Source organism: Oncorhynchus keta, chromosome 19 (assembly GCF_023373465.1).
Source record: "Oncorhynchus keta strain PuntledgeMale-10-30-2019 chromosome 19, Oket_V2, whole genome shotgun sequence".
In the NCBI taxonomy this organism is placed as follows: Eukaryota; Metazoa; Chordata; class Actinopteri; order Salmoniformes; family Salmonidae; genus Oncorhynchus; species Oncorhynchus keta.
The window spans coordinates 17,815,893-17,887,981 of record NC_068439.1 but is presented as its reverse complement, the minus strand read 5'-3'; the positions used below and the strand labels follow the sequence as shown (position 1 = coordinate 17,887,981).

The 72,089-nt window shown below is 43.5% G+C and overlaps 1 protein-coding gene across 3 annotated transcripts; it reads left to right on the top strand.

Moving 5' to 3' along the window:
- Positions 1 to 15,178: 15,178 nt before the first annotated feature.
- Positions 15,179 to 62,162, top strand: LOC118375656 (zinc finger protein 385D-like). 3 transcript variants are annotated; one of them, XM_052469914.1, is made up of 9 exons: positions 15,179 to 15,345; positions 22,695 to 22,816; positions 48,587 to 48,801; positions 51,415 to 51,525; positions 53,956 to 54,121; positions 58,971 to 59,216; positions 59,602 to 59,783; positions 60,019 to 60,123; positions 60,460 to 62,162. In XM_052469914.1, the coding sequence occupies exons 4-9, from the start codon at positions 51,415 to 51,417 to the stop codon at positions 60,697 to 60,699; spliced, it is 1,050 nt and encodes a 349-aa protein (XP_052325874.1). In that variant the 5' UTR covers positions 15,179 to 15,345; positions 22,695 to 22,816; positions 48,587 to 48,801; the 3' UTR covers positions 60,700 to 62,162. The 3 variants fall into 3 exon arrangements, with proteins under 3 accessions (XP_052325874.1, XP_052325875.1, XP_052325873.1); XM_052469915.1 differs by lacking the exon at positions 48,587 to 48,801 and having other exon boundaries at positions 22,695 to 22,895; XM_052469913.1 differs by lacking the exon at positions 48,587 to 48,801 and having other exon boundaries at positions 15,180 to 15,345.
- Positions 62,163 to 72,089: the final 9,927 nt, after the last annotated feature.

Below are 72,089 nucleotides of genomic sequence, written 5' to 3'. Positions count from 1 at the left end.
ATTACTTTTTTTCAAATACAGTGTATTTTCCATGCTGATTCCACATCACAGTATGTTGACAAAGGACGTTGAAACAACGTTGATTCCACCAGTTTGTGCCCACTGGAAAGGAGGTCTACAGATTTCCCAGTGTGTGTGACACTGTTCTTCCTAAAATAGTTTGTCTTGTTCTGCCAGAGGCTATCTCTGCACATTTACCCTACGCACAGGAGAGGAAAGACACACACACTGTCAACGATTTGTGTATAGGTGGCAGGGAAGTCAGGCACAGGAGAGTCAAAATGGAGTCTTTTAATAAATGTCCACGTAACATGCTCCATAACACTAAAATGTACAGACATAAACAAACATGGGTACGAGGACCCGTCGCGCACCTATACAACATAAATCTACACTGACAATAAAACAATCTCTGACAAAGACATGAGGGGAAACAGAAGGTAAATACACAACAGGTAATGAATGGGATTGAAATCAGATGTGTGGGAAGACAAGACAAAACCAATGGACAAAACACACACACACACACACACACACACACACACACACACACACACACACACACACACACACACACACACACACACACACACACACACACACACACACACACACACACACACACACACACACAAACAAAGGTAGAACAAAAAAGCTTTAGGAAGAACAGAGTCACAGACACACTCATCACACAGACTCGCACAGGTGTACTTACACAGTCTGTCAGTCACCCGCAGTGGGATGGGGACCTTGAGGAAACGCAGGAGTGAATGGAAACCATCTAGAAGTTCCTTCATCCCATCTCACACATCACAAGGCACAGGAGACTGCATACCGTAAGCTGCTGCTGAGATGTACAGGAGACTGGATACCATGAGCTGCTGCTCAGATGTACAGGAGACTGGACACCGTGAGCTGCTGCTCAGCTGGAGACATTACTTTACACCTTCCACTACATACAATATGCCTACTGACAGCTACATGTGTAAGAAACATCAAATGTTATCACTCTGTGTTGGACAGTGTAATTTATAATAATATATATATTATTATTATAACATACATTATATAGCCTACTGTGTGTGTTAGCTGTGTCTACTGTGTGTATTCTCATTTAGCAGTCATCTGATGCAGAATTGCATTCCAAGTTCCCATTCCAAGTTCAACCGCAGAAGATTTACCATTGGAATGTCTCCAATGTCTGCGTTTGTTGGAAAACCTATTGCACATTTTTTTGACTAATGTCATCACATAAACACATGATCTAATGATCTGCGGATCACCATGGTGATGTTGTTGTGGTGACCAATCAGGTGGGCTGAATGATTGTTGAAGTAACATTTCAATCCTCTCAAACAGGAGATCTAGAGTGAGTCTGGAGTACTGTAGGAAGTACACTATATATACAAAAGTATGTGGACACCCAATGAAATTAGTGGATTGGGCTATTTCAGCCACATCCATTGCTGACAGATGTATAAAATCGAGCACACCGCCATGCAATCTCCATAGACAAACATTGGTAGTAGAATGGCCTTAATGTGAAGAGCTCAGTGACTTTCAACATGACACCGTCATTGGATGCCACCTTTCCAACAAGTCCGTTCGTGAAATTTCTTCCCTGCTCGATCTGCCCTGTCAACTGTAAGTGCTGTTATTGTGAAGTGGAAACATCTAGGAGCAACAATGTCTCAGTAGTGAAGTGGTAGGCCACACAATATCACAGAACGGGACAGCCGAATGCTGAAGCACGTAGCACGTACAAATCGCCTGACCTTGTTTGCAACACTCACTACCGAGTTCCAAACTGCCTCTGGAAGCAACATCAGCACAAGGACTGTTCGTCGGGAGCACGCTACCTGCCCAAATGCATAGTACCAATTGTATAGTTTAGAAGAGGAGGAATAATGGTCTGGGGCTGTTTTTCATGGTTGAAGGGTGAAGGGAAATCTTAACACTACAGCATACAATGACATTCTAGACCATTCTGTGCTTCCAACTCTGTGGCAACAGTTTGGAGAAGGCCCATTCCCTGTCCATACAGAAATGGTTTGTTGAGATCAGTGTGGAAGAACTTGACTGGCCTGCACAGAGCCCTGACCTCAACCCCATCGAACACCTTTGGGATAAATTGGAACGCCGACTGTGAGCCAGGCCTAATCGGCCAACAGCAGTACCCGACCTCACTAATGCTTGTGGAAACAAGTCGCCGCAGAAATGTTCAAACAGCTAGTGGAAAGTCTTCCCGGAAGAGTGTAAGCTCTTATAGCAACAAAAGTGGGACCAACTCCATGATTTTGGAATGAAATGTTCGATGAGCAGGTGTCCACATACTTTTGGTCATGTAGTGTATACAGTATATGGATGGCGCCTGGAAGTGACCACTTACAATTAATTATCAAGTAGAACAGAAAACCGGGAGGCGCCAGACCTCGAAGGGTAAGAGTTGAATACCCCTAATTTAGAGCAAGTATTTGAAGACTTCTAGAAATATGTTGTTATTTTGAATGCCTAGTTGATTGCAATGTGAAATAATATATATAGGCAGTGTTTGTACAGTGCCTTGCGAAAGTATTCGGCCCCCTTGAACTTTGCGACCTTTTGCCACATTTCAGGCTTCAAATATAAAGATATAAAATTGTATTTTTTTTGTTAAGAATCAACAACAAGTGGGACACAATCATGAAGTGCAACGACATTTATTGGATATTTCAAACTTTTTTAACAAATCAAAAACTGAAAAATTGGGCGTGCAAAATTATTCAGCCCCTTTACTTTCAGTGCAGCAAACTCTCTCCAGAAGTTCGGTGAGGATCTCTGAATGATCCAACGTTGACCTAAATGACTAATGATGATAAATACAATCCACCTGTGTGTAATCAAGTCTCCGTATAAATGCAACTGCACTGTGATAGTCTCAGAGGTCCGTTAAAAGCGCAGAGAGCATCATGAAGAACAAGGAACACACCAGGCAGGTCCGAGATACTGTTGTGAAGAAGTTTAAAGCCGGATTTGGATACAAAAAGATTTACCAAGCTTTAAACATCCCAAGGAGCACTGTGCAAGCGATAATATTGAAATGGAAGGAGTATCAGACCACTGCAAATCTACCAAGACCTGGCCGTCCCTCTAAACTTTCAGCTCATACAAGGAGAAGACTGATCAGAGATGCAGCCAAGAGGCCCATGATCACTCTGGATGAACTGCAGAGATCTACAGCTGAGGTGGGAGACTCTGTCCATAGGACAACAATCAGTCGTATATTGCACAAATCTGGCCTTTATGGAAGAGTGGCAAGAAGAAAGCCATTTCTTAACGATATCCATAAACAGTGTTGTTTAAAGTTTGCCACAAGCCACCTGGGAGACACACCAAACATGTGGAAGAAGGTGCTCTGGTCAGATGAAACCAAAATTGAACTTTTTGGCAACAATGCAAAACGTTATGTTTGGCGTAAAACCAACACAGCTCATCACCCTGAACACACCATCCCCACTGTCAAACATGGTGGTGGCAGCATCATGGTTTGGGCCTGCTTTTCTTCAGCAGGGACAGGGAAGATGGTTAAAATTGATGGGAAGATGGATGGAGCCAAATACAGGACCATTCTGGAAGAAAACCTGATGGACCTGAGACTGGGACGGAGATTTGTCTTCCAACAAGACAATGATCAAAAACATAAAGCAAAATCTACAATGGAATGGTTAAAAAAATAAACATATCCAGGTGTTAGAATGGCCAAGTCAAAGTCCAGACCTGAATCCAATCGCGAATCTGTGGAAAGAACTGAAACCTGCTGTTCACAAATGCTCTCCATCCAACCTCACTGAACTCGAGCTGTTTTGCAAGGAGGAATGGGAAAAAATTTCAGTCTCTCGATGTGCAAAACTGATAGAGACATACCCCAAGCGATTTACAGCTGTAATCGCAGCAAAAGGTGGCTACAAAGTATTAACTTAAGGGGGCTGAATAATTTTGCACGCCCAATTTTTCAGTTTTTGATTTGTTAAAAAAGTTTGAAATATCCAATAAATGTCGTTCCACTTCATGATTGTGTCCCACTTGTTGATTCTTCACAAAAAAATACAGTTTTATATCTTTATGTTTGAAGCCTGAAATGTGGCAAAAGGTCGCAAAGTTCAAGGGGGCCGAATACTTTCGCAAGGCACTGTATTTGTGTGCGTATGTGCGTGTGTGCATGTGCATGCATCAGAGTTTCTGTTAGCCTAATAAAGCCAATAAATAAAATTAGCACCGGCAAATCGTCCTGGTGAAGAAAATAAATTCCATTGCGAAATACTTATTTTTTGCCTATTCATTGATGGGAACACCAGTTGATATAAATACATTTGACCCGTCATGCATATCATCTATGGGTTCATTTGCGTAATTTAGTGGCATTAAATTGGGCTGGTGTATATCCGTGAAGTATCTTATTTTTCACAGGCGCACAGCATACAGCTTTTGTGTGTTAAAAATAGTTTGTTGGCCATGATTAAAAAGGGCTACTCCTTTTATTTCTCAACTGGTAATTGAAGAGCACATCCCATTTGCCATTCAAATGCTTAGGTAACAGTTGGCAGGCTTCAGCGCAACACACCACTTCGCAAAAGTATGTGGACACCCTGTCAAATTACTGGATTAAGCTATTTCAGCCACACCCGTTGCTGACAGGTGTATATAATCGAGCACACAGCCATGCAATCTCCATAGACAAACATTTTAGTAGAATGGCCTTACTGAAGAGCTCAGTGACTTTCAACATGGCACCGTCATAGGATGCCACCTTTTCAACAAGTCAATTCGAAACAAGTCAATTCGAAACAAGTCAATTCGAAACAAGTCAATTCGAAACTTATGCCCTGCCCCGGGGAACTGTATTGTGATGTGGAAACGTCTAGGAGCAACAATGGCTCAGCCGCGAAGTGATAGGCCACACAATATCACAGAACGATCCCGCTGAGTGCTGAAGTTCGTAGCGCGTAAAAATAGTCTGTACCCTGTTGCAACACTCACCCCCGAGTTCCAAACTGCCTTTGAAAGCAACATCATCACAAGAGCTGTTCACAGGGAGTGGTGTAAAGCTCGCCGTCATTGGACTCTGGAGCAGTAGAAGGCGTTCTCTGGAGTGATGAATCACGCTTCACCATCTGGCAGTCCGACGGACAAATCTGGGTTTTGTGGATGCCAGTTGGCATTGTGAATGCACAATGCCAACTGTAAAGTTTGGAGGAGAAGGAATAATTGTCTGGGGCTGTTTTTCATGGTTCAGGCTAGGTCCAGTAGTTCAAATGAAGATAAATATTAAGGCTACAGTATACAATGACATCCTTTTTTTATTTTTTTACCTTTATTTAACCAGGTAAGACCCATTTAGGTAAAAACTATTTTGCAAGGGCAACCTGCCAAGAAGGAAGGCAAAACAGGGAAATAGCAGCATGTACATAAAATATTACTACAAAATACACACAAAATACAAAGTGTTACAAGTTACAGATACATTTGAAGACTAGAAACAACTGCAGCTATCACAAACGGTGTCGTTGATCAGAGTCTTAAAAACTCCGCTAACTTTAATATCTTTCGAAGCATGTTCCAGGATGAAGGGGCATTATGGGAAAAATATTGTTTCCCCATCTCAGTTCTAGCCTTAGGAACAGACAAGGTCAGCAGCGACTGTGAACGAAGACTGTATTGAGTGACTGATCTGGTCAGTAAGGAACAGAGATACAATCAATATGCCTTATCAATGCTTTGTACACAAAAGTGTACCAGTGCTTTAGCCTCCTGGTGGAAAGAGAGGTCCATTGCACCACAGCATACAGATCACAGTGATGGGTGAGTGATCTAGTATTGGTAATACATCTTAAAGCACCATGATACACTGTGTCCAGAGTTTAAGGTACTTGCTGAGGCCTGCATATAGACAATATCACCGTAATCCAGCACTGATAACGAAGTGCTTTGAATAATATCCTTTCTGACTGACATTGAAAAGCAAGATTTGTTGCAAAAATAGAAACCCAATTTCAACTTCAGTTTCTTGGTGAAGTTATTAATGTGCTGTTTAAAATTCAGCTTTTCATCTAACCAAATCCCAAGATACTTATAGGAGGTGACCCTATCAATTTTCTGACCTTTTAGAGTTAAAATCTGCAAGTGACTCCATCTGTCTACTTTTAGAGAAGAGAAAACCACAGATGAATCTTTGCTTCCAGCTTTGTGGCAACAGTTTGGGGAAGGTCCTTTCCTGTTTCAGCATGACAATGCCCCCATGGACAAAGCGAGGTCCATACAGAAATGGTTTGTCGAGATCAGTGTGCAAAAACTTGACTGGCCTGCACAGAGCCCTGACCTCAACTCCATCCAACACCTTTTGGTGAACCAGGCCTAAACATCAAACATCAGTGCCCGACCTCACTAATGCTCGAGGCTGAATGGAAGCAAGTTCCCGCAGAAATGTTCCAACATCTAGCGGAAAGCCAAGGAGTAGAGAGTATAGCAGCAAAGGGGGGACCAACTTCATATTAATGCCCATGATTTTGGAATGAGATGTTCGACGAGCAGGTATCCACATACTGTTGGTCATGTAGTGTAGCTACTTAATTGTTTGGAACAGTGGTTCCCAAACTTTTTATAGTACCATACCCCTTCACACATGCAACCTCCACCTGCGTACCCCCTCTCGCACCAGGGTCAGCGCACTCTCAAATGTAGTTTTTTGCCATCATTGTAAGCCTGCCACACACACATTATACGATACATTTATTTGTCACAACGCAGCTCATGGGAAGTGACAAAGCACTCTTATAGGACCAGGGCACAAATAATAATCAATAATTACATATAAAACTTTATTTGTTCATCAAAAATGGTGATTAACTCATCACAGGTTAATGAGAAGGGTGTGCTTGAAAAGATGCCCATAACTCTGCAATGTTGGGTTGTAAATCAGTTTCCACACACTGTGCCTGTATTTAGTTTTCATGCTAGTGAGGGCCGAGAATGCACTCTCACATAGGTATGTGGTTGCAAAGGGCATCAGTGTCTTAACAGCACGATCTGCTGAGGCAGGATACTCTGAGCGCAGCCCAATCCAGAAATCTGACAGTGGATTCTGATTAAATTATATTTTCACTGAACTGCTTGTTTGCAATTTCGATGAGGCTCTCTTGTTCAGATACCAGTGGACTGGAGGCCGGGCATGAAAGGGATAAGGAATCCAGTTGTTTGTGTTGTCCGTCTGGGGAAAGTACCTGAGTAATTGCACACCCAACTCACTCAGGTGCTTCGCTATATCACATTTGACATTGTCCGTAAGCTTGAGTTCATTTGCACACAAAAAATAATTAAATGATGGAAGACCTGTGTGTTGTCCTTGTTAATGCAGACAGAGAAGAGCTCCAACTTCTTAATCATAGCCTCAATTTTGTCCCGCACATTGAATATAGTTGCGGAGAGTCCCTGTAATCTTAGATTCAGATCACTGAGGCGAGAAAAAACCACCCACATAGGCCAGTCAGAAAATTGGGCTACCGAGTGACAAAGCCGTCTAAAGGCACTGCATCTCAGTGCTAGAGGAGTCACTACAGACCCTGGTTCGATCCCGGGCTGTATCGCAACCGGCTGTGAACGGGGGTCCCGTAGGGCGGCACACAATTGGCCCAGCGTCGTCTGGGTTAGGGGAGGGTTTGGCCGGGGTAGACCGTCATTGCAAAATAAGAATTTGTTCTTTAACTGACTTACGTAGTTAAATAAAGGTTAAAAAGAGACAGGAACATTATTACAGAGCTGGATGTATCTTCCCATAATCAGACAAGGGGCAATTGAGGTCAACACCTCTCTCTGTCTAGCAATTAGCAACAGGCCAGACACAAACTATGGGAGCAGCACATAGTTCCCCTTCCATTTATCATACATCAGTTGCCATGGCAGCCAGAGTGTTTATTGCTGTATCTGTGGCACTAAATGGTCTCTGGTGTAAAGGGATGTATCTAGTATCTCGAGGCGAGAGCTCCCAAACTATAAAGTGATGGATCTGAATATCTGGATGTGATAGCCCTCAACCCATAAAGTGATGGATCTGAATATCTCATAGTGATAGCCCCCCAACCCATAAAGTGATGGACCTAGTATCTTGAGGTGATATCCCCCAACCCATGAAGTGATGGACCTAGTATCTTGAGGTGATAGCTCCCAACCCATAAAGTAATGGACCGAGTATCTTGAGGGGATATCCCCCAACCCATGAAGTGATGGACCTAGTACCTTGAGGTGATATCCCCCAACCCATGAAGTGATGGACCTAGTACCTTGAGGTGATATCCCCCAACCCATGAAGTGATGGACCTAGTACCTTGAGGTGATATCCCCCAACCCATGAAGTGATGGACCTAGTACCTTGAGGTGATATCCCCCAACCCATGAAGTGATGGACCTAGTATCTTGAGGTGATAGCCCCCAACCCATGAAGTGATGTACCCAGTATCTCGAGGTGATAGCCCCCAACCCATGAAGTGATGTACCCAGTATCTCGAGGTGATATCCCCCAACCCATGAAGTGATGTACCCAGTATCTCGAGGTGATATCCCCCAACCCATGAAGTGATGTACCCAGTATCTCGAGGTGATATCCCCCAACCCATGAAGTGATGTACCCAGTATCTCGAGGTGATATCCCCCAACCCATGAAGTGATGTACCCAGTATCTCGAGGTGATATCCCCCAACCCATGAAGTGATGTACCCAGTATCTCGAGGTGATATCCCCCAACCCATGAAGTGATGTACCCAGTATCTCGAGGTGATATCCCCCAACCCATGAAGTGATGTACCCAGTATCTCGAGGTGATATCCCCCAACCCATGAAGTGATGTACCCAGTATCTCGAGGTGATATCCCCCAACCCATGAAGTGATGTACCCAGTATCTCGAGGTGATAGCCCCCAACCCATGAAGTGATGTACCCAGTATCTCGAGGTGATAGCCCCCAACCCATGAAGTGATGTACCCAGTATCTCGAGGTGATAGCCCCCAACCCATGAAGTGATGGACCTAGTATCTTGAGGTGATAGCCCCCAACCCATGAAGTGATGTACCCAGTATCTCGAGGTGATAGCCCCCAACCCATGAAGTGATGTACCCAGTATCTCGAGGTGATAGCCCCCAACCCATGAAGTGATGTACCCAGTATCTCGAGGTGATAGCCCCCAACCCATGAAGTGATGTACCCAGTATCTCGAGGTGATATCCCCCAGCCCATAAACACAAGGCAGATAGTAATGTGAAATAGGCTTTTAACATCTGGATGGTTTGGCCCTTGCCTGGCTACCCAAACTCCTTGCTCCGGCCTAACGCTACGCCCACGGACGTTTGTTTCTTTTTCTAAATGAGTCTGGATCAGAGTACCTCTCTGACGATTTCTAGAATGGAAACACATGCTAACCATTCTGATTGGTCCCAGAAACCGATTGGTTGAGCCAGAGACAGGACACACGTGGGTAAAGCGGCTTTGATACTCTGATTGGTTAGAGATGATCCAATCGCTGATGACTTTGTGTACAACACCCCTCATTTTGACGTCACCACAGACGACTTCAACGATGGCAGTCTCAGACTGAAGTACTGTATGTAGCAAACATAAAGCAGCGGAATAATTCAATTTGAGTCGTCAGGCAAATTTGGACCAGGGATGTCATTAACATTATTGCTAGCCTTAACCCAGCAACGCCACCGAGAGCTGTGGTTGTCTCAAAGCAGATCTAGTATGTACCAATTTTCACACCAGTCTGCTAATGGTGAATTTAATTTCTATCTCATTTCTGCTCTTAGGCAGAGGAGCCAAGAGAAACACCTGTGGATTCTGACTAAGACTAGCCTGGACCCAGTCTGTATGTGCTTTACCCAACATACATGTAGCCCATTTGTAGTTTTTTATTTAACTAGGCAAGTCAGTTAAGAACAAATGTATTTTTTACAATGATGGCCTACTCCGGCTAAACCTGGATGATGCTGGGCCAATTGTGCGCCGCCCTATGGGACTCCCAATTACGGCCGGTTGTTATATAGCCCGGAATCGAACCAGGGTGTCTGTAGTGACGCCTCTAGCACTGAGACGCAGTGCCTTAGACTGCTTCGTCACTCGGTAGCCCATGCCATGCCCAAGGAACTGGCTAAAGTACCTACAGGTCTGAGACCAGCTCCAGGCTACAGTAAGACTGCTACACTCAAACTTTCCCAACCCAAGTCTGAAACAAAGCTTAGTCCTGAGACTAGAGAATTGGGAAACATTTTGACTTCACTCTGGAGGGAGAAAAAAATGAATAATACCACCAAGACTTAAAGCATTCTGTTCTTTTCCGAGAACAGAAAGTGTCTGGTCTGGCATAACAGTAAGTGACAAAGGAGCGTTACATTTACTTTATGAGCAGATATTTCCATCTGTGTACTTTTCTTCTTCTTCTCTCTCTGCTGTTGTTCCATGGAGCTGGACAGAAACACGCTAAATAACTCAGGTCAGTGGGAGATACTCTGGGAGGATGCTGGATGTTGAGCTGTTACTGTTACTAAGGGCTTCCTTATATTTGTGTGAAGTGTGAATGATTTATCATGTGATGCTAAGTAGATTAATTTCTTAATTAAAAGGATGTTTAAACCAAAACACTGCATTGTATTATGTGGCAGAACCAAGACACCATTCCATTTAAATGCCACTAATTCTGATGAATCTGCCCCAGGTGCCATAGATTGTGAGAAAACATGTTATTGTCCTCCTCGCAAAAACTGGAGGGGAGATTGGAGCAGACAGGCCAAAACAAATTTATATTCTCTGACTGTGAGTGCACAGTGCCTTCAGAAAGTATTCACACGCCTTCACTTTTTCCACATTTTCTTGTGTTACAGCCTGAATTGAAAATTGATTACATTTCAATTTTTTGTCACACACAATAGCCCTAATGTCAAAGTGGAATTTTGTTTTTTCAAAAAAATGTTAGTCAATAAGTATTCCACCCCTTTGTTATGGCAAGCCTAAATAAGTTCAGGAGTAAACAATTACATAACAAGTCACATAAGTTGCATGGACTCATTCTGTGTGCAATTATAGTGTTTAACATGATTTTTGAATGACTACCTCATCTCTGTACCCCACACATACAATTATCTGTAAGGTCCCTCAGTCAAGCAGTGAATTTCAAACACAGATTCAACCACAAAGACCAGGGAGGTTTTCCAAAAAAGAAGGGCACCTATTAGTAGATGGGTAATAATTAAAAAAGCAGACACTGAAAAAAAAAATGTTGCAAAGCTATTCCCTTTCTGTCCTGAATACAAAGTGTTATGTTTGGGGCAAATCTAACACAACACATTACTGAGTACTACTCTCCATAGTTTCAAACATAGTGGTGGCTGCATCATGTTAAGGGTATGCTTGTAATCATTAAGGACTAGAGAGTTTTACAGGATAAAAAATAAATGGAATGGAGCTAAGCACAGGCAAACTTCTAGTGGAAAACCTGGTTCAGACTGCTTTCCACCAGAGACTGGGGGATGTTCACCCTTCAGCAGGACAATAACCTAAAACACAAGTCCAAATCTCCACTGGAGTTGCTTACTAAGAAGACAGTGAATGTTCCTGAGTGGCCGAGTTACAGCTTTAACCTAAATCTACTTGAAAACCTATATGGCAAGACCTGAAAATGGTTGTCCAGCAATGATCAACAACGAATTTGACAGAACTTGAAGAATTGTAAAAAGAATGGGCAAAAGTTGCACAATCCAGGTGTGGAAGCTCTTACACCGAACCAAAACCGGATATAGTCAGCCACCAATTGGCCTGTAATTTTCATCATAGGTACACTTCAACCATGACAGACAAAATTTAGGATTTTTTATGAATGTATTTGCAAATTATGGTGGAAAATAAGTATTTGGTCAATAACAAAAGTTTATCTCAATACTTTGTTATATACCCTTTGTTGGCAATGACAGAGGTCAAACGTTTCCTTTATATTGCGATTGGCAACTTTCATAAATTAGGTGCATTACCACTACCAACCTCTTTCATCTTTCAGTCACCCACGTGGGTATAACCAATGAGGAGATGGCATGTGGGTACCTGCTTCTACAAATCAATGAGGAGATGAGAGAGGCAGGACTTGCTGCGCGATCTGCGTCAGAAATAGAACTGACTTCTATTTTAGAAACTTACCCAGAAAGATTCACAGCTGTAATCGTGAGTGGTGCTTCTCCAAAATATTGACTCAAGGGTGTGAATACTTATGTAAATGAGATATTCCAGTATTTTATTTTCAATAAATTTGCAAACATTTCTAAAAACATGTTTTCACTTTGTCATTATCGGGTATTATGTGTAGATGGGTGAGAGAAAATCTATTTAATAAATTTTTAATTAATTCAGGCTGTATACCACAACAAACTGTGGAATAAGTCAAGGGGTATGAACACTTTCTGATGAGAATAGTGTATTTAAGAGCCAGCGTGCTTGTGCGTGTGTGTGTGGACATCTTTAACTATACTTGTGGTTTATTACCACGAGAGTACATTTTACTTTGTCCCCACAAGGTGAAATGTTATTTCTAGGGGCTTTCGGGTTAAGGTTAGAATTAGTGTTAGGGTTAGAATTAGGGTTAGGAGCTAGGGATCGTTTTAGGGTTAGGAGGTAGGGTTAGGTTTAGGGGTGAGGGAAAATAGGATTTTGAATTGGATGAATTGTGTCCCCACAAGTTTAGTTCTACAAGAGTGTGTGTGTGTGTGTGTGTGTGTGTGTGTGTGTGTGTGTGTGTGTGTGTGTGTGTGTGTGTGTGTGTGTGTGTGTGTGTGTGTGTGTGTGTGTGTGTGTGTGTGTGTGTGTGTGTGTGTGTGTGTGTGTGTGTGTGTGTGTGGTGTGAGAGAGAGAGTCTATGCATGTGCACATGTGATGATGATGGTGATGATGATAGCACCTAGTGTGATGTTATGTGTGTGGGACATACGGTGCATTCAGAAAGTATTCAGACCACTTGAATTTTTCTACATTTTGTGACGTTACAGCCTCGTTCTAAAATGGATTAAATTGCTTTTTCCACTCATCAATCTACACAAAATACATCATAATAAAAAAGAAAAACAGATTTTTATACATGTTTTGCTCATTTAAAAAAGAAAACAACTGAAATATCATATTTACATAACTATTCAGGTCTGTCAGGTCTCTCCGGAGATGTTCAATCGGGTTCCAGTCTGGACTCTGGCTGGGCCACTGAAAGACATTCAGAGACTTGTCCCGAAATCACTCCTGTGGTGTCTTGGCTGTGTACTTAGGGTTGTTGTCCTGTTGGAAGGTGAACCTTCACCCCAGTCTGAGGTCCTGAGCGCTCTGGAGCATGTTTTTATCAAGGATCTCTCTGTACTTTGCTCCGTTCATCTTTCCCTCGATCCTGACTAGTCTCCCAGTCCCTGCCACTGAAAAACGTCCCCACAGCATGATGCTGCCACCACCATGCTTTACCGTAGGGTTGATGCCAGGTTTCCTCCAGAAGTGACACTTGCCATTCAGGCCAAAGAGTTCAATCTTGGTTTTACTGCATTTTACTGAGGAGTGGCTTCCGTCTGGCCGCTCTACCATAAAGGCCTGATTGGTGGAGTACTACAGAGATGGTTGTCCTTCTGGAAGGTTCTCCCATCTCCACAGAGGAACTCTGGAGCTCTGTCAGAGTGATCATCAGGTTTTCGGTCACCTCCCCGACCAAGGCACTTCTCCCCCGATTGCTCAGTTTTGTTGAGCAGCCAGCTCTAGGAAGAGTCTTGGTGGTTCCAAACTTATTCCATTTAAGAATGATGGAGGCCACTGTGTTCTTGGGGACCGTCAATATGACAGAAATGTTTTGTTACCCTTCCACAGATCTGTACCTCGAACACAATCCTGTCTCGGAGCTCTATGGACAATACCTTCGACCTCATGGCTTGGTTTTTGCTCTGATATGCACTGTCAACTGTGGGACCTTATATAGACAGGTGTGTGTCTTTCAGGGCAAAGGGTCTGAATACTTATGTAAATAAGGTATTTCTGTTTGAATTTGTATTTTTATTTAAGCAATTTTACAATAACACTGTAACGTAACAAAATATGGAAAAAGTCAAGGGGCCTGAATACTTTCCAAATGCACTGTATCTGCATGCTGTATGTGGTTTCCTTCTGAACCAGTGAACACAGGGAGCATCTAAAAATACCAGCCACTGGAGGAATGGAGTGAGGATGTTAAAGGATTTACACACAGGCTCATCCAAAGACAACAGCCTGGTCAGCCTCCATAGACTCACAGTGGAGTGAATGAATCACAGTGAGGAGGCAGGGATTTCCCCATTTTTAGGGCTGGCTGGTGACCATGGTATCCCATATGCCGCATCAGATGACATCAGTTCTCTGCCCTCCCTCCCTCCCTCCCTCCCTCCCTCCCTCCCTCCCTCCCTCCCTCCCTCCCTCCCTCCCTCCCTCTCTCTCTCTCTATTTCTATGTGTGCACGCACACGCGTGCATGTCAATAGGTTAACAAGAGCACCTGGCTCAGTGAGGACTTGACCAATAACCTCAAATAGCATACTACAGATGACACAGACACACCCTGCATATGGAGCCGACACTCCAATAAAGTAAAATTCTTCACACATCTCAGAGCAAGACAGGGGGAGGTGGAGGGGGAGGGAAACAGAAGCCATGTTTACACCTGGTTCTAACATGTATCATTTTTCCTGATCTTCTTTACATTCTGATTGTGCCCACATTTTCAGGCAGGTGTAGACGACTAAAAGACCAGCCTCGAGGTATTCAGGGACCCATTGTACATGGATATCAATCAAGTTTTTAACAGATCTGGATGGTCAAATCATTTAAATCATTATTATACCGGCCTCTCTAATCATTGACAGGTTGCACCATTGGCGTATGGCATCAATAATTGTCTTAAAATAAATACATTCATATTATTTTGAAAGAAAGTCAAATCATTTGCATAGAGGAAGGCACCAGGAAATCTCGTCACAATGCGAGCACAGTGGACGGGAAAGAGAGACATTTTACCTCCATGTGTAAACGAACCTTAAGCCGATAGTGATTGGGACCACATGTTAGCTCAAGGTGTAAACAAGGTTAGAGAGAGGGAGGGAGTTTAGAGGAGGGAGAGTAGCCTACCTCAGCAGTGAGTGGTAGCCTATTGTGGAGGAGAGGAGACTCATTCTGGACCCATCATACCACCATGCTCAGCTAGAATCGATTGAAGACTTGACCAGGGGGTGGTGAAGTTGCATGCAAAAAGGAATATTGATTGTTGATAAGACCAGCATGTATTTTGGTAAGGAGATACTTATTTTTACTTCAAGTATAGTAGGAAATTACCAGAATGCTTTTAGGTAGCCTTAAATAAATAAAACATTGCCTACTCAAACGGGTTAGGTTCATTACAATTTAAGGCTCAGTAAATGCACAGTTAGATGCTCCATGTAAATGTCTGCTGTAAGGATGCAGACGTATGGGTCACAGAAATAGCCTGTTGCCCATCCTGGCAAGTTGAGTCCACCTTTTTGTTTTGTTGTCCCCAACGATGAAATCGGGAGGGGTCTGTGGATCTGTCTACGTCCTTTAGTACGTACATACATACATGCTTTTGCAGACTGTACGATTCTAACCGTTTTATGCCCCGATTGTATCCCCAGACAAGATTGATTTCCACGTCGTGGGAAAATTCTTAGGTCGTAAAGGATTATCGAACGTCTTGGACCGTTCAGTGTGACAGGGTCTAGGTCTGCCGATTAAGTACCACTACGTGAGATTGTAGGCTCCGACAAAAGTTCTGGTAGTGTCAGAATGTTTAGCCTTTATAGTGTAATGCGGCAGCTGTTACACAACGGTCAGAGTGACTGACCAATAGGAAAACGGCTGGCATTGAGTAGTATGCACACAGTAATACGGAATAGTCAGATTAATATAATTGTCAATTTTTTTAACGTTTATGATGTGCAAAAATAACGATTCCCAAAAAGTCTTGTTTACATGTAATTTGAAATCAGGCTACTTGATGGGATTTTGATAAATGCACAAAATCGCCAATCAAAATAAACGTTCTACCACAGCGACCATGTTATTTTGGGGAAGACTATTTGATTATGAGTTGGACACAAAGTTTCTATGTGAACTATTTCACACATAGTTTTGAGGAGTTCGAATCGGAGTTCACTTTGGTCATCCAACAACAGCGCAATATCTCAATCTGCTACGTGAGTAGCAGAACTAAGAACAGATATAGTCCTTGGTTCACTCCAGACCTGACTGCCCTCGACCAGCACAAAAACATCCTGTGGCGGACTGCAATAGCATCGAATAGTCCCCGCGATATGCAAGTGTTCAGGGAAGTCAGGAACCAATACACGCAGTCAGTCAGGAAAGCTAAGGCCAGCTTCTTCAGGCAGAAGTTTGCATTCTGTAGCTCCAACTCCAAAAAGTTCTGGGACACTGTGAAGTCCATGGAGAACAAGAGCACCTCCTCCCAGCTGCCCACTGCACTGAGGCTAGGTAACACGGTCACCACCGATAAATCCATGATTATCGAAAACTTCAACAAGCATTTCTCAACGGCTGGCCATGCCTTCCGCCTGGCTACTCCAACCTCAGCCAACAGCTCCGCCCCCCGCAGCTACTCGCCCAAGCCTCTCCAGGTTCTCCTTTACCCAAATCCAGATAGCAGATGTTCTGAAAGAGCTGCAAAACCTGGACCCGTACAAAATCAGCTGGGCTTGACAATCTGGACCCTCTATTTCTGAAACTATCCGCCGCCATTGTCGCAACCCCTATTACCAGCCTGTTCAACCTCTCTTTCATATCGTCTGAGATCCCCAAGGATTGGAAAGCTGCCGCAGTCATCCCCCTCTTCAAAGGGGGAGACACCCTGGACCCAAACTGTTACAGACCTATATCCATCCTGCCCTGCCTATCTAAGGTCTTCGAAAGCCAAGTCAACAAACAGGTCACTGACCATCTCGAATCCCACCGTACCTTCTCCGCTGTGCAATCTGGTTTCCGAGCCGGTCACGGGTGCACCTCAGCCACGCTCAAGGTACTAAACGATATCATAACCGCCATCGATAAAAGACAGTACTGTGCAGCCGTCTTCATAGACCTTGCCAAGGCTTTCGACTCGGTCAATCACCATATTCTTATCGGCAGACTCAGTAGCCTCTGTTTTTCGGATGACTGCCTTGCCTGGTTCACCAATTACTTTGCAGACAGAGTTCAGTGTGTCAAATCGGAGGGCATGCTGTCCTCTGGCAGTCTCTATGGGGGTGCCACAGGGTTCAATCCTCGGGCCGACTCTTTTTTCTGTATATATCGATGATGTTTCTCTTGCTGCGGGCGATTCCCTGATCCACCTCTACACAGACGACACCATTCTATATACTTCCGGCCCGTCCTTGGACACTGTGCTATCTAACCTCCAAACGAGCTTCAATGCCATACAACACTCCTTCCGTGGCCTCCAACTGCTCTTAAACGCTAGTAAAACCAAATGCATGCTTTTCAACCGTTCGCTGCCTGCACCCGCACGCCTGACCAGCATCACCACCCTGGATGGTTCCAACCTTGAATATGTGGACATCTATAAGTACCTAGGTGTCTGGCTAGACTGTAAACTCTCCTTCCAGACTCATATCAAACATCTCCAATCGAAAATCAAATCAAGAGTCGGCTTTCTATTCCGCAACAAAGCCTCCTTCACTCACGCCGCCAAACTTACCCTAGTAAAACTGACTATCCTACTGATCCTCGACTTCAGCGATGTCATCTACAAAATTGCTTCCAACACTCTACTCAGCAAACTGGATGCAGTTTATCACAGTGCCATCCGTTTTGTCACTAAAGCACCTTATACCACCCACCACTGCGACTTGTATGCTCTAGTCGGCTGGCCCTCGCAACATATTCGTCGCCAGACCCACTGGCTCCAGGTCATCTACAAGTCCATGCTAGGTAAAGCTCCGCCTTATCTCAGTTCACTGGTCACGATGGCAACACCCATCCGTAGCACGCGCTCCAGCAGGTGTATCTCACTGATCATCCCTAAAGCCAACACCTCATTTGGCCGCCTTTCGTTCCAGTTCTCTGCTGCCTGTGACTGGAACGAATTGCAAAAATCGCTGAAGTTGGAGACTTTTATCTCCCTCACCAACTTCAAACATCTGCTATCTGAGCAGCTAACCAATCGCTGCAGCTGTACATAGTCTATCGGTAAATAGCCCACCCATTTTTACCTACCTCATCCCCATACTGTTTTTATTTATTTACTTTTCTGCTCTTTTGCACACCAATATCTCTACCTGTACATGACCATCTGATCATTTATCACTCCGGTGTTAATCTGCAATACTGTAATTATTAGCCTACCTCCTCATGCCTTTTGCACACAATGTATATAGATAGACTCCCCCCTTTTTTCCTACTGTGTTATTGACTTGTTAATTGTTTACTCCATGTGTAACTCTGTGTTGTCTGTTCACACTGCTATGCGTTATCTTGGCCAGGTCGCAGTTGCAAATGAGAACTTGTTCTCAACTAGCCTACCTGGTTAAATAAAGGTGAAATAAACAGCCTATATATAGCCCCCTTCTCCCACGAATCCGAATCGGATGCTCTCATAAATGCGCTGCTACTACTCACATATTTCTGAGATCTCAAATGAAGATGCTGTGTGCATTTAATTAAATGCTGTCAAAAACAACCAATGAGCGCAGTCAAACAACCAATAATAATGCGTGACTGGTTATTTTCCTGTGTTCGCTACGGACTGCGTTCTGTTCTCACCGTGAGCGAACGGCACCACAGTACGAATTGAATCGGACCGAGACCACCCTTTTTGAGTGTACCACGGCGCGTTGTTTAGTGCGTTCCCGAGTGCGGATAGATCGTTAACACCATATTTCGGAAATATGTAAAATCCCCCTAAAATTCATAGAATAAATGATGTTTTCCGAACTCACTTCACTCGCGCATAAGCATAGAGCAGGGGCTCCCAAACTTCAAGTGGTCTGAATACTTTCTAAAGGCACTGTATTTGAAAACCACACCACAAAAAAAACGACATACATACAGTGCATTCGGTAAGTTTATTACGTTACAGCCTTATTCTAAAATGGAATTAAAACATTTTTTTCCTCATCAAACTACACACAATACCCCATAATGACAATGGGTCTGAATATTTTCAGAATGCACTAAGTACAGAAATATCATGTTGCTCTTGTTTACTCAACTCAGGGCTTCTGCCTCCAACTCTATTTGATGATAAAGTGTGACTTTGCTCCATGCTGTCATGCCTGGTGCTACATAATAAACCTTCTCAGTCTGCTTCCCAAATCGACTCCTGTTCCATACATAGTGCACTGGTTTTGACCAAAGTCCGATGGGAGGGATCAATGGGATTTAGAAGGGGGAAAAAGTAGGATGCATTGTTCTCCCTGCATGTCTCTCAGCCAAAGGTATGCTATTGCTATCTATACATTTTATATTAGAAGACTGCAGAATCACACAGAGTGTGAGACAGAAAGAGAGACAGACAGACATAGAGAGACAGAGCGAGATAGAGAGAGACAAAGAGGGAGAAAGAGAGACAGAGATGGAGAAAGAGACAGTGAGGGACAGAGTGAGAGACATAAAGAGAGACAGACGGACATAGAGAGAAAAACAGAGCGAGACAGAAAGGGAGTCAGAGAGGGAGTCGGAGAGGGAGTCGGAGAGGGAGTCAGGGAGAAAGAGAGACAGAAAGAGAGAGAGACAGACAAAGCAAGACAGAGAAATAGACTGAGAGAGAGAGGGAGACTCCCATATCTACTGGGTAAAATACCAAAGTGTGCCATCACAGCAGCAATATTTGTGACTTATTGCTACAAAGAAAAAGGCAACCATTGAAGAACAAACACCATTGTAAATACAACCCATATTTATGTTTATTTATTTTCCCTTTTGTACTTTAACCATTTGCACATCGTTAGAACACTGTATACATAATATTACACTTGTAATGTCATTATTCTTTTTGAACTATGAGTGTAATGTTTACAGTTAATTTTTATTGTTTATTTAACTTTTGTATATTATCTACTTCACTTGCTTTGGCAATGGTAATATATGTTTCACATGCTAATAAAGTCCCTTGCATTTAATTTAATTGAGAGACAGACAGACAGACAGACAGACAGACAGACAGACAGGCAGGCAGGCAGGCAGGCAGACAGACAGACAGACAGACAGACAGACAGACAGACAGACAGACAGACAGACAGACAGGCAGACAGGCAGACAGACAGACAGACAGACAGACAGACAGACAGACAGACAGACAGACAGACAGACAGACAGGCAGACAGAGACATCGAGCGAGGAGGGAGGGAGCGAGGTAGCGACAGACAGAGAGATCAAGAGAAGATGAGAGGACGGAAGGAGCGAGGTAGCGACAGACAGAGAGATCAAGAGAAGATGAGAGGACGGAAGAAGCGAGGTAGCGACAGACAGAGAGATCAAGAGAAGATGAGAGGAGGGAGGGAGCGAGGTAGCGACAGACAGAGAGATCAAGAGAAGATGAGAGGATGGAAGGAGCGAGGTAGCGACAGACAGAGACATCAAGAGAAGATGAGAGGACGGAGGGAGCGAGGTAGGGACAGACAGAGAGATCAAGAGAAGATGAGAGGACCGAGGGAGCGAGGTAGGGACAGACAGAGACATCAAGAGAAGATGAGAGGACCGAGGTAGGGAGGTAGGGACAGACAGAGACATCAAGAGAAGATGAGAGGACCGAGGGAGCGAGGTAGGGACAGACAGAGAGATCAAGAGAAGATGAGAGGATGGAAGGAGCGAGGTAGCGACAGACAGAGACATCAAGAGAAGATGAGAGGACGGAGGGAGCGAGGTAGGGACAGACAGAGAGATCAAGAGAAGATGAGGGAGGACAGACAGAGACATCAAGAGAAGATGAGGTAGGGACAGACAGAGACATCAAGAGAAGATGAGGGACCGAGGTAGGGAGGTAGGGACAGACAGAGAGATCAAGAGAAGATGAGAGGACCGAGGGAGAGAGGTAGGGACAGACAGAGACATCAAGAGAAGATGAGAGGACCGAGGTAGGGAGGTAGGGACAGACAGAGACATCAAGAGAAGATGAGAGGACCGAGGTAGGGAGGTAGGGACAGACAGAGACATCAAGAGAAGATGAGAGGAGGGAGGGAGCGAGGGAGCGACAGACAGAGAGATCAAGAGAAGATGAGAGGAGGGAGGGAGCGAGGTAGCGACAGACAGAGAGATCAAGAGAAGATGAGAGGACGGAAGGAGCGAGGTAGCGACAGACAGAGAGATCAAGAGAAGATGAGAGGATGGAAGGAGCGAGGTAGCGACAGACAGAGACATCAAGAGAAGATGAGAGGACGGAGGGAGAGAGGTAGGGACAGACAGAGACATCAAGAGAAGATGAGAGGACCGAGGTAGGGAGGTAGGGACAGACAGAGACATCAAGAGAAGATGAGAGGAGGGAGGGAGCGAGGTAGCGACAGACAGAGAAATCAATAGAAGATGAGAGGAGGGAGGGAGCGAGGTAGCGACAGACAGAGAGATCAAGAGAAGATGAGAGGATGGAAGGAGCGAGGTAGCGACAGACAGAGACATCAAGAGAAGATGAGAGGACCGAGGGAGCGAGGTAGGGACAGACAGAGACATCAAGAGAAGATGAGGGAGCGAGGTAGGGACAGACAGAGAGATCAAGAGAAGATGAGAGGACCGAGGGAGAGAGGTAGGGACAGACAGAGACATCAAGAGAAGATGAGAGGACCGAGGGAGGGAGGTAGGGACAGACAGAGACATCAAGAGAAGATGAGAGGACCGAGGGAGCGAGGTAGGGACAGACAGAGACATCAAGAGAAGATGAGAGGACCGAGGTAGGGAGGTAGGGACAGACAGAGACATCAAGAGAAGATGAGGGAGCGAGGTAGGGACAGACAGAGAGATCAAGAGAAGATGAGAGGACGGAGAGAGCGAGGTAGGGACAGACAGAGAGATCAAGAGAAGATGAGAGGACGGAGAGAGAGAGGTAGGGACAGACAGAGAGAAAACACACATTCAGCTTGTGCTCTAACACTCATCTTTATCTTATTAGCTCTTGTACTTGCTAGTCCTCTTTAGTCTTCACTCTCTTTCTCTCTCTCGCTCAGACACACACACACACACACACACACACACACACACACACACACACACACACACACACACACACACACACACACACACACACACACACACACACACACACACACACACACACACACACACACACACACACACACACACACACACACACACACACTTAAGGTAATCAGGCCAAATGTTTGTGCAGCAGGGTGTACATGGGTGGGGCTGTGATTGTTATGATTATCAAACTGTAATCAGGCTCAGTGGAAATCCCAAAACAAAACAAACTCTCCATAATCAGGAACTCCCCCACACAAACAGAGCTAATCACAGAGGATGCACTAATGACCTTATTGAACCAAACTCTGTGTGTGTCTGTGGGCCAGTATGTGTGTGCGTGAGTGAGTGTGATTAGCTCCTCGCCCTCACCCTCTTAACTGTATTAATCTGTTTAGAATTGACGTGATGACTGTCTCCTAGGTAACGTCTGTCAGACCGCTACCCTGCCTTCATTGGACTTTGGGCCTCCTGTGGGAGGAGTCCACCAATCCATGGCGCTGAAGCCCCTCCTCCCGCTCAGCCTGTTCCATGGTTTCACTGAAGTGAGTAGTGTCTATCACTACCATCACCATAGTTAGTTAGTAGTACACAATGCTTTGACATTTTTCCACACAACCTGAGGTGAGCTTTACTCTGTTGTTTCTGCACCAAGCTTTTCTTAGAACTCTGTCCAGGTCACGCTAGACAAGGTGGAATCTTTTTGTGGCTGTAAAATGTATTATGTGAGAAATGTCAGTGTAAACGCTTTTATGCACAAATATTGATATAATAACCATTGTTCCTAAGTAAACTTGGAGTCATGCGATGACGTGTGGTCCTCCCACTACGACTCGTCAGGAAAGCATGCAGTTTATTAGGCTACAGATGAAATAAGTTATGATGAACTTTACAGGGTGGTGAAAGTGCAAGGTGATGAGCTTGATGCTCCTTTCAATACATATCAAGGGTCTTATTCTGGTGACATGGTGATTGATGCTTTGCTGTCGTTTGACAATTATAAATAATCTCGCTATTTTTGTCCATAATAATAATCTCATCATGTAGGCTACACGTGCACTCTAGCCAATCGCACAGATAGAGCTGTTGTGGTGCCCACAATACCAGAGTGGGCACACTCACTGTATAATGCAACAGTTTTTGTGAGACAACCATCAGTATAGTTTAAAATGAGATGGAAACCCATTTAAGTAGTATTTTTTTTATTCGGTACATGGGAATTTTAATACAAAAAGTATTTTAATGTGCATTACTTCATCACGCACAGCCTTTTATCGGCAACAAGTCAATTTGATGGAAAATGTGCATATTGTTTTTATGCAGATTCTTTTATATTCGTATGAAAATCTTTCGCCAATTGGATGGAAACCTACCTACCTCATGAAAAGTTTCAGAGATAGACAGCCAAACAGTGTAGATAGGATTCTCTGTATCACCTGGTTTAAAAATCGAGATTTTCTTCTCAAATCAAATCAAATGTGTTTCGTCACATGCTTGGTAAACAACAGGTGTAACAGTGAAATGCCTACTTACGGGCCCTTCCCAACAATGCAGAGAGAGAAAATAGAGAAATAATAGAAAAGTAAAACATGTAATAATAAAAGTAATAATAGATACACAATGAGTAACAATAACTTAGAGTCGATGTGTAGGAGTACGAGGTAATTGAGGTAGATATGTACTGTACATATAATTAAACTCAGCACAAAAAGAAACGTCCCTTTTTCAGGACCCTGTCTTTCAAAGATATTTCGTAAAAATCCAAATAACTTCATTGTAAAGGGTTTAAACACTGTTTCCCGTGCTTGTTCAATGAACCTTAAATAATTAATGAACATGCACCTGTGAAACGGTTGTTAAGACACTAACAGCTTACAGACGGTAGGCAATTAAGGTCACAGTTTTGAAAACTTAGGACACTAAAGAGGCCTTTCTACTGACTCTGGAAAACACCAAAAGAAAGATGCCCAGGGTCCCTGCTCATCTGCGTGAACGTGCCTTAGGGATGCTGCAAGGAGGCATGAGGACTGCAGATGTGGCCAAGGCAATAAATTGGAAAGTCCGTACTGTGAGATGCCTAAGACAGCACTACAGGGAGACAGGACGGACAGTTGATCGTCCTCGCAGTGACAGACCACGTGTAACAACACCTGCACAGGATCGGTACATCCGAACATCACACCTGCGGGACAGGTACAGGATGGCAACAACAACTGCCCGAGTTACACCAGGAACGCACAATTCCAAAAAGTGCTCTTCTCTGGCGAGTCGCAGTTTTGTCTCACCAGGGGTAATGGTTGGATTCGCGTTTATTGTCGAAGGAATGAGTGTTACAGCGAGGCCTGTACTCTGGAGAGGGATCGATTTGGAGGTGGAGGGCCTGTCATGGTCTGGGGCGGTGTCACAGCATCATCAGACTGAACTTGTCATTGCAGGCAATCTCAACACGGTGTGTTATAGGGAAGACATTCTCCTCCCTCATGTGGTACCCTTCCTGCAGGCTCATCCTGACATGACCCTCCAGCATGACAATGCCACCAGCCATACTGCTCGTTCTGTGCGTGATTTCCTGCAAGACAGGAATGTCAGTGTTCTGCCATGGCCAGCGAAGTGCCCGGATCTCAATTCCTTTGAGCACGTCTCAGACCTGTTGGATCGGAGGGTGAGGGCTAGGGCCATTCCCCCCAGAAATGTCCGGGAACTTGCAGGTGCCTTGGTGGAAGAGTGGAGTAACATCTCACAGCAAGAACTGGCAAATCTGGTGCAGTCCATGAGGAGGACATGCACTGCAGTACTTAATGCAGCTGGTGGCCACACCAGATACTGACTGTTACTTTTGATTTTGATCCCACACCCCTTTGTTCAGGGACACATTATTCAATTTCTATTAGTCACATGTCTGTGGAACTTGTTCAGTCTATGTCTCAGTTGTTGAATCTTGTTATGGTCATACAAATATTTACACATGTTAAGTTTTCTAAAAAATAAACGCAGGACCTTCCTTTTTCTGCTGAGTTTAGGAATAAAGTGACAGATAGTAAACACTAGTAGAAGCGTATGTGATAAGTCAAAGTTAGTGCAAAAAGGGTCACTGCAGACAGTCCAAGTAGCTATTTGGTTAACTATTATTATTTATTTATTTTTTAATTTTACCCCCTTTTTCTCCCCAATTTCGTAGTATCCAATTATTAGTAGTTCCTATCTTGTCTCATCGCTACAACTCCCATACGGGCTCGGGAGAGATGAAAGTCATGCGTCCTCCGAAGCACAACCCAACCAAGCCGCACTGCTTCTTAACACAGCGTGCATCTAACCCGGAAGCCACAGGAGTCGATGGTGCGTGATGAGACAAGGATATCCCTACCGGCCAAACCCTCGCTAACCCGGACGACGCTAGGCCAATTGTGCGTCGCCCCACGGACCTCCAAGTCACGGCCGGCTGCGACAGAGCCTTGGCGCGAACCCAGAGTCTCTGGTGGCATAGCTAGCACTGCGATGCAGTGCCCTAGACCACTGCGCCACCTGCAAGGCTTTTGGCTAACTATTTAAATAACTATTTAGCAGTATTACGGCTTGGGGGTAGAAGCTGTTCACGATCCTGTTGGTCCCAGACGGTGCATTAGTCTCGCTTCACTTGCGGTAGCAGGGAGAACAGTCTATGACTTGGGTGGCTGGAATCGTTGAAAATGTTGAACACTTCCTCTGACACCACCTTGTATTGAGGTCCTGGACGGCCTTTTCACGACTGTGCTGGTGTGTTTGGACCATGATTGATCCTTCGTGATTTTTGGGGTATTTTATTAGGATCCCTATTAGCTGTTGCAAAAGCAGCAGCTACTCATCCTGGGGTCCACACAAAACATGAAACATGACACAATACAGAACATTAATAGACAAGAACAGCTCAAGGACAGAACTACATAATTTAAAAAATACATTTTTCAAAAGGCACATGTCGCCTACTTATCAATACCAATACACAAACTATCTAGGTCAAATAGGGGAAAGGCTTTGTGCCGTGAGGTGATGCTTTATCCGTTTTTTAAAACAAGGTTTGCTGTTCATTTGAGCAATATGAGATGGAACGGAGTTCCATGCAATAATGGCTCTAAATAATATTGTATGCTTTCTTGAATTTGTTCTGGGTTTGGGGACTGTGAAAAGACCCATGGTGGCATGTCTGGTCGGGTAAGTGTGTGTCAGGGCCGTGTGTAAGTTGACTATGCAAACAATTTGGGATTTTCAAACCATTAATGTTTCTTATAAAAAAAGAAGTTATGCAGTCAGTCTATCCCCAACTCTTAGCCAAGAGAGACTGTCATGCATAATATTTGTATCAGCCCTCTGATTACTATGAAGAGCAAGACGTGACGCTGGTTCCCCACAGGGCCGGCGTTATGGGTGGGCCTCAGGGGGCCTGGCCTGCCCAACTGTACCTCCTTGCCAGTCCAAATAAAATATTGGTAATCTATTTGACTAACACGTGCGTAGAAAGACGCATCAATCTCAGATAAATCATCCGAGCGAGCGAAACGGCGCCCCTCTGTCTGCGTATGTGTAGGCCATGTATCTGATGCTGTCTGGACAAAAATAGTATGGCATGTCATACTATTTCTGTCCATACAGCATCAGATACATTGGTTACTTATAGTAAGATAGAGGGGCGCTGTTTCGCTCGCTCGGATGCTTTCTCTGGTGAGATACAGTAGTTTTACCAGAGAGAAAAGGCTAAGCGAGAGGGCTCATGCTTGACAAAACCTGTCTATAATAAGCAAAATGCATTTCTATGGGGATACCTTATTATAAAATGACTCAAGTAAAAGTGAGTCACCCAGTAATTGCTACTTGAGTAAAAGTCTAAAAGTATCTGGTTTTAAATGTACTTAAGTACAGTGCTGGAAAAAGTACTCAATTGTCATACTTGAGTGAAAGTAAAAACTAAAAGTAAATGCTACACATTATTATTATAATTTGTATTTATTTTTGACAGCCAGGGGCACACTCCAACCCTCAGACATAATTTACAAACTAAGCATTTGTGTTTAGTGAGTCTGCCAGATCAGAGGCAGTAGGGATGACCAAGGACGTTGTCTTGATAAGTGTGTCAATTGGGCCTTTTTCCTGTACTGCTAAGCATTCAAATTGTAACGAGTATTTTGAGTGTCAAGGAAAATGTTTGGAATAAAAAGTACATTATTTTCTTTTTAATGTTGTGAATGAACAGTAAAAGTTGTCAAAAATAGAAATAGTATGTATACCCCCAAAAACTACTTTTGTAGTACTTTAAAATATTTTTACTTAAGCACTTTACACCACTGGTGCCAGTGCAGTGTTCGGATGCTGACTTCCCCTAAAGTAAATTTACGTTTTTGCCAAAATTTATATAATTACTCCTGTCTCAATAAAATAATTCAAAATCTTTCACTAGAGAACATGATTTGACGACAGAGGATCCTTAGCTTCTTTTAAAAAATAGTTGAAGATTGTTTCAAATCACAAGTGTTTAGGTGTCACGGTTTTCTAATGGTGAAGGAGAGTCGGACCAAACTGCAGCGTGTCGATTGCGATCCATGTTTATTTAAACAAACGTAAACACGACTAAACACGAACACTACAAAACAATAAACGAAACAAAAACCGAAAACAGCCTATACATGTGTCAACTAACATCAAACAAGGACACCAAGACACTCAGGACAATCACCCACAATACAACCAAAGAATATGGCTGCCTAAATATGGCTCCCAATCAGAGACAACGATAAACACCTGCCTCTGATTGAGAACCACTTCAGACAGCCATAGACTCTCCTAGAACACCCCACTAAGCTACAATCCCACTAAGCTACACACCACATACAAAAACCCATGTCACACCCTGGCCTGACCAAATACATAAAGAAAAACACAAAATACTTCAACCAGGGCGTGACATTAGGCCCATGCATATTTCATTTGGAAGCCCACAATTAGTTTTTTAAGGCCGGGTCTCTCTACAGAATGCATGCAGTCAACTCTCCATAATGCACTCAGCTGTCTCCTGACACTTCTTGCACATTCATTTGTTTGTGTGAATTGTTTGCCCTTTGATTGTTTATTTTGTAAATAAATTCCCCATCACACATGTCACCAGTAGGCCTAATAAATGTACTGTTAATTCATTTCTGTTCACACATGTATTCATTAAAGTCATTTACTGTTGTCATTCTCGGAATGGAAATGGTTACCGAGTTCACAACCTACTACACTTGTGAGAAATGACTTTTGTAAATGTTTTCATCGTCTACTCCATGTGAGCAATGAGAATGTGACTGGTTTGTCTGTTATGATAATGTTTAGGGAGAGCGCGCCTGAGCACGCATAGAAGTACCCGGCCTGCTGCGGGATAATGTAGACATTTTCCCATTTGGGGATGTCTGATTTCTGATTGTCTTAACTCACCACTACCACCACTAATAACCTGAGCTTCTAAGTCATTTTTTCTTCACCTCACACAATAAGTCAAAAAGGTATTCTTTTTTTTTTTACATCCCGGCTTCGATAATCACCAAGCCTCGGTGTGAAAGCAAAATATCATGTTCATCCCAAATATCCGGAAATGTCCTAAAAAACAGCTTTCTGTACTGAGCTCACTGGCGGTGGGAAACTATTAGGGCCCACGGAATAGGCTAGTTCAGTGGTTCCCAAACTGTGGGGCGCGGCCAGTTTCACTCTTGAAAGTTGTAATAGTAGAATGGACAAAAACAGGTTTTTAGAAATGTTTGCAAATGTGTTACAAATATAAAACAGAAATACCTTATTTACGTATTCAGAGCCTTTGCTATGAGACTCGAAATTGAGCTCAGCAGCATCCTGTTTCCGTTGATCATACTTGAGATGTTTCTACAACTTGATTGGATTCCACCTGTGGTAAATTCAATTGATTGGACATGATTTGGAAAAGCACACACCTGTTTATATAAGGTCCCTCAGTTGACCGTGAATGTCAGAGCAAAAACCAAGCCATGAGGTTCGAAAGAATTGCCCATAGAACTCCGAGACAGTATTGTGCTGAGGCAGAGATCTGGTGAAAGGTCCCCAAAAAGGTCCCCAAGAACACAGTGGCCTCCATCATTCTTTAATGGAAGAAGTTTAGAGCCACCAAGACTCTTCCTAGAGCTGGCCGCCCGGCCAATCTAAGCAATCGGGGGAGAAGGGCCTTGGTCAGGGAGGTGACCAAGAACCTGATGGTAACTCTGACAAAGCTCCACAGTTCCTCTGTGGAGATGGGAGAACCTTCCAGAATGGCAACCATCTCTGCATCACACCACCAGTCAGGCCTTTAGGTTAGAGTGGCCAGACAGAAGCCACTCCTCAGTAAAAGGCACATGACAGTCTGCTTGGAGTTTGCCAAAAAGGCACCTAAAGACTCTCAGACCATGAGAAACAAGATTCTCTGCTCTGATGAAACCAAGATTGAACTCTTTGGCCTGAATGCCAAGCATCACGTCTGGAGAAAACCTGCCACCACCCCTACGGTGAAGCATGGTGGTGGCAGCATCATGCTGTGGGATGTTTTTCAGGGTCATTTGTAAAAACCTGTTTTTGCTTTGTCATTATGTGGTATTGTGTGTAGATTGATGAGGGGAAACATACAATTGAATCCATTTTAGAATAAGACTGTAACGCAACAAAATGTGGAAAAAGTCAAGAGGTCTGAATACTTACCTAATGCATTGTTTGTTGTAGTAATGTTCAAGTCACTCATATCAAATGAATACACAATAGTCATGTCAAAATGTATAGAATTGCAAGAAAAAAGGGCTATACAATGGCAATATGTTCTTTACACCCCATGACCATATGTGTGGAATTGCAAGAAATAACCTTTTTCTGCAATGGGGGTCTGAGTGAAAAAGTTTGGGAACCCCTGGACTAGTTGATACAACGTTGCAAGTTCGCTAGTAACAGCTTCAGCTGGACCCGGTTGATTTATCTGATAGCCTTGTTGCACTTCACTAGTGATAGCTCAAGTCAACACCGATAGAGAGGCGGCCGACTGGCGGCGTAGAGAGATTAATACGATTGAAAGAATCTGAATTTTCATCAGGATATTTTCTATTTTATTTCAGCTTTAGGCCTATGTATTTTACTTAGTTGATGATGGAAGTGAAAGGCCTACTGCTGCATTGGCCATAGGATATCTCTGGTTCCATGCGCTCATTTCTTTAGCTTCCAATGGATCACAGTTTATCAATGTGCTAAAATGACCTGATTGTCACCCTCCTGCTCCCTCCCGGCGTTCAACGTCACCGGTCTACTAACCACTGGCCATGGCTTCATTATTACGCACACCTGTTCCCCACCATTATGCACACCTGTTCCCCATCATTATGCACACCTGTTCCCCATCATTATGCACACCTGTTCCCCATCATTATGCACACCTGTTCCCCATCATTATGCACACCTGTTCCCCATCATTATGCACACCTGTTCCCCATCATTATGCACACCTGTTCCCCATCATTATGCACACCTGTTCCCCATCATTATGCACACCTGTTCCCCATCATTATGCACACCTGTTCCCCATCATTATGCACACCTGTTCCCCATCATTATGCACACCTGTTCCCCATCATTATGCACACCTGTTCCCCATCATTATGCACACCTGTTCCCCATCATTATGCACACCTGTTCCCCATCATTATGCACACCTGTTCCCCATCATTATGCACACCTGTTCCCCATCATTATGCACACCTGTTCCCCATCATTATGCACACCTGTTCCCCATCATTATGCACACCTGGTCGTCATTGCCTCCTTGATTTCTCCCCCTTTATTTAGCCTTCAGTCACTAGGTGTTATTGTTTTCTCTCACGTTCAGTACGCGCCTCGTGTTTGTTCATCTGCAACGGTTCTTTATTAAACTCACCTTCTGCACTGGTTTCCTGACATATCACTCTCTCACGGTTTCTCTTACTCTTAGTTTCTCTCTCTCTCTCTTTCCTCCATCCATCACACCCTCTTACCTTTCCTCCCCTCTCTCCCTCCCGTCCCTCCGTCCGTCCGTCCGTCTGTCTGTCTATATGGTGGTGTTGATATGATGATTGTGGTAGGTAGGTTTTGTCAGAATGTTAATGAGACCTGGCTAGGGTAATGGGAATCCGCCCCCTTTCTCGAACGCAGCACGGATGATTTGAAACTGTGGGTGTTTCAGCTGCGTAAGTGTGTACAGTTGAACTGAACTCTGTGTGTGTGTGTGTGTGTGTGTGTGTGTGTGTGTGTGTGTGTGTGTGTGTGTGTGTGTGTGTGTGTGTGTGTGTGTGTGTGTGTGTGTGTGTGTGTGTGTGTGTGTGTGTGTGTGTGTGTGTGCGCGCGCGACTGTGTTTTGTGTTACTGTTAGAATTTACCCAGGAGTCTGTAAGCACACACACACCATCTCCAACATTACTTTTTGTTTGTCGTTGACATGTGGATTGTCATGGTTACAGGAATGTGTATGTTGTGTGCCAAGCAGCATGTCTAATGGGGAGGGATTGAAGGGTTGTTTGGCTTGTTGTGTAGTGTTTCTTTGGGAACGGGAGAGACGGGTGTCTCAGTATCCTAAGTGGCCTCTTAGTGAGTTGAAAGAGTTAAACAAACACTCACCCATTCATTTCATTTCAGGTCTATGCCATCTAATAACAGACAAGTTATTATAATGTTACAGCAGTCAAGAGTTGTAATAACAGTCAAGAAATGTAATAACAGTCAAGAGATGTAATAACAGTCGAGAGATGTAATAACAGTCGAGAGATGCAATAGCAGTCGAGAGATGCAATAACAGTCGAGAGATGCAATAGCAGTCGAGATGTAATAACAGTCGAGAGATGTAATAACAGTCGAGAGATGTAATAACAGTCGAGAGATGTAATAACAGTCGAGAGATGTAATAACAGTCGAGAGATGTAATAACAGTCGAGATGTAATAACAGTCGAGAGATGCAATAACAGTCGAGAGATGCAATAGCAGTCGGGAGATGCAATAACAGTCGAGAGATGCAATAACAGTCGAGAGATGCAGTAACAGTCGAGATGCAATAACTAGCGAGAGATGCAATAACAGTCGAGAGATGCAATAGCAGTCGAGAGATGCAATAACAGTCGAGAGATGTAATAACAGTCGAGAGATGCAATAGCAGTCGAGAGATGCAATAACAGTCGAGAGATGTAATAACAGTCGAGATGCAATAACAGTCGAGAGATGTAATAACAGTCGAGAGATGTAATAACAGTCCAGAGATGTAATAACAGTCGAGATGCAATAACAGTCGAGAGATGTAATAACAGTCAGGAGATGCAATAACAGTCGAGAGATGTAATAACAGTCGAGAGATGTAATAACAGTCGAGAGATGCAATAGCAGTCGAGAGATGCAATAACAGTCGAGAGATGCAATAACAGTCGAGAGATGCAATAACAGTCGAGAGATGCAATAACAGTCGAGGGATGCAATAACAGTCGAGATGTAATAACAGTCGAGAGATGCAATAACAGTCGAGATGTAATAACAGTCGAGAGATGTAATAACAGTCGAGATGAATAACAGTCGAATAATAACAGTCGAGAGATGCAATAACAGTCGAGATGTAATAACAGTCGAGAGATGTAATAACAGTCGAGAGATGTAATAACAGTCGAGAGATGCAATAACAGTCGAGAGATGTCAATAACAGTCGAGAGATGTAATAACAGTCGAGAGATGCAATAACAGTCGAGAGATGCAATAACAGTCGAGAGATGCAATAACAGTCGAGAGATGCAATAACAGTCGAGATGCAATAACAGTCGAGATGCAATAACAGTCGAGATGTAATAACAGTCGAGATGTAATAACAGTCGAGATGTAATAACAGTCGAGAGATGTAATAACAGTCGAGAGATGTAATAACAGTCGAGAGATGTAATAACAGTCGAGAGATGTAATAACAGTCGAGAGATGTAATAACAGTCGAGAGATGCAATAACAGTCGAGAGATGTAATAACAGTCGAGAGATGCAATAACAGTCGAGAGATGCAATAACAGTCGAGAGATGCAATAACAGTCGAGAGATGTAATTACAGTCGAGAGATGCAATAACAGTCGAGAGATGCAATAACAGTCGAGAGATGCAATAACAGTCGAGAGATGCAATAACAGTCGAGAGATGCAATAACAGTCGAGAGATGCAATAACAGTCGAGAGATGCAATAACAGTCGAGAGATGCAATAACAGTCGAGATGTAATAACAGTCGAGATGTAATAACAGTCGAGATGTAATAACAGTCGAGAGATGTAATAACAGTCGAGAGATGTAATAACAGTCGAGAGATGTAATAACAGTCGAGAGATGCAATAACAGTCGAGAGATGTAATAACAGTCGAGAGATATAATAACAGTCGAGAGATGTAATAACAGTCGAGAGATGCAATAACAGTCGAGAGATGCAATAACAGTCGAGAGATGCAATAACAGTCGAGAGATGTAATAACAGTCGAGAGATGCAATAACAGTCGAGAGATGCAATAACAGCCGAGAGATGCAATAACAGTTGAGAGATGCAATAACAGTCGAGATGCAATAACAGTCGAGAGATGTAATAACAGTCGAGAGATGCAATAACAGTCGAGAGATGTAATAACAGTCGAGAGATGTAATAACAGTCGAGAGATGTAATAACAGTCGAGAGATGCAATAACAGTCGAGAGATGTAATAACAGTGGAGAGATGTAATAACAGTCGAGAGATGTAATAACAGTCGAGAGATGTAATAACAGTCGAGAGATGTAATAACAGTCGAGAGATGCAATAACAGTCGAGATGTAATAACAGTCGAGAGATGTAATAACAGTCGAGAGATGCAATAATAACAGTCGAGAGATGTAATAACAGTCGAGAGATGCAATAACAGTCGAGATGTAATAACAGTCGAGAGATGTAATAACAGTCGAGAGATGCAATAACAGTCGAGATGTAATAACAGTCGAGATGTAATAACAGTCGAGAGATGTAATAACAGTCGAGAGATGTAATAACAGTCGAGAGATGTAATAACAGTCGAGATGTAATAACAGTCGAGAGATGCAATAACAGTCGAGAGATGTAATAACAGTCGAGAGATGCAATAACAGTCGAGAGATGTAATAACAGTCGAGAGATGCAATAACAGTCGAGATGTAATAACAGTCGAGATGTAATAACAGTCGAGAGATGCAATAACAGTCGAGAGATGCAATAACAGTCGAGAGATGCAATAACAGTCGAGAGATGCAATAACAGTCGAGAGATGTAATAACAGTCGAGAGATGTAATAACAGTCGAGAGATGTAATAACAGTCGAGAGATGCAATAACAGTCGAGAGATGCAATAACAGTCGAGATGCAATAACAGTCGAGAGATGTAATAACAGTCGAGAGATGCAATAACAGTCGAGAGATGCAATAACAGCCGAGAGATGCAATAACAGTCGAGAGATGCAATAACAGTCGAGAGATGCAATAACAGTCGAGAGATGCAATAACAGTCGAGAGATGCAATAACAGTCGAGATGTAATAACAGTCGAGAGATGTAATAACAGTCGAGAGATGCAATAACAGTCGAGAGATGTAATAACAGTCGAGAGATGTAATAACAGTCGAGAGATGCAATAACAGTCGAGAGATGCAATAACAGTCGAGATGTAATAACAGTCGAGAGATGTAATAACAGTCGAGAGATGTAATAACAGTCGAGAGATGTAATAACAGTCGAGAGATGTAATAACAGTGCGATAACAGTCGAGAGATGATAACAGTCGAGATGTAATAACAGTCGAGAGATGTAATAACAGTCGAGAGATGCAATAACAGTCGAGATGTAATAACAGTCGAGAGATGTAAGATGCAACAGTCGAGAGATGTAATAACAGTCGAGAGATGTAATAACAGTCGAGAGATGCAATAACAGTCGAGATGTAATAACAGTCGAGATGTAATAACAGTCGAGAGATGTAATAACAGTCGAGAGATGTAATAACAGTCGAGATGTAATAACAGTCGAGAGATGCAATAACAGTCGAGAGATGCAATAACAGTCGAGAGATGCAATAACAGTCGAGAGATGCAATAACAGTCGAATGCAATGACAGTCGAGAGATGTAATAACAGTCGAGAGATGCAATAACAGTCGAGAGATGCAATAACAGTCGAGAGATGCAATAACAGTCGAGAGATGCAATAACAGTCAAGATGCAATAACAGTCGAGATGTAATAACAGTCGAGAGATGTAATAACAGTCGAGAGATGCAATAACAGTCGAGATAATAACAGTCGAGAGATGCAATAACAGTCGAGAGATGTAATAACAGTCGAGAGATGCAATAACAGTCGAGAGATGCAATAACAGTCGAGAGATGCAATAACAGTCGAGAGATGCAATAACAGTCGAGAGATGCAATAACAGTCGAGAGATGCAATAACAGTCGAGATGTAATAACAGTCGAGAGATGTAATAACAGTCGAGAGATGCAATAACAGTCGAGAGATGTAATAACAGTCGAGAGATGTAATAACAGTCGAGAGATGCAATAACAGTCGAGAGATGTAATAACAGTCGAGAGATGTAATAACAGTCGAGAGATGTAATAACAGTCGAGAGATGTAATAACAGTCGAGAGATGCAATAACAGTCGAGAGATGCAATAACAGTCGAGAGATGCAATAACAGTCGAGAGATGCAATAACAGTCGAGAGATGCAATAACAGTCGAGATGTAATAACAGTCGAGAGATGTAATAACAGTCGAGAGATGCAATAACAGTCGAGATGTAATAACAGTCGAGATGTAATAACAGTCGAGATGTAATAACAGTCGAGAGATGTAATAACAGTCGAGATGTAATAACAGTCGAGAGATGTAATAACAGTCGAGAGATATAATAACAGTCGAGAGATGTAATAACAGTCGAGAGATGCAATAACAGTCGAGAGATGCAATAACAGTCGAGAGATGCAATAACAGTGTAATAGATGAGATGTAATAACAGTCGAGAGATGTAATAACAGTCGAGAGATGCAATAACAGTCGAGAGATGCAATAACAGTCGAGAGATGCAATAACAGTCGAGAGATGCAATAACAGTCGAGAGATGTAATAACAATGTAACAGTCGAGATGATGTAGATGTAATAACAGTCGAGAGATGTAATAACAGTCGAGAGATGTAATAACAGTCGAGAGATGTAATAACAGTCGAGAGATGCAATAACAGTCGAGATGTAATAACAGTCGAGAGATATAATAACAGTCGAGAGATGTAATGACAGTCGAGAGATGCAATAACAGTCGAGAGATGCAATAACAGTCGAGAGATGTAATAACAGTCGAGAGATGTAATAACAGTCGAGAGATGCAGTAACAGTCGAGAGATGCAGTAACAGTCGAGAGATGCAATAACAGTCGAGAGATGCAATAACAGTCGAGAGATGCAATAACAGTCGAGAGATGTAATAACAGTCGAGAGATGTAATAACAGTCGAGATGTAATAACAGTCGAGAGATGCAATAACAGTCGAGAGATGCAATAACAGTCGAGAGATGCAATAACAGTCGAGAGATGCAATAACAGTCGAGAGATGTAATAACAGTCGAGATATGTAATAACAGTCGAGAGACGTAATAACAGTCGAGAGATGCAATAACAGTCGAGATGCAATAACAGTCGAGAGATGCAATAACAGTCGAGAGATGCAATGTAGATGCAACAGTCGAGATGCAATAACAGTCGAGAGATGCAATAACAGTCGAGAGATGTAATAACAGTCGAGAGATGCAATAACAGTCGAGAGATGTAATAACAGTCGAGAGATGCAATAACAGTCGGGAGATGTAATAACAGTCGAGATGCAATAACAGAGAGATGTAATAACAGTCGAGAGATGCAATAACAGTCGAGAGATGCAATAACAGTCGAGAGATGCAATAACAGTCGAGATGCAATAACAGTCGAGAGATGTAATAACAGTCGAGAGATGCAATAACAGTCGAGATGTAATAACAGTCGAGAGATGCAAACAGTCGAACAGTCGAGAGATGCAATAACAGTCGAGATGTAATAACAGTCAGAGAGATGTAATAACAGTCGAGAGATGCAATAACAGTCAGTCGAGATGTAATAACAGTCGAGAGATGTAATAACAGTCGAGAGATGCAATAACAGTCGAGATGTAATAACAGTCGAGAGATGTAATAACAGTCGAGAGATGTAATAACAGTCGAGAGATGCAATAACAGTCGAGATGTAATAACAGTCGAGAGATATAATAACAGTCGAGAGATGTAATGACAGTCGAGAGATGTAATAACAGTCGAGAGATGCAATAACAGTGGAGATGTAATAACAGTCGAGAGATGTAATAACAGTCGAGATGTAATAACAGTCGAGATGTAATAACAGTCGAGAGATGTAATAACAGTCGAGAGATGCAATAACAGTCGAGATGTAATAACAGTCGAGAGATGTAATAACAGTCGACAGATGTAAAACAGTCAAGAACAATCACCGTACAGTTGAACAGTTAACCTTCTGAATGTACTCAGATTGAACTGGAGCTATACTCACTTCTCTGTCCGGATTCCCATAGTACACACAGACATAACTCATGCTAATGACTGTAATGACCATGATCATCTCTAACTCATAACTCTGTCTGTCACCTCCCTCAGAAAGGGACAAGGAAGTGTGAGCTCCAGTACAGCAGTATTTACAATATGTATGATGTGTTTCCATCTACTGACACATAGCCCATAACTCTTTCTCCTAAAGAACAATAAATAGACAAAGAGAGATTATATGAAGGATGGAGAGATTGAGAGGTGAGATTTGTAAGTGTGAAAAGAGGAAGATATATACAGACCGAGAGAGAAAAGGAGAGAAATTGACAGTGTAGAGGAGAAAGCGAGAGTAAGGCAGGAAGAGAAAGAGAGAGTGAAAAAGCAGCAATAGTAATGTTTGTCCAGCTTGAGACACCGTAGCCACTATATACATCTTAAAATAGTCAGAATGAACTCATTCATTTACATTTTTGCCGAGGAGATCATAGTCACGCAATTTTACATCTAACTAACATGTTTGGTGCAGTATTTCTCAAGTGGAAAAATTTGCATGAAAATGAATCCTATATCGTTGAATGACCTCAAACACTTAATAGAAGAATATCTACGGTTGACCAATGGAGAAATGACTGACGGTGTGGGCTTGGCTACCGAAGTCCGACTTGCCTCGCTAATTTTCTGGGGGTGTGCACAAACAGCCCAAAAAAAACCTGGCTGAAGACCAAAACGAACAAAAACGTCAGAAAATGTTGTCATAATATATGCAAGATACTGTTTCGGATGGGAAGCATGCAGATGCCTTAATAAGAGCTAGAGAGTGATAAGAGCTAGAGAGTGATAAGAGCTAGAGAGTGATAAGAGCTAGAGAGTGATAAGAGCTAGAGTGTGATACAGTACAGTGTCATGACGTGTCATGACATTGCCCTCTTTGGGTACAGCAAGCCCCAGCAAGCCCCAGGGAGAGGGGGATCCCTCTCCCTGTCTCCCCCTGCCTCCTTCAACTAGGCTGCTGTGGTCAATAGAGAGGTCGTAAATTCCTGAGAAGACCTGCCTCATGGCCACACAGTATAAGAGACAGAGTGAATTTTCATAGAGAACAAAGGAATTTCTTCAACCTCACAGAACTTGAGGTCTGAACAAATTTCATGCTCCGGAGAAGGTATAAAAGATCGGTGAAGAATCCAGCTACGAACTGGTCCGTTTGTCACAACTTGGGGAAGGTCATGGGAGACGGTGTGGCCACATTACCACAACGCTGTTTATATAATAGTCTCAGATATGAGGTTTACAACTAATTGTTGTATAAGATGAATGAGTGAGTATGATACTGTTTACACAATTTTACAATGTGATTTTGGACTGTTTAATGAAGGAAACTCCAATTCCCTTTTGAGTTTAACTAAATCAGAGGACCGCCCCTGAGCTCAGTTAGGGTCAGGCATCCAGGGACAGCCCCTTTTCTGCAATTCCGAATAAAACCCAACTTTGAGAAATTACCACCACCACCACGTTTCTCTCAATCACGGGAGTACAAAGGTTGTAGACCATTGCTGAATCTTTTAACCATACCACGTGGTTAAACTCTTAGACTATTGATACCGACAGAATAAGAACAAGTCTTTGATTTTAATTACTAGTCTGCAGCTAGGAATTCGGTATCATTGAACGCGAAGAACGACATCCGCCGAAACATCCATCCTATAACAAAACAAATGAATGTCACTCTGAACGAACCAGCCTAACCACAGAGAGAGAGAGAGAGAGAGAGAGGACGAAAACTCTCCAATAGAAACAAACTTTTCAACAGCGATCAAGACGACACACTAAGCGTAAATATATATATTGATTGCAATTGTTCCCAAATAAGTGAGCGTTCATGTGTAAAGGATTAGCATTTCAATTGTTATAATTATTAACCCTGTAGTGACTTCTTGGTCAACCCACCACTTACTTCCCTTTTGTCTAACAAGCCGCAATGCCGGTTTAGCCCACTAGGGCACATTCTCCTATCATTTCTTGTAGCCATATTTACCTTGTTTGTTTGTTTATGCATTTCTGCGAATTGCTTAGTTAGTAATAAATAAATGATTTAAGACAATTGATGTATGGGTGACTCATAGTGAAGACTGGGTTCATGCAGATAACCAACAATTTACAACGTTTGGAATGAGACTAACGTGAGGTATAGTAAATAATTCATTAATCAGAAGACTATGGATCAGATATGAAAATATCTGAAAAGTTATTTTAGGAAATGATACAAGTAATCTTGTTATCTGAATATTTTCCTTGGTGCCCCGACTTCCTAATTAATTACAGTTACATAATTAATCAGTTTGATCCCGTAATACTATTACAGAGAATCTTTGATAAAACTAAGTCTTCAATGTAATGATAGTAAAGATACGACAGCAATAACCACATGTGGAAGACAGTCCATCACACTCAGAGGAGAGTGTCTGAGACAACAGCTCCTTGGGGAGACCTGAAGGTGACTTTGATCAGATACAGACAGAGGAGGTGAGAAAGAAGGATAGAGAGGGTAAAGAAGTGGAGCGGGTTCATAGTGGAGCAAATAGAGTGTGGGTTGGGGTTGGAATGTGGAGTGCCGGCTCAGAGATGGGTCAGAGGGTGATATAAGGGTTGAGGGTGCTGAAAGGTTAAGGCTTCAGTTCTGCTGGCACCTAGCTGAACTTGACATGGTGAACCGAATGAATGTGCTCGCATACTCCCTTAAAATACCTTTTCTTGAAAAATAAGTAAAAACATTCCCTACCGTTGACCAATCACAGACGAAGGGGTGTAGTTTTTGGCTCCCGAACTTCACCTTGCCTCCAGTAAAAATGGAGCTGAAGGGTTGTGTGTGGGGGGGTGCTGAAGGGTTAGGAGCAATGATTTATAGATGACTGTGTTGAAGCTACCGTGCCTCCATCTTGGCACTCCCTCACCATTGTATAAAATATTTTGTAAGCTGTAGAAATGTATTTATTTATGTCTACATTCATTTTTGTCATAGTTGTTATATTACAGATACCTTAATACATACTTTTAAATTAGATTATGTGAGCATGCTAGCAGAAACTCATAGACTTCAAGTTATTGTGGGTTCTTATTCTGTTTAGTTGCCTGTCTGCACTAGCCATATTAGCTTCACGGTTCGTTTTGTATAGTTTGTTCAGTGTTCTTTCTTTATTAAAGAAGTATGTACACTTACCACGCTGCGCCTTGGTCTCCTCCATATGACGACCGTGACAGAAGAACCCACCATAACAGCACCAAGCAGCATGAAAAGGAGGAGCAGCGATTAATGGGGAAATAAACATGGGAGGAGATACTAGATGGAGCAGGACCCTGGACGCAGCCGGGGGAGTATCGCCGTCCTCAGGAGGAGATAGAGGCAGCGAAAGCGGAACGGCGATACTACGAGAAGAAATACCGGAGCATAGAGGAACGGCGATGACATGAGGGTACACGGCTAGCACGGAGGCCCGATAAGGAGGCGCCAAGAAATCTTTGGGGGGCACACGAGGAGATTGCATGAGTCAGGATGGAGACCTGAGCCAACTCCTCGTGCTTACTGTGGGGAGCATGTTACTGGTCAGGCACCGTGTTATGCGGTGGAGCGCACGGTGTCTCCAGTGCGCTATTCTAGCCCGGTGCGCTCTATTCCAGCTCCTCACAGTGGCCGGGCCAGAATGGGCATCCAGCCAGGAAGGAGGGTGACGGCTCAGCGCTCCTGGTCTCCAGTATACCTCCTTGGACCAGGATATCCTGCGCCGGCTCTGCGCACTATGTCTCCGGTGAGCCTGCACAGCCCAGTGCATCCTGTGCCATAAACATCCAGCCAGGACGAGTTGCGTCAGCTCTACACTCCAGACCTCCAGTGCGCCTCCACAGTCCAGTATGTCCTGTGCCTGCTCCCCGCACTCGCCCTGAGGTGCGTGTCACCAGCCCGGTACCACCAGTGCCGGCACCACGCACCAGGCCTAGAGTGCGCCTCGGCATTCCAGAGCGACCGGCGACAGTACCCAGTCCAGATTGTCCGGCGACAGTACCCAGTCCAGAGTGTCCGGCGTCCGACAGTTTACAGACCAGAACCTCCGGCGATGGGCCACAGTTGGGGGCATCCAGCGAGGATCCCTAGTCCGGGGCCTCCAGCGACGATCCCCAGTCCGGGGCCTCCAGCAACGATCCCCAGTCCGGGGCCTCCAGCGACGATCCCCAGCCCGGGGCCTCCAGCTACGGTCCCCAGCGACGGTCCCCAGTCCGGGGTCTCCAGCGACGGTCCCCAGTCCGGTGTCGCCAGCGATGGTCCCCAGTCCAGAACCTCCGGCGATGATCCACCCAGCTAGGGTCCCCAGCCCGGGGCCTACGGCGAGGATCCACGGGTCAGTGCTACAAGGGCGGGGGAATCAGTGTAAAGAAGGGGGGCGGCGTCCAGAACCAGAGCCGCCACTGAAGTTAGATGCCCACCCAGACCCTCCGATATAGGTTTAGGTTTGCGGCCTGGAGTCCGTACCTTTGGGGATGGGGGGGTACTGTCACGCCCTGACCTTAGTTATCTTTGTTTTATTTATTATTTTGGTTAGGTCAGGGTGTGACGAGGGTGGTTTGTTTAGTTTTTGTATTGTCTAGCGTTTTTTGTATGTCTAGGGGTTTATTGGTCCTCAATCAGAGGCAGCTGTTTATCGTTGTCTCTGATTGATATTGATATTGATATTGATATTGATATTCCTTGGATAGTTTGTGGGTTCTTATTCTATGTTTAGTTGAATGTCTGCACTAGCCATATTAGCTTCACGGTTCGTTTTGTTGCTTTGTATAGTTTGTTCAGTGTTCTTTCTTTATTAAAGAAGTATGTACGCTTACCACGCTGCGCCTTGGTCTCCTCCATATGACGACCATGACACTCAAACTGGACACAGAGAGACAAAAATGATATCCACTAGTTCATCTGATTCTGTTGAAGTAAATAAAGGTTCCTAATTGCCAAAATTCCGAAGTATCCCTTTAAGCCACGGTACAATGCTTCCCAGTGACCACAGGCAGAGGGAGACAAAGTTGGTTAATAAACAAAATAAAAACAATTTTACTTAACTATAAGAGGTCAGATTTCGATTAAACGTTATGTGTTGTGATTGTGATCTTGTCAAGTCATGAATTGTATTCCTCTAGAGAGGTGGTGGTCAATTTTCCTCCTTGAGAGTTACTGGGTGTGCAGGCTTTTGCTCCAGCCCTACGATAACGCACCTGATTCAGATGTCAGTAGAATCAGGAGAATCAGGAGAGTCAGTAGAATCAACAGCCTCCTTCATTACTATTCTACCTGTAGGTTTACCATACAATTAAAGTGCTTTTTGGCCAAGTTCAAGAGTTTATTTTTGAACTTGTCGAGGTGAACTTGGAGATGCTCGTCTCAACCCAGTTTTCAAAGCCCGTCTCTGTAGCCAATAATGACCGTCACCCTTTAGAGAGGTGTCCAGTAAGGGATGTTGGACCTGCCCACCTTTTAAGTGCACTTTGAGGTGTTTAGGGGTATTTACTGTTGAAAGGTACCATGTACCGTGTAATCAGTTATGGAGCGATAAGATTTTTCTCAACCGGGACCTCTTGATCAACCCTAAAACTAACCCCATTTTACCACTTGCTCACTGTTGAAAGGTAGGAGTTGGTCACCCTGCGCCCTGTTATAAGGAACAAAATCATTATTTTTAGTGTCTGGCAGAATCTTGTCAAAAGTAGTGCACAAAAGTGATCCACTACATAGGGAATAGGGTGCCATTTGGAATATAACATATGGCTAATAGTCAAGGGAGCATTGAATATATAATAATATTAAATGCCATTTAGCAGACGCTTTTATACAAAGTGACTTAGTCATGTCTGGATACATTTTAAATATAGGTGGTCCCTGGAATCAAACGCACTATCATGGCGTTGCAAGCGCAATTCTCAACCAACTGAGCTACAGATGACCATTTCTGGTCTTCTTGCTCAACATTGACCTGTTGCTTAACCCTATGCCGACCGCATTATCTACCAAGAGAATTCTCTTCAATCATAATCACAGTCGTGTATATTCCCCCCCAAGCAGACACATCGACTGACCTGAAAGAACTTCATTCGACTCTATGTAAACTGGAAACCACATATCCTGAGGATGGATTTGTTGTAGCTGGGGATTTTAACAAGGCTAATCTGAAAACAAGGCTCCCTAAATTCTACTTAGCATATCGACTGTGCAACCCGGGCTGGCAAAACCCTGGATCATTGTTATTCTAACTTCCACAACGAATATAAGGCCCTACCCGCCCTCCTTTCCGAAAAGCTGACCATGACTCCATTTTGTTGCTCCCAGCTTATAGACAGAAACTAAAACAGGAAGCACCCACGCTCAGGGCTGTTCAACGCTGGTCCGACCAATCGGATTCCACGCTTCAAGATTGCTTCGATTACATGGACTGGGATATGTTCCGCATAGCGTCAAACAACAACATTGATGAATACGCTGATTCGGTGAGCAAGTCTATTACCAAGTGCATCGGTGATGTTGTATCCACAGCGTCTATTAAAACATTCTCCAACCAGAAACCGTGGATTGATGGCAGCATTCGCGCAAAACTAAAAGCGTGAACCACTGCTTTTAATCATGGCAAGGTGACCGGAAACATGACCGAATACAAACAGTGTAGCTATTCCCTCCGCAAGGCAATCAAACAAGCTAAGCGTCAGTATAGAGACAAAGTAGAGTCGCAATTCAACGGCTCAGACGCGAGAGCTATGTGGCAGGGTCTACAGTCAATCACGGACTACAAAAGAAAATCCAGCCCCGTTGCGGACCACGATGCCTTGCTCCCAGACAGACTAAACAACTTCTTTGCTCGTTTTGAGGACAATACAGTGCCACTGACACGGCCCGCTACCAAAACCTGCGGGCTCTCCTTCACTGCAGCCAACGTGAGTAAAACATTTAAATGTGTTAACCCTGCAGTCCCAGACGGCATCCCTAGCTGCGTCGTCAGAGCATGTGCAGACCAGCTGGCTGGTGTGTTTACAGACATATTCAATCAATCCTTATCCCAGTCTGCTGTTTCCGCATGCTTCAAGAAGGCCACCATTGTTCCTGTTCCCAAGAAAGCTACGGTAACTGAGCTAAATGACTACATCCCCGTAGCACTCTCTTCCATCATCATGAAGTGCTTTGACAGACTAGTCAAGGATCATATCACCTCCACCCTACCTGACACCATAGACCCATTCCAATTTGCTTACCGCCCCAATAGGTCCACAGATGACGCAATCTCAATCACCCTGCATACTGCCCTAGCCCATCTGGACAAGATGAATACCTATGTAAGAATGCTGTTCATTGTCGTGGCTGAATCAGAATTAGTTAGGTAACATTGATAAATAAGATGTTTTATCAATGTTCATAAGTATGCTTATGTGGAAAAAGTTACTTGGGCCCCAGAGAGGGGAGAGGTCAGGCTTGTCTTCATATGTGAACGTATCTTTTAAACCATGTGAAGGGATGATTGAGGGGGAACCAATTATCTCTTGGCTCCACAATGTCTGTGTGCTAGTCACTCCCTGCTGTTCATCGACTATAGCTCAGCATTTAACACCATAGTACCCTCCAAACTCGTCATTAAGCTCGAAACCCTGAGTCTCGACCCCGCCCTGTGCAACTGGGTCCTGGACTTCCTGATGGGCCGCCCCCCCAGGTGGTGAGGGTAGGTAACAACATCTCCACCCCTCTGATCCTCAACACGGGGGCCTCCAAGGGTGTGTTCTCAGCCCTCTCCTGTACTCCCTGTTCACCCATGACTGCTTGGCCATACACGCCTCCAACTCAAATCATGAAGTTTGCAGACGACACTACAGTGGTAGGCTTGAATACCAACAATGATGAGACGGCCTACAGGGAGGAGGTGATTGCCTTCGGAGTGTGGTGTCAGGAAAATAACCTCACACTCAACGTCAACAAAACAAAGGAGATGATCATGGACTTCAGGAAACAGCAGAGGGTGCAGCCCACTATCCACATAGACAGGACAGGAGTGGAGAGGGTGGAAAGTTTTAAGTTCCTCAGCATACACATCACGGACAAACTGAAATGGTCCACCCACACAGACAGCGTGGTGAAGAAGGCGCAGCAACCCCTCTTCAACCTCAGGAGGCTGAAGAAATTCAGCTTGTCACCAAAAACACTCACAAACCTTTACAGATGCACAATCGAGAGCATCCTGTCGGGCTGTATTACCGCCTGGTACGGCAACTGCTCCGCGCATAACGGTAAGGCTCTCCAGAGGGTACTGAGGTCTACACAACGCATCACCGGGGGCAAACTACCTGCCCTTCAGGACACCTACACCACCCGATGTCACAGGAAGGCCAAAAAGATAATCAAGGACAACAACCACCCGAGCCACTGCCTGTTAACCCCGCTATCATCCAGAAGGCGAGGTCAGTACAGATGCATTTAAAGCAGGGACCGAGAGACTGAAAAACAGCTTGTATCTCAAGGCCATCAGACTGTTAAACAGCCACCACTAACATTGAGTGACTGCTGCCAACATACTGACTCAACTCTAGCCACTTTAATAATGGAAATATTGATGTAATAAATGTATCACTAGCCACTTTAAACAATGGCACTTTATATAATGTTTACAGACCCTACAGTACTCATCTCCTTTGTATATACTGTACTCTATACCATCTACTGCATCTTGCCTATGCTGTTCGTCCATCACTCATTCATATATTTTTATGTACATATTCTTATTCATTCCTTTACACTTGTGTGTATAAGGTAGTTGTTGTGACATTTTTAGGTTGGATTACTTGTTAGATATTGCTGCATGGTCGGAACTAGAAGCACAAGCATTTCGCTACACTCACATTAACATCTGCTAACCATGTGTATATGACAAATAAAAAATACAATTTGATTTGATATTCTTAAGTCTTCTTTTAACCCTTCTCTTAACCCTACTCTTAACCCCATCCATACCACATTTTCCCTCTGGTTTGGTTTGGGAAGGTAGGTCTGCATAGGTCACCATATGTTATAAGTAAAGGAAGGACCATTACTCTAAGCCTGCTTAAGTCTGAGATAGGGCTGTTATGGTAACCATATTAATGCCACACCGGTGGTCACGAGTCATGACGGCAGTCAAATTCCCTGTGACCATTTAGTCACAGTAATTAGGCTTCTCCAAGCTCTGATGCTGCTTATGGTCATTAGTAGCCTACCAAACATGCTAACTGCTTGGTACTCAGCACTCTATTGTTCCTCTTATCACTCTGCATCAATGCAAATGTAATTGAAAATCTAATCAAACACTTAATGAGAGCCCATGAGCTCATGTTGTGCAACATTTCTATAGGGTATGCAATTTGCATGAGAAAATAGAGTTTTGATGGTCTCTATTAAAAAGAGGCGGAACCCATCAGCTTTCTATAGGCTAGGCCTACAATAACTATTTGTCAACTTTAATAATATTTAGCAAATTGCTTGTCTTTACAACAGGAGTATAGCCTACAGTACCTGGCTGGCATGAAAATGAACCATGGGAAATGTGTCCTCCATTCGCTATTTATGTGCATAGATGACATGTATTTTTTCCCCTGCCCCTGTTTTGAGAAAGGAGCATGATAATGGTCTATTCTAAATCAAAACAAATTCCAACATACAGTCCCATTCAAGGGTTTTCATTATTTCTTTATTATAGTAAGCAAAAAAGTGTTAAATAAATATATTTTATATTTGAGATTCTTCAAAGTAGCCACCCTTTGCCTTCATGACAGATTTGCACACTCTTGGAATTCTCTCAACCAGCTTCATGAGGTAGTCACCTGGAAAGCATTTCAATTAACAGGTGTGCCTTGTTAATTTGTGGAATTTCTTTCCTTCTTAATGTGTTTCAGCCAATCAGTTGTGTTGTGATAAGGTAAGAGTGGTATACAGAAGATAGCCCTATTTGGTGAAATACCAAGTCCATATTATGGCAAGAACACCTCAAATAAGCAAAGAGAAATGACAGTCCATCATTACTTTAAGATATGAAGATCAGTTAATCTGGAAAATGTTAAGAACTTTGAAAGTACAGTCGCAGAAACCATCAAGTGCTATGATGAAACTGGCTCACATGAGGACCGCCACAGGAAAGGAAGACCCAGACTTACCTCTGCTGCAGAGGACAAGCTCATTAGATTTAACTACACCTCAGATTGCAGCCCAAATAAATGCTTCACAGAGTACAAGTAACAGACACATCTCAACAGCAATTGTTCAGAGGAAACTGTGTAAATCAGGCCTTCATGGTCAAATTGCTGCAAAGAAACCACTACTAAAGGACACCAATAATAAGAAGAGACATGCTTGGGCCAACAAACACGAGCAGTGGACATTAGACCGGTGGAAATCTGTTCTTTGGTCTGATGTGTCCAAATTTGAGATTTTTGGTTCCAACCGCCGTGTCTTTATGAGACGCAGAGTAGGTGAACGGATCTCCACATGTGTGCTTCCCACCATGAAGCATGGAGGAGGAGGTGTGATGGTGTGGGGGTGCTATGCTGGTGACACTGTCTGTGATTTATTTAGAATTCAATTTCTTAACCATCATGGCCACCACAGCATTCTGCAGGGATATGCCATCCCATCTGGTTTGCGCTTACTGGGACTATCATTTGTTTTTCAACAGGACAATGACCCAACACACCTCCAGGCTGTGTAAGGGCTATCTGACCAAGAAGGAGAGTGATGGCGTGCTGCATCAGATGACCTGGCCTCCACAATCACCTGACCTCAACCCATGATGGTTTGGGATGAGTTGGACCTGCAGAGTGAAGTAAAAGCAGCCAACAAGTGCTCAGCATATGTGGGAACTCCTTCAAGATTGTTGGAAAAGCATTACAGGTGAAGCTGGTTGAGAGAATGACAAAAGTGTACAAAGTTGTCATCAAGGCAAAGGGTGGCTACTTTGAATGATCTAAAATCTATTTTGATTTGATTAACACTTTTTTGGTTACTACATGATTCCATATGTGTTATTTCATATTGTTAATGTCCTCAATATTATTCTACAATGTAGAACATTGTAAAAATAAAGATAAAACCCTTGAATGAGTAGGTGTGCCCAAACTTTTGACTGGTACTGTATATGATTTAGTATATGTAAAGACGAGATTAAATCAAGATTAGTCTGATGGGTGACAATATTAGCCTATCATATTATCATTTGTGAATGATGCCCAGCTTGTGCAGTGTCGTGGAAATTCTAATCAAAAGGAAGAGAGAATGCAGATTCTTCACTTCTTATTATAAGGTTTACAAATCTGGAGCCGGTTAACAATCCACTCAACAACATTGCAGAGTTAAGAGCCAAACAAGCAAGAGTTGGGTCTCAGCCTTTATAGGAAAATACAACCACTGTCTACATGGCAGTTTAGCAGATGTGTGAGGATCATGGTGGGAACATAGTGCACAAACTAGTGATAACGCCAGTTTTGTTACTGCCCCTTTCTGCTGGTTGAATGTTCTCTGCTGCTCAAGCTAGTCTCTGTGCTCTTCATATCTCCACACAGCTGTGCCCTTGAAAGATATGAAAAGAACAGGATGGACCAAAATCTGTGGTCATTCTTAGAGGCTCTTTGTCTTTGGCCGCGTGACCAAGTCTCTCAGAAACAAGAGAGGAAAATACAATGGCTTCTTACATCAGAGAAACAGACAGTGGAAATGTACAGGTTTAAGGCTCATACAGTGCATTTGCATAATAATGTTTCTAATTTTGCCACCATAGCAGTAAGGCAAGAAACAGCATATGCCTTTTTTGTTGTTTTTGTTCAAATCATAATCGCACACCTAATGTAGCCTAGCCCACATGCCTATATGTTTTGAGTTTTGTATCACAACTGAAGGGGCCAAATTACTTCTTAAAATGAAGCAAATGAATCCGCTTTACAACAGGTGTAGTGCCTAACACACCCAGTGGTTGAGTTTAAAGTTTGGGGAACATAGTTTTCACCATAAAAATGCACCTTTATAATAAAAGCATTACATGCATAATTGCATTTGTGATCACTTTTGAGAATTCCCGCTAATTGATTGCATTTTGGAACATTTGATCTTATAGCCTACTACCTACCGTATGTGCATTGCTGCGCTTAATGTGAAGAAATTGCCTAATAGTTTATCAACATTTTAAGCTAAACGTTCTGATCTGTTGCATCCGCCTCATTGGTTTTTGTTTTTGATGCTAGTGGTTGTATTCATTTGGGAGCTATCGCATTCCAGACTATGTTTGGAATATTTATTTCTCGCACAGAATAGAATAAGTACATTTTTATATTATGCAGGATAGTAGATTGACATAGGCTAGTGCTTTTGATATTCGTTAGGCTTACTCATCTTGTTGGCTGATGAATAGTAAATATGGATAATTCTTCAATATGCGCCTCGGAATTTCGCAGTTGCATCCCTGATGTGTCTGTCTTCACTTGTAGCCTGTGAGAAGGACCCGATCACATGACGGGCTTAATAAGAATTTAGATATCTGAGAGAGCCATGTGAGTGAGAGGTGCTTTGGAGCACTCAGCCGGGAGAAGGGTATTATAATTATTATATTCAGCCCAACGGAACAACTACCACACAAAGGGGATGCTGCCGGGAAAATCGAGACATTATCAAGTGCTTGTCAAATTGTGAATGAGAGACTGATAAAGTGTGTGCAGCCTGCACAAAAAAATAAAGCAGAGTTCATGCCTTTTCAAATCATCATTAGAGTCGCATCATGCAGCCTTCGAATGTATTAAAATCAAAACATATAGCCCAGTGTTTGTATCACAACTCAAGTTGCATAAATAACCCTAAATTAAGCATATAGGAGGACAAGTGTCTTTGTTACTCACTCAACATAGAAACACCGCATGTGACACTCCCTCAAATAATTTGGAGAAAATATACTTTCTATTTTATTCAGCTATGTTCAATTGTATTCTTCATACTATAATATAAAATAATACCACTGAATTCTCTGCAAATCTTGTCTACTAAATTAACTAGTGTATACGGCCATATGGCATAGCCAGACCTGGGCCTAACATAAGGATAGCTCAGAGTATGCTATTCTGTTCAACTGAAAAAGACTACATTTTCTTCATATCATGTTTCTTTATACTGGTCTAAAATAAATAATGGATTTATGTGTATTTATGGTGTAAACTATATTATATTGATTTATTAGACTTTTTAAAATGTAGATATTCCAAAGATTTATGTCAGTGGCTTGTAGGCTATGCGTGGAAGCCACGAGATGCTAAATGTGTTTATGTTAATTAATTGTCAATTACCGTGAGACTGCCAGTTATTTGCTTGACAATCACCAGCTGACAAAATGTCATGACCCCCACAGCCCTAGTGTGAGAGTATTTAAGGTACTCTTTAACATTGACATCTTGCTCAACCTTCACTTCTGCCTCAGCCCTAGCCATACCACAGTAATTCAACACCTTTTCACTCTTGTTGTTGCAGATGGACCGTGATCACAAATCCCGTTTTGGTCCAGGATTTGGACTAACCACGCCCTTTATGAGGAAACCCAGCTCATCGTGTGTTGTTTGCCGACTGAGGTTCAACTCAGAGGTAGGCAGAGTTTGACCTCTTACAGGGTAGTACCAGGGATGCTGCAGAGTTTCACCACATACAGGGTAGTACCAGGGATGCTGCAGAGTTTCACCACATACAGTTCAGTACCAGGGATGCTGCAGAGTTTCACCACATACAGGGCAGGACCAGGGATGCTGCAGAGTTTCACCACATACAGGGCAGGACCAGGGATGCTGCAGAGTTTCACCACATACAGGGTAGTACCAGGGATGCTGCAGAGTTTCACCACATACAGGGCAGGACCAGGGATGCTGCAGAGTTTCACCACATACAGTTCAGGACCAGGGATGCTGCAGAGTTTCACCACATACAGTTCAGTACCAGGGATGCTGCAGAGTTTCACCACATACAGTTCAGGACCAGGGATGCTGCAGAGTTTCACCACATACAGGGTAGGACCAGGGATGCTGCAGAGTTTCACCACATACAGGGCAGGACCAGGGATGCTGCAGAGTTTCACCACATACAGTTCAGTACCAGGGATGCTGCAGAGTTTCACCACATACAGTTCAGTACCAGGGATGCTGCAGAGTTTCACCACATACAGGGCAGGACCAGGGATGCTGCAGAGTTTCACCACATACAGGGTAGGACCAGGGATGCTGCAGAGTTTCACCACATACAGGGCAGGACCAGGGATGCTGCAGAGTTTCACCACATACAGGGTAGTACCAGGGATGCTGCAGAGTTTCACCACATACAGGGCAGGACCAGGGATGCTGCAGAGTTTCACCACATACAGGGCAGGACCAGGGATGCTGCAGAGTTTCACCACATACAGGGTAGTACCAGGGATGCTGCAGAGTTTCACCACATACAGTTCAGTACCAGGGATGCTGCAGAGTTTCACCACATACAGGGCAGGACCAGGGATGCTGCAGAGTTTCACCACATACAGGGCAGGACCAGGGATGCTGCAGAGTTTCACCACATACAGGGTAGTACCAGGGATGCTGCAGAGTTTCACCACATACAGGGCAGGACCAGGGATGCTGCAGAGTTTCACCACATACAGTTCAGTACCAGGGATGCTGCAGAGTTTCACCACATACAGTTCAGTACCAGGGATGCTGCAGAGTTTCACCACATACAGTTCAGGACCAGGGATGCTGCAGAGTTTCACCACATACAGGGCAGGACCAGGGATGCTGCAGAGTTTCACCACATACAGGGTAGGACCAGGGATGCTGCAGAGTTTCACCACATACAGGGCAGGACCAGGGATGCTGCAGAGTTTCACCACATACAGGGTAGTACCAGGGATGCTGCAGAGTTTCACCACATACAGGGCAGGACCAGGGATGCTGCAGAGTTTCACCACATACAGGGCAGGACCAGGGATGCTGCAGAGTTTCACCACATACAGTTCAGTACCAGGGATGCTGCAGAGTTTCACCACATACAGGGCAGGACCAGGGATGCTGCAGAGTTTCACCACATACAGGGTAGGACCAGGGATGCTGCAGAGTTTCACCACATACTGGGCAGTACCAGGGATGCTGCAGAGTTTCACCACATACAGGGCAGGACCAGGGATGCTGCAGAGTTTCACCACATACAGGGCAGGACCAGGGATGCTGCAGAGTTTCACCACATACAGTTCAGTACCAGGGATGCTGCAGAGTTTCACCACATACAGGGCAGGACCAGGGATGCTGCAGAGTTTCACCACATACAGGGTAGGACCAGGGATGCTGCAGAGTTTCACCACATACAGGGCAGGACCAGGGATGCTGCAGAGTTTCACCACATACAGGGTAGTACCAGGGATGCTGCAGAGTTTCACCACATACAGTTCAGTACCAGGGATGCTGCAGAGTTTCACCACATACAGGGCAGGACCAGGGATGCTGCAGAGTTTCACCACATACAGGGCAGGACCAGGGATGCTGCAGAGTTTCACCACATACAGGGCAGGACCAGGGATGCTTGCAGAGTTTGAACTTAACAAGTATATATATAATAAATGTTGTGTGGTGTTGACCAGTAGATATATACTAAGTGTTGTGTGGTGTTGACCAGTAGATATATACTAAGTGTTGTGTGGTGTTGACCAATAAATATATACTAAGTGTTGTGTGGTGTTGACCAGTAGATATATACGAAGTGTTGTGTGGTGTTAACCAGTACATATATACCAAGTGTTGTGTGGTGTTAACCAGTACATATACTTTGCGGATGGCACAGGTTTGATATTGGATGAGATGTATGAGATGAAAATCTCAGAGTTTATAAGTTGCTCTGGATAAGAGCATCTGATAACTGATGAAACACTAATAATGTTAGATCTCTGGCTTGACCCTGTGGCTATATGACTTGATGACTTGAGTTCTTACTACTGCATGGTCATTGGAGTTGTTGTCGCTTGTGTGACTCAGTGGTTCTGGTTCTATTCTCTCTGTGTAGAGCCAGGCCTCATCCCATTACAATGGTACCAAACACTTCAAGAGGCTCAAAGCCCTCGACCCACTGGACTGTAAGACCAGAGCCCCCGACACAGTATCCAAGGAAACCACGACCAAGAGCGTATCACCCTGCCTTGTGCCGCCCAGCTCAGAACCCAGTTCAACAGGTTAGTGTGTGTGTGGTGTGTGTGTGTGTCTAGCCACTTTAAACGATGCCACTTTGTTTACATACCCTACATTACTCATCTCATATGTATATACTGTACTCGATACCATCTACTGCATCTTGCCTATGCCGTTCTGTACCATCACTCATTCATATATCTTTATGTACATATTCTTTATCCCTTTATACTTGTGTCTATAAGGTAGTAGTTGTGGAATTGTTAGGTTAGATTACTCGTTGGTTATTACTGCATTGTCGGAACTAGAAGCACAAGATTTTCGCTACACTCGCATTAACATCTACAAATAAGATTTGATTTGATTTGATTTCAATGACTGTACCGTGGTCGGCCTTGAACTTCAGAGGCTTCAATGAGAGGGGGCAGTCTTTCCCCTTGTGTGCACTGCGTGCATACGTGTGTGTGTGTGTGTGTGTGTGTGTGTGTGTGTGTGTGTGTGTGTGTGTGTGTGTGTGTGTGTGTGTGTGTGTGTGTGTGTGTGTGTGTGTGTGTGTGTGTGTGTGTGTGTGTGTGTGCTTGCGTTCATGAGTGCATGTGCACGTGTTTGTGTGCACCTGTCTATCCTCACTGTCAAAAAGTGCAGATGGACTAAAAGGCTGAAAGGCATTAAACACCCCTTCCTCTACATTACCCTAAATACATATTAAATACAGTGCATTCGGGAAAGTATTCAGACCCATTTACTTTTTCCACATTTTATTACATTACAGCCTTATTCTAAAATGAATTAAATATTTTTTCCCTCATCAATCTACAAACAATACACTATAATGACAAAGCAAAAACAGGTTTTTATAAATTTTGTAAATGTATTTAAAAAATATCACATTGATATCACATTGACATAAGTTGACATAAGTTTTCAGACCCTATATACATGTATATACCCTACATACAGTTGAGTCTGATTCTTACATACACCGTAGCCAAACACATTTAAACTCAGTTTTTCACAATTCCTGACATTTAATCCTAGTAGAAATTCCCTGTCTTAGGTCAGTTAGGATCACCACTTTATTTTAAGAATGTGAAATGTCAGAATAATAGTAGAGAGAATTATTTATTTCAGCTTTTAGTTATTTCATCACATTCCCAGTGGGTCAGAAGTTTACATACACTCAATTAGTATTTGTTAGCATTGCCTTTAAATTGTTTAACTTCGGTGAAACGTTTCAGGTAGCCTTCCACAAGCTTCCCACAATAAGTTGGGTGAATTGTGGCCCATTCCTCCTGACAGAGCTGGTGTAACTGGGTCAGGTTTGTAGGCCTCCTTGCTCACACACGCTTTTTCAGTTCTGCCCAAAAATGTTCTATAGGATTGAGGTCAGGGCTTGTGATGGCCACTCCAATACCTTGACTTTGTTGTCCTTAAGACATGTTGCCACAACTTTGGAAGTATGCTTGGGGTCATTGTCCATTTGGAAGACCCATTTGCGACCAAGCTTTAACTTCCTGACTGATGTCTTGAGATCTTGCTTCAATATATTCACATCATTTTCCATCCTCATGATGACATCTATTTTGTGAAGTGCAGTCCACAACATGATGCTGCCATCTCGGTGTTTAACGGTTGGGATGGTGATCTTCGGCTTGCAAGCGTCCACCTTTTTCCTCCAAACATAACAATGGTCATTATGGCCTCACAGTTCCATTTTTGTTTCATCAGACCAGAGGACATTTCTCCAAAAAGCACAATCTTTGTCCCCATGTGCAGATGCAAACCCTAGTCTGGAATTTTTATGGCAGTTTTGGAGCAGTGGCTTCTTCCTTGTTGAGCGGCCTTTCAGGTTATGTAGATATATGACTTGTTTCACTGTGGATATAGATGAATTTATAACAGTTTCCTCCAGCATCTTCACAAGGTCCTTTGCTGTTGTTCTCAGATTGATTTTCACTTTTCGCACAAAGGACGTTAATCTCTAGGAGACAGAACGTGTCTCCTTCCTGAGCGGTATGACGGCTGCGTGGTCCCATGGTGTTTATACTTGCGTACTGTTGTTTGTACAGATGAATGTGGTACCTTCAGGCGTTTGGAAATTGCTCCCAAGGATGAACCAGACTTGTGGAGGTCTACATGTTTTTTCTGAGGTCTTGGCTGATTTCTTTTGATGTTCCCATGATGTCAAGCAAAGAGGCACTGAGTTTGAAGGTAGGACTTGAAATACATCCACAGGTACACCTCCAATTGACTCAAATGATGTCAATTAGCCTATCAGAAGCTTCTAAAGCCATGACATCATTTTCTGGAATTTTCCAAGCTATTTAAAGGCACAGTCAAATTAGTGTATGTAAACTTCTGACCCACTGGAATTGTGATACAGTGAATTATAAGTGAAATAATCTGTCTGTAAGCAATTGTTGGAAAAATTACTGCACAAAGTAGATGTCCTAACAGACTTGCCAAAACTATAGTTTGTTAACAAGTAATTTATAGAGTGGTTGAAAAATGAGTTTTATTAACTCCAACCTAAGTGTATGTAAACTTCCGACTTCAACTGTATATTCTCAGTCTTTAGAGGTTCAAACGCAGTACTTTGCTTGTGTGTTTGTAATGTATGCAGATCTGTGAGTATGTATGCATCCACAGCTGTAGGAGTTTGCGTTGCTTGTTAATCTCTGCAGATCTGGGAGTGTGTATGTGTCTTTATATCACAAGAGGTTGGTGGCACCTTAATTGGGGTAATGGCTTGAGCGGAATCAGTGGAATGGTATCAAATCCATGGTTTCCATGGTTTCCAGGTGTTTGATACATTCCCTTATCATATTTGTTGGTGTGCATGAGTGTTTTAGAGAGTGGGAGGCATATTGTTTGATAAATATGCGACATAGTAAGAGACCATTTTGATTTCATGCGATAGTGATAGAGTGAGTTTTTCTGTGTGTGGAAGAAACAGGGGAGCTTTGTGATGATGACTTTGTCAAACAGCCTTATTGCCATTTTAGAGAGACAGTCAATGAAAACAGACAAACAAACCCTCACAGGCCTAATCACCATTACCAAGGCAAGGTTCCCAAATTCCCTATTTCCAGTCTGTCTCACTGCAGATAATGGAGTATAATCATCTCAATCCAAGCCTCTAATTGTTCTACTCTGAGAAATGGAATCAGATTCCCATAGGGGTAAATACAGATGAATTAAGACCATGGAAGAACTACTCTGAGAAATGGAATCAGATTCCCAGAGGGGTAAATCCAGATGAATTAAGACCATGGAAGAACTACTCTTAGAAATGGAATCAGATTCCCAGAGGGGTAAATCCAGATGAATTAAGACTATGGAAGAAGTGGTCAGAAAGGAACCTTTTGGACCTGAATGCCTAAACAGGTGCTCAAAGTTGACCCATTTTATATTCCCGCTCATACAATGAGACATCTATGTTTTCATCACTGGAAAAGATAAACAGTTGAGTTTAATATAATTTAAAAGCTTATTAACAGAGTTGTCCATATATTTTAAAACGTCTTGAAAGAAAACATTTTTTTTAATGAATACAATATATTTTTTAACCTTTAATCTCAGATTCTTCTCATATTCGCATATGTTGTAGCCTAGAACCGATGTGAGGTTTTTGTGCTGTGCCCGCCATTGGTTGAGACACAACATGGTCTTGAATACAGGGTGTCATTTCAATCATAGAAATATAATTCATAGAATGGAGCTATCCCTTTGGACTATTGCAATTCAGCTGGTACACCATTGAAATTTAATTTAAATTTTAACTTTAACTTTAGAAGCCTTTCAAAACTCAAATACCCCACAAATTTGCATTTCCTACTAGGCAGGAAGATTCTCAGAAATAAAAGAGTGATCAAATGAAGATCCTTCATCTGTAGGTCTCCTATGGAGGATTGACAGTATAATTTAAAACCACAGATCTTCCCATTCAACTCAACATTCTCTGATGTGTGGATGTCCAACCATCTTTGTGGTACTATTTGAAAGTCAAAATGTCTATTTCATTCCCATTTTAGTACATTTAACAGTCAAAACATGACACCCACCCTGTATTCAAGAGCATGCTGTCTCAACAGATGGCTGGTACAACACAAACACCTCAGATGATGTCAAATAGGGTCTAAGCTACAACATATGCGAATATGAAAAAATTTGGACACATTTTAGATAGTTGATGCTTAAGGCAAAATAAATGCCATAATTGCTATAAATCAATAAATCAATAAAACATTCAATAAATTATAGAATTGTTTGACAACCCTGTTTTTGTAAACTTTTAAAAGACATCAATCAATCAAGACATCAAAAAAGGTCAACTTTCAGGACTTCTATCTCTTGAATGTTTTGAATGTCCCAAAAAGTAACTTTCTGAGCAAGTCAACAATGGGCAAATACTGTATGTAATGAAGGTTTTGTTCAAATCAAAAGGGGTGCTGTCAAAAAGCGATTGCATTCAAGTGGATTTACCCATAGGAAATCTTGGATTAATACCAAGATTACAGCTAATGAATCTCATACACACTGGTGTTCTTTTATCTGTCTCCGTGAGTTATGGTAAGAGTTGAGAAACTTGAGATGCTTGCGAAAATGGGCCCTGGTCAAAAGTAGTACACTAGATAGTGAATAGGGTGTAGTTTGGGACGCAGACCCTGCAGTGGTAATCAGCATTAGAGACTCTGTTAGAGGTTGATGTAGGAGAGAAGAAAGCATCAGAGTTAACTTATCTCCCCTCTCTCTCACCACCACTGTCACACACACAAACACTCTCCCCACTAATTCACCATTCACCACACTCAAATTTGTTTTCATTTTACGATGACAGAATATGGAGGGATAAACCCTTATCACAATGCTCTTTTCTAATCTTTTGTGTAGATGCCGGAGCCGTGTTGTCACCACCCTCTGCCTCTAGGGTGGTTCCATCGACCTGCAGCTCATCTGTATCCATGGAAATTCCCTCTGACCCCTCTCTGTCACTCTGTCCCCTGGTGGAGAAGGAGATGGAGGGAGAGGTGGAGGAGGTTGTGGAGTCGGAGGAAAAGAAGGCTAAGAGACTACTATACTGTTCTCTCTGCAAGGTGGCGGTCAACTCTGCATCCCAGCTACAGGCTCACAACAGTGGTGAGAATGAAGCTTTACTGACCTGTTTGTGCACAGGTGTGTGTCATCATCATGTTGCAACAAGTCCGTCTTCTTAATCATTGCTCTCATCGGGTCAATACCACACCAATCGATCACTCACTCCCTATTCCCAAGGGCTAGGCCATTATTGCCATCTTGATCTGACAGGTAAAGTGATGAAGTTTGAATATACCCTGATGAAGACAGCTTGGCTGTCGAAACGTTGGATATGAAATATTTGTATCTGAAAAAACAACAACCAAAAAACGCATATTACATTTTTGCTTCTGAGCTCCTAGAGTGTGATGTCCCACTTTGTTAATACTGTACTTAGTTGGCGTCTCTGCTTCTAACCTTTGACCCATCTGACCTTTCACCCTGTCAGGCACGAAACACAAGACAATGCTGGAGGCCAGGAGCGGCGACGGAGCCATAAAGTCATTCCCCAGGTCAGGGGTCAAAGCCAAGCTGGCCACTCCCACTGAGGTGTCGACTGGGCTACAGAACAAAACTTTCCACTGTGAGGTCTGCGATGTGCACGTCAACTCCGAGACACAACTCAAACAGGTTAGTTGTATACTATATTTAAACTGAAATCCGCCCTTTTATGACTATATATACATCTGCGTTCCAGAGATGAGAGGAAAAAGATGGATTTTAATTAGGTTTAGTGTTTCCATTAATTTCCTGTGACCTGATGAATCATTGAGCTAGACTGACCCATGTGGCTAAGACATCTCCTTCTCCCTCATCCCTGTCACCCCCCACTCCTCTCTCCACCCGCCCCCCTCTCTCTCCTCAGCACATCAGCAGTAGAAGGCATAAAGACCGTGCAGCAGGGAAGCCAGCCAAGCCCAAGTTTAGCCCCTATGGTCTGCCGCCTCAACGCAACCAGAATCTGCAGACAGTGAGTACCACATTATTGTCTTTTGGCAGTACTTTACTGGAGGTTTTGTTGTGGACTGTTTGTGCTTTACATCTGGTATGATTGGATTGGAGTTGTTTTGCAAAGTGTTGTAGATTGTGGAACAGGTGTGATAGCGGTATGGTTGTGATCACGTTGTGATTTAATTGTAGACCGGTTGTGATCATGTTGGGATTTAAATGTAGACCGGTTGTGATCATGTTGTGATTTAATTGTAGACTGGTTGTGATCATGTTGTGATCATGTTGTGATTTTAATTGTAGACTGGTTGTGATTTAATTGTAGAAGTGTTTTGATCACGCTGTGTGTGGTTTCCAGGTTGGGATCACTCTGAGGAAGGAGGACTTGGCAAAGCCTCTCGTCTCGCGCCTCTTACAGAGCCATCTCTCCCTCGCTGCTGCTGCTGCCATGGCAACCCTGTCCCCGTTCCATTTGCGTCCTGCCCCTACATCTGGCTCCGCCCTCTTTCAGACTCAGCCCCTCCACCAGCCCCTATTACATCCTGCCCCAGGACCTCTCCGTACTGCACATACATCAGTTCTGTTCTCACCGTACTGACATAGACCTGAACCAGATTTGGCCTACTCCTGACTCAGACCCATGTCAGATGGACCACAACTCAACTCTGTGGGACCAGTGCAGACAAACTGCAGTCTGTACAGTTGGAAACAGAGTTGGGATCAGATTCAGAGTATTTATCTCTACTGACCATCTTGGACCAGGGTGTCTATGTTGGTTTTTGTGCGATGCTTGAGTGTGTGCGTGTGTGCGTGTGTGTGTGTGTGCGCGTGTGGGTGTGTGTGTGTTCATGTGTTCGTTCGCGTGTTTGTCATGAAATATTAGTATTGTTTTTCAATAAAGAATTTGTTGCTTACCTTGATACTAATCCCTCTTTGGGTCCCGTTCAAGAATTTCTCAAAAACTGAAATGAATTAAGAGACGCAGATCCTTCATTTTGGCTTCAAACGATGGGCCTCAATTATTTATTACTTACAGGTAATCCCCTTGGCTTTACTTCTTCAGATAAATCACAACAGGAATGTTCTCCTTGACCGTGACTTTATTGTCTGGGAGATGCTGCTGTGCACAGGAGGACCCAGGCCCCATGAATCTCTGTAGAGTTCCATTTAATCAGACATATGTTGGTATATCTAATGTTTTGGTGGGAGGTAGTCTATAAGAAGGGGTTAACCCCTATCAAATACAACTATTTGATAAAGACATCCTTAACAGGATTTTTTACAATATACATATTATCATATGTACTCTGTGGAGATGGGAGAACCTTCCAGAAGGACAACCATCTCTGCAGCACTCCATTTGGTAGAGTGGCCAGACGGAAGCCACTCCTCAGTAAAAGGCACATGACAGCCCCCTTGAAGTTTACCAAAAGGCACCTAAAGGACTCTGATCATGTGAAAGAAGATTATCTGGTCTGATGAATCCAAGATTGCCCTCTTTGCCTGAATGCCAAGCGTCACGTCTGGAAGACACCTGGCACCACCCCTACGGTGAAGCATGGTGGTGGCAGCATCATGCTGTGGGGATGTTTTTCAGCAGCAGGGACTGGGAGACTAGTCAAAGTAAAAAAAAAGATCCTTGATGAAAACCTGCTCTTGAGCGCTCAGGACCTCAGACTGGGGTGAAGGTTCACCTTCCAACAGGACAACGAACTGAACCACACAGCCAAGACAATGCAGAAGTGGTTTCGGGCCAAGTCTCTGAATGTCCTTGAGTGGCCTAGACTTGAACCAAATTGAAAATATCTGGAGAGACCTGAAAGCTGTGCAGTGACGCTTCCTATCCAACCTGACAGAGCATGAGATGATCTGAAGAGAAGAATGGGAGAAACTCCCCATTGGTGTGCCAAGTTTGTAACGTCATACTAAAGAAGAATTGAGGCTGTAATTGCTGTTAAAGGTGCTTCAACAAAGTACTGAATAAAGGGTCTGAATACTTCTGTAAATGTGATATTTCCAGTTTGTTTTTTATACATTTGCAAATAAAAATGTAAAAATCTGTTTTTGCTTTGTCATTATGGGTTAATTTGTGTAGATTAATGATTTTTGTTGAATATGGCTGTAATATAACAAAATGTGGAAAAGGGGTCTGAATAATTTCTGAATGTACTTCATCTAAGGAACTGTTTCAGAGGAGGACGTGTTTATAATTTGCTGAATCCCAGTCGACCTTCAGTGACTAAGAATACCAGCATACATCTGAGAGAAAAGTAGAAGTGCTTTTTGGGGATTCTAGTGGTACATGTAAAGTGCTTTTAGCCTAATGGCCACGATGAAGGAAGGCTCTTATATAAACAACACCCCACTCATTAGATCAGATCTCCTGCTGCTCTTACGGATGTGCTTGAAGGATCTAAGAAGCACTGCCCATTCTCTTCAACTCAGTGGTTTGTTTCCAGTGGTTTGAGATGAGATTAGCAAGATGGATTGTGTGTGTGTATGTAACATTTTAGATATGCTTCAATTTACCACTTCAATCATTTCAGAGGTCATGACCTTTATGTTACCTTTGAACCTACTGCATTGCTCATGGAGTGGTCATCAGTCTCTCGGAAATAAACCCGATTCCTGTGTAACGGATGTGAAACGCTAGCTTAGTTAGCGGTGGTTTGCGCTAAATAGCGTTTCAATCGGTGACGTCACTTGCTCTGAGACCTTGAAGTAGTAGTTCCCCTTGCTCTGCAAGGGCCGCAGCTTTTGTGGAGCGATGGGTAACGATGCTTCGAGGGTGACTGTTGTGGATGTGTGCAGAGGGTCCCTGGTTCGCGCCCGGGTATGGGCGAGGGGACGGTCTAAAGTTATACTGTTACACCTGCTATGTTAGAAACCGAAGTCCGCCACTAATGCTAATATCTACTCACAGTTGCTTCAGTACTAATAACTACAGTGCCTTGCGAAAGTATTCGGCCCCCTTGAACTTTGCGACCTTTTGCCACATTTCAGGCTTCAAACATAAAGATATAAAACTGTATTTTTTTGTGAAGAATCAACAACAAGTGGGACACAATCATGAAGTGGAACGACATTTATTGGATATTTCAAACTTTTTTAACAAATCAAAAACTGAAATATTGGGCGTGCAAAATTATTCAGCCCCTTTACTTTCAGTGCAGCAAACTCTCTCCAGAAGTTCAGTGAGGATCTCTGAATGATCCAATGTTGACCTAAATGACTGATGATGATACATACAATCCACCTGTGTGTAATCAAGTCTCCATATAAATGCACCTGTACTGTCATAGTCTCAGAGGTCCGTTAAAAGCGCAGAGAGCATCATGAAGAACAAGGAACACACCAGGCAGGTCCGAGATACTGTTGTGAAGAAGTTTAAAGCCGGATTTGGATACAAAAAGATTTCCCACGCTTTAAACATCCCAAGGAGCACTGTGCAAGCGATAATATTGAAATGGAAGGAGTATCAGACCACTGCAAATCTACCAAGACCTGGCCGTCCCTCTAAACTTTCAGCTCATACAAGGATAAGACTGATCAGAGATGCAGCCAATAGGCCCATGATCACTCTGGATGAACGGCAGAGATCTACAGCTGAGGTGGGAGACTCTGTCCATAGGACAACAATCAGTCGTATATTGCACAAATCTGGCCTTTATGGAAGAGTGGCAAGACGAAAGCCATTTCTTAAAGATATCCATAAAAAGTGTTGTTTAAAGTTTGCCATAAGCCACCTGGGAGACACACCAAACATGTGGAAGAAGGTGCTCTGGTCAGATGAAACCAAAATTGAACTTTTTGGCAACAATGCAAAACGTTATGTTTGGCGTAAAAGCAACACAGCTCATCACCCTGAACACACCATCCCCACTGTCAAACATGGTGGTGGCAGCATCATGGTTTGGGCCTGCTTTTCTTCAGCGGGGACAGGGAAGAGGGTTAAAATTGATGGGAAGATGGATGGAGCCAAATACAGGACCATTCTGGAAGAAAACCTGATGGAGTCTGCAAAAGACCTGAGACTGGGACGGAAATTTGTCTTCCAACAAGACAATGATCCAAAACATAAAGCAAAATCTACAATGGAATGGTTCAAAAATAAACATATCCAGGTGTTAGAATGGCCAAGTCAAAGTCCAGACCTGAATCCAATCGAGAATCTGTGGAAAGAACTGAAAACTGCTGTTCACAAATGCTCTCCATCCAACCTCACTGAGCTCGAGCTGTTTTGCAAGGAGCAATGGGAAAAAATTTCAGTCTCTCAATGTGCAAAACTGATAGAGACATACCCCAAGCGACTTACAGCTGTAATCGCAGCAAAAGGTGACACTACAAAGAATTAACTTAAGGGGGCTGAATAATTTTGCACGCCCAATTTTTCAGTTTTTGATTTGTTAAAAAAGTTTGAAATATCCAATAAATGTCGTTCCACTTCATGATTGTGTCCCACTTGTTGATTCTTCACAAAAAAATACAGTTTTATATCTTTATGTTTGAAGCCTGAAATGTGGCAAAAGGTCGCAAAGTTCAAGCAGGCCGAATACTTTCGCAAGGCACTGTAAATTGGGCTGGCAAGAAAATCACCCCTCGCTCGATCACAGCAGCATCCTCATCCTCCCTCTCAACATGGCTGCCATATTGCTTACATTCATTCTCTGGAGCCGTGATTGAGAACATCTGTGTGTGGGATACTCAGGGTAATATTTAATATTCCAGCGCTTGTCAGACAACAGACCCCCTTTAGCCCTCTGGCCAAGCCGGGCTGCTCTGCTCTTCACCTCATTCTGTCTCTCACATCCTCTCCCTTTCTTTCTCTCCTTCTCCCTCTCCTCCTCCGTCTCAATCTCTCTCTTGCAGTCTCACTCACACGCACGCACACAATAAAAACAACACATGAAGAATCTGAAAGCGCTTTAAAGCAACAAAAAAAAATACAAGAACTTTAGTGAAAAACTATTAAATTCATGAGATGGAAGGTCATAAGAGGGTCGGGAAAGTTCATGCCTTGAATGGTCATTGGAGGAAGGTGGTCAAAGGGGGCAAGCAAACAAAGATGGTTTCTGAAGCAAGTCTGGGGGGCCGGCAGGCAGCACGGTGTCATCGAGGTGTCTCACCATCCATGCTGTCTGTGTGGCTTCTCCATGGTAGGATTTGGATTGAGTTTAAACTCACCTACTCCAGTTCATGGACTCTGTATAAGTGCAGCTAGTTAGCTACTCCTTCAGTACTCACAAAATGAATCACCCACTTGAGTGAAACTGTGGCAGTCAAGTGGTGCCGGAAAGCACATCACATTTCAATAATCTCTCAAAAGTAGCCTTCCAACTTAGTCTTCCCTTAGATCCTCATCACTGCACAAATCTACTGTGCCGTCTTGCTTTCAGCTTCTCTCCATCCTCAACCTCCTGACACTGGCTGGCATTCGAATCAAAACAATTGCCAGCTAGCCAGCTAACATTAGCTAGCTAGCCAAACAAACAAATGGCCTAAGTCTGTAACTGAGGTGGCCTGTAATAATAAAAAGAACGGACACAAGTTTATGTCTGCAAAGTTCTGGAACTTTCTTTATTCTGAAGAATGTTTTTTTTTCTCTTGTTCAATTGTCTATTTTCTTGATTGTACTTTTAAAACTTTCACATCAAACAAGTGCACACTTTCAATTACACAACATAAATGCTCTTTACCTCAAGCAGAATTCTAAAATATTCCACAAATAACCCTGTCTTACTGTATGATTTCAAATGAAAACCAAAATGTATATCACATTCATACAACATAAACACTTATATATGAAGTCAAAAATAACTGAATGTATTTCTACATGCTGCTACTGATATAGAAAACTGACAACAATACATTCAGCTGTAAAATAGTGGCACCTCTGTAAAAATCGTCTCTCTCTCATGCACCCGCACTGTCTGTACTAAAAGTCCACGGTCCAGACTGAGCGTGCACGGCCAGTTTACCAGCTCATGAGCACAATTTGACATAAAACCAATAACATGTAAAACAAACTCAGAAATTCCTAACAAATGGATTCTTTATAAAATCTCATAGACAAAATTCCGTACAAGTGAGCTACTCAGTAAACATAGTCTCTGTGACTTGTAAATTGTTTTTACCTCAGCTAGCATCAAGCTAACATATACTCTCACTCATTGTAAATCATGTGCTTCTCTCACTCAGTTCGACACAAAACCAACACAAAACCATTCCTAATGTGATAATACCTTGACAAAGTTGTTTTACAGCATGTTATTATATATTCATTCTATATTAGAATGTTTGGAAGTTCTGTTACATACATGTAATAGTAGAAAAAATGGACACAAGTTTACGTCTGCAAAGTTCTGCCGCTTTCTTTATTCTGAAGAATGATGCATGCGCTTGGCCAGAACTTGCTGTTTCTCCTACTACCACAGTGCAACAGCGCCATCTATTTGCCTGATGGAATACTAATGCTAAAGCATGCAGAATATGCCATTTAGATTAATTAAGACAAATATATAAACAAATTAGTTTAAAAAAATTCAAAGGGGTGTCTGTTTTTAGTGAGTTTGTTTTCAACCCAGTACACTCTCCCCTCCTCTTTTTGATGACTCCTGACATCTATTTGTTTGCTGTCTATAGTCAAGTCAATTTCTATTCAGTGTTGAGCATGTCCAGACAAGTGGTGTTCCTTCGTGCCAGTAACCTCCTTGTAACACTAGATAAGTCATTATGTTTCCAGGCACCATGTAAAAATTGAGCACAACTGTGTTTGAAACTTGCCTCCATAACTGGTATGACAGTTGTGTTACGTGGAGTGGAACAGGGGACGCCAAGAGCAGACTCAGACGCAAAGACTGGGATGAAGTAACCAAGGTATTCATTGATACACAGGGGGAAGATGGAGTGCAGACCAGGGGAAGCTTGGGCGGGTTGCAGGAAACCAGGTGCGGAGGCTGAGGCTGGAGCGAGAGGGGTTGGAACAGAGGTAAGCAGGTCCGGAGGGGGAATCCAAGGGAGCAGTAGAGTGGGGTAACCAGGACAGAGTAGCAGGATGACGTGACGTAGGACTGGAGAGAGGAAGCATTGTCAGAGCGGGTAGAATGCCCAGAGATTACGATCTGGCAGCGTGGAAGTGGCAGGGCTGAGTATTTGTAGAGGTCTTGATTATGGAACAGGTTGCAGCTGGTGGGGATCTGCTCTGACTCCAGCACACCTGTCTCCACCCACACAATCACACACACACAGAGAGAGGGGGAGAGGGAGAGAGCACTAGGGGAGTGGCGGCAGGTCAAGGAGACACAGAATGAGCAGTGGAGGGCGTGGCAGGAGCAGATGTAACAAGTTGTCCCAGACTCTCATAGCTAAGCATTTCTCTGGGCCTTCCAGTGCGCTTGGACCCTCTCACAGGTAAGTCTTCCTTTCCATTGACCTCTTGCCACTGTACTAGCACAACATCTTGGAGTTCCTCCTGCACTTCATCCTCCACTCCGTGCTGTTCAGGTCCTTCAGACTGCTGCTGGATCTGTTCAATTTTCTGTGCCACTGTAGGTCTGAACTCCTGAGCAGTAGCTTGCAGTCTGGTATGTCACTCTGGTTGACTTGGTTGTTGTCTGACATCGATCTGATGGACCCGAGGACTGTGCTGGTTAGTATAGTAGCTTTCCTCTTCATCTGAACTGTCAGATTCTTGGTCAATCAGGCTACTGATGGTTGTCTGTTTTTGTCTTGGTGTTTTCACAGGTTTGGATAGAGTGTCTTGATGCACTGGCAAGTCATTTACAGGTAACAGGAGGTTCCGATACACAAAGAGTGTTGTCTCCAGACTCTGACTGGATGTTATACACTGGACCCTCTCTAATTCTCTCCACAACTCTATGTATTGTCTTCTCCCAGTAAACACAGATTTTCCCGGGGCCACCTCTTTCCGATAGGTTCCTCACAAGGACTCGATCACTTTCACTGTTGCGCACTTCTCTACGGATGTTTGTTGGGTTCTTGTCACTATTTCTGGTGAGAGGTTGAACAGTAGGTCGATAGGAAGGCGAAGGGCTCTGCCATACAGGAGGAACAATTGTGAGTATCCCGTTTCCTCGTGCCTTGTATAGGTATAGCCATGGATGATGTTTGGTATATGGTCTTTCCACTCTGTCTTCTTCTCTTCTTGCCGAGTACGGAGCATCTGCAGGAGTGTTCTATTAATCCGTTCCACAGGGTTACCATGTGGATGGTATTTAATTTTACCTTTATTTAACCAGGCAAGTCAGTTAAGAACATATTCTTATTTTCAATGACGGCCTGGGAACAGTGGGTTAACTGCCTGTTCAGGAGCAGAACGACAGATTTGTACCTTGTCAGCTCGGGGGTTTGAACTCGCAACCTTCCGGTTACTAGTCCAACGCTCTAACCACTAGGCTACGCTGCCGAGAGTGTGAGATCCCTGCAGATCCCTGAGAGTGTGAGATCCCTGCAGATCCCTGAGAGTGTGAGATCCCTGCAGATCCCTGAGAGTGTGAGATCCCTGCAGATCCCTGAGAGTGTGAGATCCCTGCAGATCCCTGAGAGTGTGAGATCCCTGCAGATCGCTGAGAGTGTGAGATCCCTGCAAGCTGCTGGAGTCTCTGGAACCGGTTGTTCGCGAGCCCTTGGTCGTGGTGAAACTTATTAGAGGAACGAAGTCTTGGAATATCTTCTCAGCTGCAGCTGCAGTTTTTCCTGACTTGTTCTTCATTGGTTAGGCCTGTGCAAAGCATGTGAAATGATCGACCAGTACAATAATGTATTCATAGCCTCCTTTGCTTGGCTCAAGGTGCATGTAGCCGACAGAGAGAAGCTCAAATGGTGCACTGATGGTGATAGAACAGTAATCAGTAGCCTGATGACCTAGAGGCCGGAGAGGGAGTATACGTGACAGGTGTGCGGGATAATCAGTAGCCTGATGACCTAGAGGCCGGAGAGGGAGTATACGTGACAGGTGTGCGGGATAATCAGTAGCCTGATGACCTAGAGGCCGGAGAGGGAGTATACGTGACAGGTGTGCGGGATAATCAGTAGCCTGATGACCTAGAGGCCGGAGAGGGAGTATACGTGACAGGTGTGCGGGATAATCAGTAGCCTGATGACCTAGAGGCCGGAGAGGGAGTATACGTGACAGGTGTGCGGGATAATCAGTAGCCTGATGACCTAGAGGCCGGAGACTGAGTATACGTGACAGGTGTGCGGGATAATCAGTAGCCTGATGACCTAGAGGCCGGAGAGGGAGTATACGTGGCAGGTGTGCGGGATAATCAGTAGCCTGATGACCTAGAGGCCGGAGAGGGAGTATACGTGACAGGGACGTTTCTGCTTGATACATGCACACTGTTTGATCACATAGTCTTTTATTTCATGCTGCCAGTGAAATGTTTCCCTGACTAGATGGATCACTTTGTCTGCTCCGTCGTCATGTAAGTTCTTCAGCACCACTGACTTCAGCTTGCTGGTTAGTACAAGTTGTTTTCGTTTTCCTGCCTTTCTGTACAGGATTCCATTTTCCATGACCATCTTGTTCCACTCACTAGTCTCTTTATTTCTGTTCCCGTGAGCTTTTTCTCTTTCTCATTTGGATTCCATCTTGTTTTTCAGTAAGATGATTTCTCTGATTGCAGCATCCTCGTGCTATGCAGCCTTAATATCCTCTGGTGTGATGGCAGGCACGGCTTCAGGTGACACACCACCCTCTCTAGAGTTGACTTGCAGCACAGCCACCCATGGAAAATCCTAATTTTTCACTGCTCTGCTTCCTTGCCATTCCGCTGAGATTACTTCTGGTGGAATAGATACTGTGTATTCACCCACGTGGTTGTGGAGAACGACAGGACAACGAGACAGTAAGTCAGCGTCTGCATTCATTTCCCCAGGCCTGTATTTCAAGTCGAAGTGAAAGTCAGCCAACTCCCCAACCCAGCGGTGACCTACTGCATTGAGTGTAGCTGTGCTCAGAACATAGGTCAAAGAGTTGTTGTCTGTGTTTACGGTATAAGGTGGGTGCATAGTATAGACAGTCTCTAAATTTGTCACAGATCGCCCATTTAACTGCTAAAAACTCAAGTTTGCCAGAATGGAGGTGGTAGTTTTTTTCTGCTGGAGTTAACGATCTGGACCCATACCGATTACACATAGTCTCCCATTCTGATGTTGGTAAAGGACAGCCCCTAGACCCTCATTGGAAGCGTAAGTGTGGAGCAAAAATGGTAAGTCACAATCTGGGTACGCTAGTATGGGTGGATTGGTTAGCATGTCAACCAACTTGGCTATGATGGCTCTGTGTACAGCCGTCCACTGAACTGGTGTCTTGGGATGCCATTGTCCATTGCTAACCTTTTTGGCCTGGGTTTTTTCTCTGGTTGATTTGGGCTATTCTTCTGATGGACTTTGTAGCAACTCAAATATGGGTTTGGCCATCCTGGAGAAATCTTGGATGAACGACCTGTAGTAGCCGAAGAATCCCAGCAGTGTTCTGACCTCTCCAACTGTCTGTGGGTCCGTCTCCTTTAGCCGCAACACAGCCTCCAAGTCTTTTGGGTCGATTTAGAATGTATGCACACATGACTGTAAGTCGCTTTGGATAAAAGCGTCTGCTAAATGGCATATATTATTATTATTATTATTTGTACTGCCTTGCTGGATACGATCTGACCAATGTACCTCACTTGGCGTCTGAAGACTTCACACTTTTCGGGCCCAGTTTAATACCGTGCTTCCTCATCCGACTAAGCACTCTTCTTAGGCCTTCCACATGTTCACTGAACGTCTTGGGATAGCAGAGATCATCGTCCAGATATGAAGATCAGCTGTCGTCTCTCATGCTTTCTGGAACTCCTTCCATACACCTCTGGAAAGCGGGTGGGGCGTTGGTCAAACCAAAGGGGATGCGAACCAACTCATATAGACCCCAGGGGGTGCTGAACGCGGTGGCAAGTCTTGGGCATTCATCGACAAAGCCTTGGTGGTAAGCACTGCCTTGGTAGAGTATCAACAACCATGTGTATCCCCCTAGGTTATCCAGCAGGTCTTCTAAACCTTGGCAACGGATGATGGTCAGGGATGGTCTTGCGATTCATCTCCCTGAAGTTGACACATAACCACAGGCTGCTGACCTTCTTGCACACGCAGACCACCTGGGATGAATATGGAGATTTGTTGATCCAGCCTTTCTCCAGTAGGTTTTGGACATATTCTTTCATTTCTTTGTATAGAGGTTTCGGAATGGAGTTGTAACTTTTCTGGACAGGCGTGTGATCCTTCAAGTTGAGTTTTAAAGTTCGGAATGCAGCACATATCTCCATCTTCCTGTGCGAACACATCAGATCCTTCATTTAGCATTCTTCTAACTATTTTTTGTTCCTCTTCCTGTAGATGTTCTAAGTCAACAGGCAGGTGCCATTTTTCTCTGGATCCAACTGGTGTGTGACACTCTCTTCTCATGGTGAAGCTGAGTGGAGCATTGAAAAACATTACTAGACTGACTCACATGCTTCTTCTGACAGTCAGGTGCTGTGATGACAGGTCTGATGTCGTCCATCAACTCTACCCAACCCAGCACTGTTCTCTGAGAGAGAAAAATGTCATGTTGTCTGGAATTCTGAATTTGAATCTTTACCACCATCGAGGCTCCACAGGACACATCCACGAGGCATAGAAACAGCTGAAAACCTTCTGGGCAATGGCTGTCCATGGCTGGCTCGAACACAATTGTTCCTCCCTCCGGCCAGGCCCTGATTCTACATTTTAACTCAGCTATTTGACCTGTAGGAATGGTCCTTTCTTTCACACTTTTACCAGACAGCTCTGAGACATTTCTTCATTGGCCATCACTTTAATTGCAGAGACCATGATTTCAACCGCTTTTTCTTTTACATTCATCAACTCACTCAGCAGTGCACTGAGACTGACACCTTCAGTGTTCACTGTTTTCTCTGATGAGTTCCTCTATGACATTAAAGTCTT

Coding starts and splice junctions, on each gene's coding strand:
- LOC118375656 (XM_052469913.1), top strand. CDS start 15,300: ATGCAAAAAGGAATATTGATTGTTGATAAGACCAGCATGTATTTTG. Junction 15,346..22,694: donor TAAGACCAGCATGTATTTTG/GTAAGGAGATAC, acceptor ACTGTCTCCTAG/GTAACGTCTGTCAGACCGCT. Junction 22,817..51,414: donor TGTTCCATGGTTTCACTGAA/GTGAGTAGTGTC, acceptor TTGTTGTTGCAG/ATGGACCGTGATCACAAATC.